This window comes from Grus americana, chromosome 2 (genome assembly GCF_028858705.1).
Source record: "Grus americana isolate bGruAme1 chromosome 2, bGruAme1.mat, whole genome shotgun sequence".
Lineage (NCBI taxonomy): Eukaryota > Metazoa > Chordata > Aves > Gruiformes > Gruidae > Grus > Grus americana.
Window position 1 is genome coordinate 48522195 of NC_072853.1, and position 72089 is coordinate 48594283.

At 39.8% G+C, this 72089-nt stretch overlaps 1 protein-coding gene across 2 annotated transcripts; it reads left to right on the forward strand.

Annotated features, from left to right (window-relative positions):
• The first annotated feature begins 13517 nt into the window (after window positions 1-13517).
• LOC129202689 (desmocollin-1-like) lies at window positions 13518-40019 on the forward strand. Of its 2 annotated transcripts, XM_054816015.1 has the most exons (17): window positions 13518-13818; window positions 16411-16495; window positions 19125-19327; window positions 19791-19916; window positions 21184-21339; window positions 22267-22411; window positions 23645-23811; window positions 25495-25629; window positions 26879-27064; window positions 28494-28753; window positions 28942-29084; window positions 30657-30872; window positions 33210-33443; window positions 35481-35602; window positions 36866-37102; window positions 37757-37802; window positions 37887-38005. In XM_054816015.1, exons 1-16 carry the CDS (start codon window positions 13780-13782, stop codon window positions 37790-37792), a joined length of 2490 nt encoding a protein of 829 aa, XP_054671990.1. In that variant the 5' UTR covers window positions 13518-13779; the 3' UTR covers window positions 37793-37802; window positions 37887-38005. The 2 variants fall into 2 exon arrangements, with proteins under 2 accessions (XP_054671990.1, XP_054671989.1); XM_054816014.1 differs by lacking the exon at window positions 37757-37802 and having other exon boundaries at window positions 37887-40019.
• The last annotated feature ends 32070 nt before the right edge of the window (window positions 40020-72089 follow it).

Genomic DNA, 72089 nt, shown 5'->3' on the forward strand with positions numbered 1-72089 from the left:
GCACATAGATTATAGCTCTGTCTTCAACAGAAACCAGTCTGAATGAGAGACTAATGCATTAGGAACCGAGCCAAATCTTTTACCAGAAAAATATAATAACATGCAACTTTGAACTAGAGTCCCTCATTTGCCTGAACAAATTGTGTTTGATTCATTAACTGGAGTTAAATAATAGTTGTTCTGGCAAGTTTTCAATGTCAGACCGCCACTTTCGCCTTTTGCTGTGTTTCAGCAAGGTTCTTTGATTGTTTTTATAATACTTGTCTTGCATATTCTGATCAGAACTCTGCATCATTAAAATAGATGTTTAGATTTAGTTCCTTGATATTAAATCCTCTTACCCTTTGTCCTACCTTCTCCACATCACAATATTGCTATTCTATCTTCCTTTCATCATTACAATGTCAGTTACTACATTGCTACATAGACTGTAATCAAAGCAAAACCATTATAAAAAAAGTTTGTCAGTGAATCAGTATTTCCTGTTAAAAATGATGCCATAGTATTTACTGCTATGCTTTAGTTGGAAATTATTCTGTGGTAATCCACATTCTAAAAGCATCCTTAATAATGCACTGTTCATTATATATTCTATGTCTAAATATCTGCCCAATATTTGCTAAGCTTAAAGGAAAATTTTAATTTTCATATGCAGGTATGCCTATAGATTAACTCCTAAAGAGTATTCTCAACTTTATTTTTGCAGAGCAGAGAGAACTTAAGCAAGCTTATGTCAGATTCCCTTCTTAAATTTCCTGAGTTTTTACCAGTGCAAAAATTAAAGTCTAGGAAATTGCACCGGGCAAAGTGACAGAAGAATACAGTCCTATTTTTTATGCTGGGTAATTTAATGAAGTGTAAGCAAAGTCCAGAATACATATAGTCTCATAAATGCAAGACAAATAAAAAATCGTAGCTTATTAGTGAGTTGAGAGGATACACTGCCTGATGTGGTACCATCAGCAAATCAGGAAAAAAATGAAGGTAAAAGGGAAGGAGAGGGAGGCAGAGTGAAAGAAAGAACAGAAGGAAGGAGTAAGACTTAGTCAATATAGTGTATTTGTTAAGGACAATCAGCAGTATCATTGCACAGAATAGCATAGAAATACTTCTATCACAGCGGTAGTATTGCATTCACACTGCTCCAGTCCCCTGATTCAGTTGTCTTCTAAATCCGTTGTTAGAGCTCAAATTTCTCTGGCTTTGGGAGCTAAGGAAACTCTCAGAGCTGCTCCATTCTGTCATTGTTTTACCAAATGAATGCTACAGGTAAAGTTCAGGAGTGAAATCCTGGGATTTTTGCCAATGACTTCAGTAGGGCAAGGTTTTCATACCTGAACCCTTGCAGAGTCCCAACCATCGAGACCTGCACAGCCGGACTTCAAAGTGCAGAGAGCTTAGGGAGCCATCTCGTCACCTTGTGTCAGTGGGCACCACTGGAAGGAGCCTGGCTCTGTCCTCTTTGCATCTTCCCTGCAGATGTTTATATACACTGATGACGTCCCCCCAGAGCCTTCTCTTCTCCAGGCTGAGCAGTCCCAGCTCTCTCAGCCTGTCCTTGTATGTGAGGTGCTCCAGTCTCTTAATCATCCTTATGGCCCTTTCTTGAAATATACCCACTATGTCCATGTCTCTCTCATACTAGGGAGCCCAGAACTGGACACAGTGCTCCAGGTGTGGCCTCACCAGTCCCGAGTAGAGGGGAAGGATCACCTCGACCTGCTGGCAATGCTCTTCCTAATACAGCCCAGGATACTGTCGGCTGCCTTTGCAGCAAGGGCACAGCACTGGCCCATGTTCAACCTGGTGTCCACCAGGAACCCCAGGTCCTTTTCTGCCAAGCTGCTTTCCTGCTGGGTGGCCCTCAGCATATTTTTGTGCATGGGATTGTTCTTCCCCAGGTGCAGGACTTTGCATTTCCCCTTGTTGAACTTCATGAGGTTCCTGTTGGCCCATTTCTCCAGCCTGTCAAGATCCCACTGGATGGCAGCATGGCCCTCTGGCATATCAGCCACTCTTCCATATGGATGAGGACATTTCCAAGACCCTGAAACTTCAACAATAAATAGAAACTAGTATCTAGACATTAAAGTGGAATAATGCCAATATCAGATGTTATATAGATAAAATGTTGTTACAATTATCTGACATGCATAATACATACTTGGTCAACTCAATATGAAAGTAATCAAAATTATGCAAAATCTCCCTTTGGCGTCCAAAGCAAAGCTATATATTCTTCAAAGTTGTTTTGTTTTCCGTCATTATTCACTTGCTTCTTCATGACCCAGAGAAGCAGCTGGTGTTAATGAAGTCCTTTACTGTAATTTCAAGGTGGCTTCCCTTGCTATCACTATTCTCACATGCTCAAAAATTTCAGTAACAGAAACCAGCAAGGTCAACTTTTGCTGTTTTCTGTTGTTTTCCCTGATCCGTTACCTTGGTTTCTTTCTCATTTGACTTTTCTGAAATTTGCATGAAATTTATTTTGATCTTTGTTCAGTTACCAAAGAGGAAAACAGGTTGGTTGGGCTTTTTTTGGTGGTTTGGTGTTGGTTTTTTTTTTTTTTCCCATTATGACTGAAAATGTAACTACATGTTCTTAGACACCGCCACAGCAATAATTGCTTAGTAAGTGTCTGGGCATCCCAAAATTACTTCTGCTAAAGTTAACAGGACTTTTAAAAACAGTATTCATGAGGAGGTTTGCAGTATAGCTTTGTAGAGACTCATTTGTGTTGTAAACTCTAGCTAGCTCTCCAGCATCACAGTGGAGAATGGTATTACAGTCTGCAGTCAATGTCAATTCCAGAAGAATCCATTAAAAACTGTAATGCATCTACCCTTACTTGCACACCTGCAGAGACTTCCTGACATTTGTTATAAAAATGTTAGGGTTTTAGTAAAAAGCTGTGTCTCAGGGCATGATCTCTACCTGGAGAGAAAAGAAATGTTGCTTTGGCTTCTGGTACAATAAAGATTCAGAACATGAAATACTATTAAATGATCCAATAGAAAGAAATGAAATATCAGGCATTCTGGAAGAAGAAGCAAAACTAAAGGATGAATTCCAAAACAAGTGCTTATGATACTGGGATCTGAGGAAAAATTACTTTCTGATCCTACATCTAATGATTGATGATACCTTATCCCTGACTGTTGCCAGCCTTTGATACCTTCCAAACTTCAAAGTAAGGGAATAAAAATTCCTATGGAGTCTAAGCTGTGCATCAAAACTTGTAAAAAATCCCTCCTGTCTCATGTAAAGATTAAGTGAATCCATGATCCATGGGATAAACTGAATGCAATAAAAGACAGTGCAACAAATATTGCCAGCATATTAAAAGCAAATATGAGTCTGTAAAACACTTCATAAACTTCATGAGCATCATATTTAAACAATGAAGGTTTCTTGACTATTCTACTTCATTTGAAAAGCACCTATGTAGTTTCACTCTTTTAACAGTTACAGAATGACATATCCAATGCCTTTTGAAACTCTCCAGCTCTGATGTTTACCTAGATGAATTTTAAAGAAAAATCGTATCTCCTCTAAAACTTCCGCTTTGACAGCTTAAATAGACTTTTTAATCTTTTAAAATACCTTCTCCTATTATTATATTAGCCTTTCTTTATCACTGTTCAAATTTATATTACTTTATAAGCATGGATGATAAAAAATTGAAGTGACATTTTAAAGAACATCTCACTAATATTACATACCATAATGCAAAAGTTCCTCAGTCTTTACTGAAAATTATTTTTGTCATCTTAAAATGATTCCCTGTCATTCTAGATAGGATAGTACTCCTGCAATCTGCCAGTAAATCCAGTTCCCTCTCTTGAAGTGCCAACTCCAGTTTATAAGCATTCAATTTAGAGCAGAAGTTCTGAATTTAGTCTCATATGTGCATGACTTTCTACTATGTTATTTTTCCCTACTTCTGTAATTCCAGTTCACAACATGTGAGCCCCCTGTTCCTATCAACACTGGCAGGATTTTTCAAGTGTTGCCTCATCCATACCATGGATTATTAATGCAAATATTAATCTAAAATTTTTAAAGCAGTATAATGAGTAACAATATTAAGCAGAACTTGTTCCAAGACTGGTTCTTGGAAAATATAATTTCTAGCCTCTATCCATCTGGACAACTCTCTTATCAATATACCTCATTGTAGTCTTCCCTTTAGCTATTATGTTAATCATTCCATAGTCCTTGTTTTAATTCCCACTTTCACTTAATTTCCTTTGATATTTATTTTAATTCCTCTGAATCAATGCTTTACTTAAATCCAGATTATTAAATTGACTGCACTGATCCCATCTAAAGGACACCAAAGAAAGATATGCTATAACATGACACAATGTACTTTTGCCAAAATCATACTGAATTTCTTATGTAATCTCCACATTCTTGGTTACTCTTCCTTTCAAAATCTGTTATAGCATATTGTATTAAGGATAAATAAAGGATTCTTTTGGATATCCCCCTTTTTCTTTTCAGATACACCATCACACTTACTGTTCTCTAATAGGAATAAATAAAGTACCACTCCCCAAACTGCAAATTCTTTTAAAATTCCTGCTACTGGACATTATGCAGGCCACTCAGATTTCACATAATGCTCATGTGAAATGCTTAATGCTCACATAAGCATTTCACAATGCTTATTTATGCATCTACCGTGGACGTGATCATTTCCATTTCCTATCCTTGTTGGATAATCTTTCCTTAATTGTATACATAATTTCTTCTATTAAAACTGAGGGAAAGTATTAAGATCTGTGACATGTAACGTCCCTTACTCTCCACCTGATCCTCAGTATATGGCCCCACTTGTCCCCTTCATGCTATTTTTATAGTACCATGGATAGAAACCTTCTTATAGTTTCCTTTAGTTTCTTTGAAAGATCTACTTCAGATAGATATTTTGCCATTCTCACTGTATTTTTGTACTTTCTGACCTATAGATGGATAACCTCATTTCAGTAAATTCCCTGATTACTTACAGTGTCCTATATTAGGTGTTTAGTGGTCCACGCAGGTCCGCAGTTGTTCTTTATGTATGTGTGTTGGGTTTGCGTGGCAAGGGTTTGGTAGCGGGGGGGGGGGGGCTACAGGGGTGGCTTCTGTGAGAAGCTGCTAGAAGCTCCCCCTGTGTCTGACAGAGCCAATGCCAGCCGGCTCCAAGACGGGCCCACTGCTGGCCAAGGCCAAGCCAATCAGCGCCTCTGTGATAACATATTTAAGAAGGAAAAAAAACAGTTAGAGGGAGCTTTTGCAGCCGGAGAGAGGAGTGAGAAGATGTAAGAAACTCTGCAGACACCAAGGTCAGTGCAGAAGGAGGGGGAGGAGGTGCTCCAGGCGCCGGAGCAGAGATCCCCCTGCAGCCCGTGGTGAAGGCCATGGTGAAGCAGGCTGTCCCCCTGCAGCCCATGGAGGAAGGATGAGGGGGTGTAGAGATTCCACCTGCAGCCCGTGGAGGACCCCACGCCGGAGCAGGTGGAGGCACCTGAAGGAGGCTGTGGCCCCGTGGGAAGCCCACGCTGGAGCAAGTTCCTGGCTGGACCTGTGGACCCGTGGAGAGAGGAGTCCACGCCACAGCAGGTTTGCTGGCAGGACTTGTGACCCCGTGGGGGACCCCACGCTGGAGCAGTTTGCTCCTGAAGGTCTGCACCCCATGGAAGGGACTCCATGCTGGAGCAGTTCGTGAAGGACTGTAGCCTGTGGGAGAGACTCGCGTTGGAGAAGTTCATGAAGGTCTGCACCCTGTGAGAGGGACTCCATGCTGGAGCAGGGGAACGATGAGAGGAGTCCTCCCCCTGAGGATGAAGAAGCAGCAGAAACAACGTGTGATGAACTGACCGTAACCCCCATTCCCTGTCCCCCTGTGCCGCTGAGGGGGGAGGAGGTTGAAGCCGGGAGTGAAGTTGAGCCCGGGAAGATGGGAGGGTTGGGGGGAGGTGTTTTAAGATTTGATTTTATTTCTCACTCCTCTACTCTGTTTTGCCTAGTAATAAATTAGATGAATTCCCTCTCTAAGTTCAGTCTGTTTTGCTCGTGATGACAATTAGTGAGTGATCTCTCCCTGTCCTTATCTCGACCCATAAGCTTTTCATTGTACCTTTTCTCCCCTGTTTGGTGAATGAGGGGAGTGAGAGAGCGGCTCTGGTGGGCACCCGGCCCCCAGCCAGGGTCAACCCACCACAGTATGTCTTCTGCTTGAAACTCAAGCCCAGACTATTGAAATTTTATCTTCATGTGATTCCGTATCTCTTTCACATTTCAGTCCATGGGTGACTCTCAGTTGCTTTACAGCCTCAAAGTTTGGTCTCCTGTGATCTGAAGCTTTAATTGTTCTCCACCTGTTTCTCTACCCTGCACTTGAACCTACTGTGGCAGTTTTGAATCTATCAGATCCCTCACTCCAAGAACACTTTCTCAAACAACTTTTCTCACTGATCAGTCCTTGCTCTTAAAGATTGATGGCTTCTAAAGTAAATGTAACATGGCAGTATTAATAGTTCAGTGATACCTTCTTAAAGAAATCTGTCCGGTATTGTCTCCAAGAATACCTGAGCTGCTGTCATGGTATGATTGATTAGAACTGTAACCTGTTAGCAGGGTTTGTTTTTTTTTTGTCAAAACTGTGTCTAGGAAATCTAGAATTTCCCATAACTCAAACTACTATGTATTTTTCTCATAGTTTCAAAGAGTTTCCTACCCATATTCAACTCTGTTTTGCAGACTATAAAACCTCTCCAATGTATTAAGGGAGTGCTCTTGTTCTTCTTAAAGTAATCACTTCTTTGAGTGATTTCTACCTAATTGTTCTCTTACATGCAAGAAATATGGCTATAGAAGTTTCAGTTTTGATACCTGACATGAGTAAAAAGGATTCATAGGATTAGTAAAGATAGTACATGAAAAAAATATTTGATGAATAATACACAAGCAACTCCCATATCAGCCCCTCCTATGCAATTTTATTAAGCATCTTTGATGTAAGACAAAATAAAGCTCTGCAAAACAAATACTTCCTGTTTAAAAAATATCCAACAAGCTATTTTCATTCTAATTTTTTTTCCATTTAGATATACTACTTTTCTTAAATATTTTCTTAAATAATTTTCTTAATAAGTAACTAGGAAAATAGAGAAGAAAGCATGATACAGAACTAAATCCAAACTTTAAATGTCCCGTATGAGCATTTTAAAAAGCAAGAAATCACATTTTTCTCATATCACTTAACACCCTCACCTTGCTAGACCTCTAGGAAAATTCAACAGACAGACTTTATGAGAGGAGAATAAAATTAAACTGCTTTACCACATCCTATTGAAGGTCCATGAAATTCATCCTCTCTCTCACAGCAAGTAGTAACTGATGTTTAGGGGGGGGAAGTATAAGAAGCAAAGCTTGTGTGGTGTGCTCTTTTCCCTGTATACTCTCCGACTCTGCCAATCAGTATTTAGAGACTTCTAAAGCCAAGGATTCAGACCTATGTCTCTAGCAACCACTGATGAGCACACCCTGTGTTTTTTCTTATCCTTTTTCTGACGTATTTATGCTTTTGTCCTCCATAATATGACAGCACTGAGTGGCACCATTTGATTATTTACTGTACAAATAAAAGTGCCTGGTTTTATTTGTTTTATCTCTATTGTCTGATCATTTCCTTTGACACCTTCTAAATTCTCAGCTTGCGAGGAAATAACTAAACATTCCCTCATTTTCTCTGTATGTCAATTGTTACGTTGCAAATCTCTGTCCTTGTCCTTTCCTCCCACATCTGACCTTCCACCCACTGCCTTTCACTTCTGATACTACATTTAGTTTCATTATATGAAAACCACTCATTTTTATTTCCATTCTTGATAGCTTCTCTGCCTCCCGTAGATGTTTTCTGAGCTGACTGGACCAGCACGCTGTATTCAAAGTGTAAATCCATGGGTTTACACAGTGGCATGACTGCATTTTCTATTTTGCATCCTCTTTTCTGAATAATTTTTATGATTCCACTTGCTTTTCAAATGTCCCTGAGTAATGCCTTAAGATTTTCTGAGAAACAACAGTAACCTTTACTGTGATGGGTTTCTGCATTGAAAGCTGTTTATGCTTTTCCCTGTAATTCAGAACCAAGCGTGTACACTTCTAGAAAACAAATATTTATACTTTGGTAATAGTGAAGATTACTGGGTTTTAAATACCATTAGTTCTTATCGTAGCTACCACTTCACTGCCTAGATCATATCCCCTGCTGTAGATCCTTCTCTGTCTTTTCTCATACCAAAAGAAAAGAGGGAGAAGCAGCATTTAGAGGTAACTTGTTAAACATACAAAAAAGTTGCACTGAATTTCTTATTTACAAGATATATTTTGACTCCTACTGTTGAATTTTCTGCATTAGGTTAGTTTATGACACTTCATCACCAACTGCCTCCTTTTTAATTCTTTTTTTTGGACCAAGTTTTTGATCTAATTTTGAAGAAGCTACTTTTAACATGAGCTCTTTGCTTTCTCTTGTTCTTGGTTTTGGCCTGTACATGGCAAGAAAAACTAGTATTTCCTTCACTGCCACTTAGAGGCAGAATATTCTGGTTCCTCAGCTCCAGATAAACTGTCATGGCAGCCACTATTTTTCTGGCATTTCACCTGAAGAGACATTTTTTTAATCCAAGTCTTAAATATTCCCAAACAAATTTAAATAAATTATTTCAATTTAATTTAAACAGTAATAATCTGTATTTAAACTAATTTTATGAAAACAAAAACTATTTAATAAAATGCATCAATTTCTAAAAATATCCTTTTACATAAATATCTGGAGGTGTGTATATATGTATTTAAATGGCAAAGAAAGAAATTATATAGCATTTGTTTGAAATAGCACAATGAAATATCTGATTAGTTCTCAGTTCTAAAAAGCACATGAAAATCAAGATCTGCTGTGACAAGAGGTACACTCAGATCATGAAAAGTGCACCTTTTGTTAAGCAAATAGTGGTTTTCATATAAGATTAATAATGATAATTACTAAGTGCAAACAAGAAAAGCTAGCTTTATTACAGAAGGTGTAATTTATTATTCCGAGATGTAAAACTGATATAACTTAAAATTTAGACAAATATTTAAATGAAAGCAACTTCAAAATAGGAGATTTCATCTTAAATTTCAGAGCATGCTTGCATTTTATTATGAGAAAAAGAGAAGTGCAAAAGCATGAGGCTGTAGGCTCCAGAGTCTTATTCAAACCAACCCTCATGTGGGAATGAGTAATGTGTAAAGCTTCAGACCACTGATAATAATTATTCTCTAAATTAAAGATGAGCTTTATCCCATCTTCTTTGATGATTAAGCAAGCCAAATTTTCAAAGCTAATTAGTTTCTCAGTTAGGGTCATTGTTGTTTATTGTTCAGACACCCTTAAGGTAATTAGTATACCTGACCTAAATTGAGAACATTTAGCACTTTTTATCAACAATGCACAGTAACAGAATCCCCTGACCAAAATATGTGCTGGGCCTCTGTCTTCTGAGGTGGCCTACCGAGGAAGCAAATTTCACATCCAAGGATGCTTCCAACATAAACATTTGGCGGCAAGTTCTTGGTTACTCGACTAGCAAAAGTTGCACCATCCCGCTGCACAGGGATAAGTGGCTTCCATGTTTTCCCAATCCTTTGTCGATGCTATATTGCTCCACGTGTTGAGAGGAGTTGAGCGCAGGCAGACAGGAAAGTACTCTGAGCTACCTAACGAAGCAGTAAGAACTGGTTTGCTCTTCTAGCTCAACAGTCTGCTGCCCTCAGCGGTAGAAAGTAGCTGATTTTTGGAGAAAAAGAGTAGAAATCAGAAAATACTCAATGTTTCCTGCTGTCATATACCCTGCCAGGTTCCAACAATTAGCATTTTACAACTTTCTGAACCAAAGGTGGCGCTGCTTTAACATGAGTGGTCTAATTATTCCGGTGCTTGACTATGAGAAACAGTAAGCAGTCCTTCCCAACTCATCTTCTCTGTATCAACTGTGTAGACCTCTACTGTACCACACCCACTTCTTTTTTCCAAGTTCAAGAATCCTGCTCCACTTAGTCTTCATAACCACAGTCTTGTCTTGTTGCTTTTTTGTACCTTTTTTTGCTTCTACTACTCCTTTTATGAAATGGGTTAATAGAATTGCAAACTGTTTTCAATATATGAAGGTACTTCTAGTTACAGAGCATACATAAAATTAAACATAAAGAGGTTTCTGTTATTTCTTTCCAAATATTTACTGCTATTTTATTTCCCTTTGATTAACATTGGTCACTGAGCTCATGATATTCCCAGAGAACTATCCCAAATCTTATTATATTAAAATGTCAGTTATCAATTTATCACCCGTTCACTCAATATGGATATATTCTTGTGTAACTTTGGGTAGTCAGCCTTAGATTTGGCTGTCATGAATATGACTAATTCTCCACTACTATTGTGTTACTATTAATCTCCTTTCCCACATCTTTTATGAATACAGGGACGGGTCCCAGCTGTCAACCTCCCCTACAGCAGAACTTCTATAATTCTTCTTTTCCCTATTTTAAACCACCTATGATCACAGTAAAACCTCTCCTCCTATTGCAGTTTTAACTGGGATTTTTTTGGTGATAGGCTTCATCAAGCTTTTTGAATTCTCCTGCACCGAAATTAAGGATTAGGCGAAACTTAGCAATATGCTTATAGTCCAGCATTACATTGCAGTTGATTTATGAGATATAACTTCCCTCTACAAAAGTCACACTACTTCTTCTCCAATATTTCATACATATTCATGTGCTCACTGAGCCTATGCTTAAATAATACCATATACTAGGTCGGGTCCAAGCTGACCAAATTACAAGTAACTTTTTAATTTTTTTATTTTTTTTCCCCAAGTCTGTGATGCATAATGCTACCAAAGTTTTACTTAACGCTGTTGGAGGATTCACCTGGCAGTGATGTTACTCTGTTGTAGACATTCGTAGGGCCTCTGTGCCCAAAGTAGCTTGAAACAAAGGATTGCTTTTCCCCTCACATTCTTGTTCCCTGACTCTAGCCCTAAGAACGCACTCACAGGAACCTTAAATACAAGCATATCCATGCACATTCGCGGTCAAAAGCACTGCAAAGGAAGAAAGTTAATTCAGAGCTCCAGCTATGAGAGATTTCTCACATTCAAACAAAAGCCTTGAAATGTGTCCGTAAGCTCACAAATACGTAGCAAACAGGGCAGGGATTTATTGCAGTTACACAACATAACTCTTCAGATCGGCAGGCCAGCCCATTTTCAAATACCTCTCTGCTGCACAAATGCTTCCTGGTGATGAAGGCGGCGTGAATGACTCTAAAAAGTGTTGCGACAAAAAGGCATTTACTCACTCAGGTGGAATTTCCAACTGGATTTTTGAACAGCAGAGCAACTTTGATGTTACTAAGGAAGGGTCCAGTTTTTCTGGGAGAAACTCATGGAAGCACAGGAGCACGTGAACGATTGACCACGTTGTGTCAGACCCAACGGCCTATCCAGCCCAGCGTGCCTTCTCCAGCTGTGGCCGTAAGTCAGTGCCCAGGCATCAGATATGACACTTCCAATGGCCCTGGGCTGAGGGCACCGTGACCCCATCCTGTTGCTATTCCTGCCTGTATCTCCCCTGCCAGTATTTGCCCAGTCTCCCCTTGAACTCCTGCAGACTTCTCGCAACCGCAGAAGGAGCTTCACGTTCAGCATAGGGGTCCAGTGTGTTACTGCAAGTACCGAACGGCTTGTAGGAGGAGGAAAACACAAGTGGTGCGAAGCCAGGCCAGAGTTTTAGGATTGTTAATTAGGGCATTGGAATAGACAGTCTGGGTCAACCAACTCTATGCACCCATTCTGACAGATGTGGGTTTGTCCCACACTGACACTAAACAAAGAATTAAAAAGCTCAAAAACTGAAGTTCTGACCACAAAGTTAGTATTCTGGGTTATTACATTTGGAAATGATTACAGGTCCAGGCAAATTCATTCTGTTTCTACATTCATAAGTGCTTGAATGGAGCATATTAAATTAAAATACTTAGAAATTGGGCCTCGTGCTTTCCCACCTAGCTGCAAAACCCACTATGGAAAAGCGAAGGGCTGGGTACAGCTGCAGGGGCTCTCGCCATGTACTTATGCGAACACCTGAGGTGGACACGCCAGGTGAAGCTAACTGAAGGCCAGGGATACGAGGTTGCTTCTTAAGACAAACTGGGCCTTACTAGTTGAAACAAAAAAAAAAAAAAAAAAAAAAGAAACATTGCAGCCATTTTTCCTCTGCTCCCGCTGAGCCTGTACGGTGGAGCCTGGAGCACTGTTGCATGTTTATGGCGCAACCATCAGCAGAGCCAGCCTGCAACACCAGCATGCCGTGGAGTACTGCAGCACGCAGTTGTGTATGTTATCGCAGGTTATCACAGTGCCCTGTGCCCTACAGGTTGCCCATACGACTACAGGGGGACACGTCCATGGTTTCATCCATTCCAGCATTTCTCATGCCCACACAAACGTGTAACCATCCCCCTACAACTGTTTCATGGTTGCACCCCCTCTATCTTCTTGTCACCCACAATACTGGTGACCTCAAGGAGTGAGTGAATGTCTTGTGCTACCAGATGCAACCAGGTTATAGATCCCCCTTATTAGCCCAAAATAGCGAGAAACTCTGAAGGTGCTAAGGCTGCATAGAGTTTTTAGAATTTCTCCTTCTTAATGGTGCATTTGAATGTAAACAAACATTGAAATGTATCTACCGATCCATTCCTTTCTGACGTGCTTTATGACTGGCAGATTAAAAAAAGTTACACATCATAATAACTGTATTTGAAGCAAAGAGCGAAAAAAATCTCTGTATCTACTAGCGGGCAATAGAAACGCCATTCCGCGCTCAGGCTGAAAGGTCTTCAGCTGCAGGGCGTTCCCTTGGAGAGCCCACCTCCCGTGTGCGCCGCCACGCTTCTGCGTTATCTCTGCTTTCAACCATCTGAAGCCACTCTGAAACCCCTAAGACGCAGGTGAGCACATGCGGCCAGAAACAAAACCAAACCAAACCCCCTAAAAACAAATCCGACCGAAAAACCGAAGGTTTCGCTCCCGGTAACCACCCGCGCTCTTCCAACCGCATTCTCCCCTCCCGACCCGGCCGGGCGTGCGCCATGGCGGCCGGGGGCTGACACCGCCCTGACGGGACGGGATCCGCGTCCGAGGCACCTGCGCGCGTTGCGTTGCGCCCCGCGGAGCGCGGGAGGCCGCGGCGGGGAGGGGAGGGGCGGGGGCCGCCCGGGAGCTGCAGGCCGGGACAGGCCGGCCGCGGGCAGCGGAGCGCTGAGCCTCCCCGGGCGCGTCTCCGCGCCCCTTCGCTCACAGCCGGCGCCGCGGCGGGGCGGGGCAGCGAGGGGAGGGGACGGCCAGCGCCTCGCCGCGAAGGTGGGCGGGCAGGGCTGGGCTGGGCTGGGCGGGGCATGGCGGGCGGGGTGTCCCAGCGCCGTGCCCGGGACAGGCATTACTCAAAAGGGGAAAAAAAAAAAAAAGTAATTAAAGTCGCCGCTGCTGCGCGCGGTCCCACCCTCCCCACCGGCCGGCTCCTCTGGCAGACGGGAGGGGACAGAGGGAGACGGCCTGCCGCGGAGACGCGCCACCTCCGCCTCCTCCGCCACCGCGCACTCGCTCGCTCGCCGCGGCAGCACCGACGGCGGCCGCTCCCTGCTTCCCCTGTACCCCCGCGCACCGCCGCACACCATGGCCCCCGCAGCCCCCTGCCTCGTCCTGGGCCTCCTGGTGAGTGAGTGGGGTGAGCGGGTGGGAGCGGAGCGGGCCGGCGGCGGTGCGCGGCCCCGCAGCCCCTTCACGCAGCTGGCCGTGCCGCGACGCTTTTCCTCCGCGCTGTTACTCGCTTCACCGCGGGCGCGCAGCACGGAGGAGAAGCTTTGGAGGGGTTGATCTCCGGCTCTTTTTTCCCCAGTGAGGTTTCCCCTCGGCGGGCTCCTTGCGAGGGGCACACTCGGGTGCGGGCGCAGGAGCGGCCGGCAGCCCGCGCCCCGCGCAGAGGAGCGCGGTGGCTGCGCGGGCCCGGGGCGCATCCCCGGGCGCATCTCGGAGGAGGGAGGGGGGTGCGCTTCGGTGACGGGAGAAAACCGGTTGGTTGTGGGGTTACTTTTCGGACTGGTGGTCGGGTGGCTTTTGGCGTGTGCCGTGAGGTTACGCGGTGGGCAGATGCTTTGGTCGTTAATGCTGCTTCTGGTAATTCATAGCAAAAATTCAACCGCAGCGCATTTTATTTAAATGTCTCCCCTCCACCCCCCGACGGTTGTCCCTTTTCCATGGAAGGGTTGTGCGTACGGCGTGGAGCGTGTTAAGCTTCTATGGAAGAGTTAGCTGTGCATTGAACAATTTCAGCGATTTCCTTTACCTTCAATTTACTGTATTTGTACATAATTATCAGCTACAGAAAGGCCGTGGCCGGGAGAGTGGGGAGTTCTCTCTTTTTCTTTTTTTCAGTGGATGAGTAAAAGTGATTCGTCTTTTGTTTCTTACCCTCTTTCTTTCCTATTATCATTGCGCTGACCAAAAGAGGCAGATGATTGTTTGAGCCTGAAAGAGAAATACTCGGTAGTGTTGAAGCACTGAATTTATTATTTTTATATTAATTATATATGCACATTTTAATGAAAATGTTACTATTCCAGACACTATGCATGCCTGCCTTTGCTAGGGTATTAATAATAAACCCCAAAGAAACCCAAGCAAGTTTACTCATACATCTAATTAAAAAAAAAAAAGGTAAAAGACATTCCTCTGTCAAGTAGAAAAAAACCCAAACCCCAAATCCTGCTGAAGTGTCTTCTTTGTATAAAGTGAAACGACATCACAGCTTATTTTTACCTGGTATTTCCTTATATCTTGATATCCACGAATAACTACCATTTACATTTGTTTAACTCCTCAGTAGTTCTTCGGGCTGACATCAGACTAGCTTGGCATTGCTACTTCAAGATTAGATGTCATTGATTCTTAAAATATCTTAGAACAATGTAATAAGATGGTGTGATTTTTAATAACTTAAAAATTAATACAATGTCTATCAGGAGAGAGTGTTTTATTAAGTATCTGTTAATAAGGAAAGCGCCTTTTAAATTGTTTTACGTATACATATTTTTATGTCTATGTATATATAGAAGGAACAGTATAAAAAGCTTTTGTGATGCAGACACAGCATTTAAATTGCTTTAATGCAATGTTTAAATTCTACATTTCAACTTAATTTTTTTAGCTGATCATAGTTTTTCTAAAGGTTCCTAATGTCTTAAGATTTTAAACTATTTTTATTTAAATATTTTCTTAATAAGAATCACAAGTAATTTTCAGGATTTCCATTAGCTGTTTACTTCTTTATACCTTTAATCCTAAGGGTATGTGCAAAATAAAAATTACTTTCCTTTTTGGTAGACTTTCATCCTGAAAGAATAAATGTACTTAAAAGGGTGAATACATTATTTACCTTTCTGTATTTCTTTGTTTAATGGGCTGTGTGATTTTTGGATTACAATTGTAAACGTCTGGATAGCAACTAGGTAAGATATATACACACACACACACACACACACACACACATATATATAATCTGGGGTCAGGACTAAATTGCCCTGTGCTGAGGGAAATGTTTGTACCTCCATGCGATTCCTTTTACAAAAAGGTCTAGTTATCTACTACTCATTTGAAATTTGAGGAGGACCCCATTTTGTAACTGGTTATATGGGAGTGGACTGCTGTGATACACAACGTTTTATTTATGTCCTATCTAATTGCTGAAGCTAGATTTAATTAGTTTGTTGAGAATGTACTTTGAAGATGCAAAGTGATATGTAAGTGCAAGTGTCGTCATGTGGTTTTAATAAGACACTTGTCCCTTTAATATTAAGCATCACCACAGTTCTACCAAACTGAGTGTTGATGGATTGAACCTTAATACTTAGAGACCTTGGATCTAAATTGGCCAAGAATGTTATTGGAGGGAGTGTACGGTGAAGCTGGTTTTTATCTTTCCACTACTAAAGTGATAGTGTAGGTGAAATCATCTGGTCAAAGGGAACTTGTGCTGTTAATGTCAGTGCTATGGTGATTTTAGAAAAAAAAAAAAAAACAAAACCCACAACCAGAAGCCATGGACAGATCCAAGAGCAGTAGTCAAATCTTATTTCCAGTTTGAAGCTTTGTATACTGTGCTGCATTGTACCTGTCTTTTTAGCTGAAGAGTGCTTTCTGTGCCTTTTCACTGGCTTGTCTTAAAAACCAAACAAATTGCCTTCACTAACTGTAGCTATTATCCAAAATAGTATTTTTTTTTTTCTGATTTCTTAATTTGTTTTCTAGGTACTGAGTTTGTGCTGTGAAGCTTGCAAGAAAGTGATTTTTCATGTTCCTTCTGAACTAGAGGCTGACACATTAGTTGGCAGAGGTGAGAAACTGCGAGATGTACATCTTACAACATTGCACCTTTGCTGGAGATGCTGTTAACAGTGAAGGAGACTTTTTTTTTTTAAATGGAATGAATGGATGACTGGACAGCCAGTTAAACAGCTGGATCAGCCTTTTTATGAAGGATACGCCCTATGTTTGTTACGGATTTGAACACTGGCACCGTGCATCCATTTGACGTTTGCGTAAACAGCTATTGTCAGCTTTCGGTATTTATTTCAAAACTAGAATGGCTGAGTTGAATGTTTTCAAAATTCAGAGTTTAGGGCTTAGTGTTTAAATAAGTGGCTTAATGTGCAAAGTGCACCTGTAACCCACAGAGTCATATGAAGAAGGCAGTAAATTATTTGGATGATGGAAAAGGGAAAAAAAAAAAGAAGACAAAACCCACACAGTTGAGCACCCAGAAGCAGCTGCTCTGTGAAACACGACTGACTTCTCAGTGGTGCTGGGGCATTCAAGGCACGCAACGGCATGCGTTGCAAAGGTGTCCTGCGTGCACATTCGGTTGGGAGAGCACTCCTGTCTGACTGGGCGGTCTGTCTTGGTTTAGGGCAGTGTGCAGGTGACTGAGAGGAACAGAAGAGACCAGAAAACACTTGTGGGTGGTTTTTTTTTTTTTTTCTCCACAGACCAGTCTTTGAAAGGCAGCTTTTAAAGGTGTGGCATAGGAGCTGCTACAGGGTTCTGTGCTACCTGAGATTGAATTTGAGGATTCAGAGGTGCCCTGTGTGAGTCCTAGGACAACAGAGGAGTATGCTCCAAATCCGGAATCCTAGTCCACATTCCTACAGAAGGAACAAATAAAGTGGATTAGTAGTTCATCACAATACAAGTGCTCAGAAAATCTGGCTTTAAAAATGAAAGTTCATTGACCTTAATGTTATATTTTAAAATGAAAGCTTGCTACAGCTATTTAAGTATTTAGCATGTTCTCAGAGACATTAGCATTTCTCTGTGTAAATAAACTTGATTTATATAAAAACAAAACTTCATGTTATTACAGTGCTGTGAAAGAAATTGCATAATATTGAACTTAAACTTTTTTTTCCAAATGTTTAACAAAACCTTTATAGTTTGAATGACATTACTTAAACATTTATTGAGAAAGAGTAATATATTTTGCATTGATACAAGAAGCATACCTTGACAATAAAATGAGTCAGGATTTTCCTGGTTGCTGTAATGTTTTTTATATTTCTGACTTAATGTATACGAGAGGTTGTAAAGAAAAAAGATCCCACAAAGTTATGGCTAACTGAGCATAATGTTGACTCATGTAATCGTCAGAAACAAAATCTCCAGTCTGGTATTTTTGGAAATGCAGTGCTGTAATATGGAGCAGTAAGACACCTTTAAGTGAGGCAGTGATACTCTCTTCAATACTAAATTGTCATTGTACAGTTTGACAAGGGAGTGGAGTCACTGCTGCAGTACTGTAGAAAGTCTAGGAAATGTTTAATTTCCTAGTTTCCACTTAAAAGCTTAAGAAGAGGAAGGAAGAAATCACATCATATTTAAAATTATGCTTCCCATCTGTTCTTGCATTCTTGAAAGAGAAATGAAATTTAGTTTGTTGAAAATATCATCTACACATATGAGGTGAAATTGTGAGTCTACTCTGGGAATTTTGCACTCGACTTTCATTGAGCAAGGCCCCATCCACTATGATATCATTGAAGGACTATTGAAAAGTTTTGATTTCGAGAGCACTGACACCTCTTGTACTCTGCAAGGGTCATTTGTCTAGAGTTTAGCTCCCTGACCTTCATCTCTTTCAGGGTGCCAAATCATTCTTGCTTAGTGCTGTGGTCCTACTGCAGTTCATTATGATTATCCTGATTTTGCTTTTTCCCCAGCTGTAGTGCTGAATTACTCACTGATGAACCAAGTTTAGTGACGTGCATTAAAGTTTATTTCAGCCACAAATGGTAGCAATGCAGTAAAAAAACCCCTGAGAATTATGCTGAACTTACCTGATACTTCTATAAACTGCATGGGATTCTATCATGTACCTATTAAAAAATTGCCAATCGTTTGTTCTAGAGTTAGTCTTTATCTCTCCCATCTGTCTGCCTCATAATTTAAAGGCCTTTGCCCTCCCAAGACTTTTAAATCACATAGTGTCAGTCACTGCTTTCCTCCTGAGGGCAAAACTTCCAAGATGTAGCCTATCCATTAGGCATTTGCATTAATTCATCATCTTCACTGATTTTGTGGGACATGGAGCACAAGGCAAATGTAATAGCTACTGATCCAATAATGAGCGTGTCTACAATATTTTTTGCATTTAAATGTATTAGTTCATCTCCAATGCTTCAATAATTTTACCAATGTAGTAGTATCTTGAAATATATCCATGTAGCATCCCTGTCCTTTAGGAAACACTTAGGAACACAAGAGTGGCAATTCTTGCAGATTTAGTCAAATCTGACTGCATAAATGCATTCTAGAATCTATATTTGTGATGCTTAAATACTGAATGACCAAATTTTTGAAGGCTCCATGTGTCAGTAAATATAATTTTTACTTAGGGAACGTTTTTTGTTTTGTGAAGGATGTTATTGTTCCACTGTTTGAGTTATTGTCTGAATATTTTTTTCTTACAGTTGATTTGAAAGAATGCCTTCAGTCTGCAGAATTTGTCAGTTCCAGTGACGGAAACCTCAAAATTCTAGAGGATGGCTCTGTGTACACAACATCTGCTATTTCTTTGTCTGCTGAGAAAAAGACTTTTACCATATTGCTTAAAGACATTCAAGAAGATGTTCAAAAGAAAATACATGTTAGCTTGGTGGAAGAAGAAAAAAAGGTGAGCTTCAAATTTCAAGATACCTTACTTATTTGAAATGCTGTTTTACAGAGTACAGCTTCATGCTGGGTAACTGTAGTTGAATTCTGCAGTTCAAATAATGAGGCAAAACACTCAGGTGTAGAGTGTATTTTTGTTCAGCAGTTGTTGAATACTGTGTCGCTTAAGTCAGCAGACTTCCTTTCTGAAATGGGAGATTCTAGCAAGGAACTTAATCAAGGATGTCAAGAATCTTAAAAGCCATGCTTGAGATTTTATTTGTGTAGAGTGTTAGAATGAATGAAAAAACTCTTGGAATACTATCACAGGTATAATTAGAAATGAAGGCCTTGGAAAAAACTGATGGTCAGTGGGAAAACTGGAGCAGATGGAAAAAAGATGGAAACGCAGGACAGTAGTTAAGCAAAAATATATACAGCTAAGAATATAGGGATATATTCTTACCTCTCTTTTTATCTTCTAGACCCAGACACAGAAGACCAGGCATGCTAGAGATACAGTTCTCAAACGAACCAAAAGAAGGTGGGGCCCTATTCCATCCGTTATGATTGAGAACTCACTGGGACCTTTTCCGCTACAAATTCAGCAGGTATATTTTACATGGATCCTAATTTTATGACACAAGCTAGTTTTGTATGTAGCTTTTGTGATAAAAGAAGAACAAAAGTGAGCTCTCTCGTATTCCCTACTGATGCCATTCCTGCTATTATTCCTCTGTGTTGTTTTGTCCTGTTCATTGTGCATCTTGTGATCCTGTAGCTGAAATAACTTGTGATCATAGTTGTTGGGGTGAACTGGAAATGGGCAGAGGTTGTAAAAAGGAGAGAGGCATACTATCAGAAGAGATCTCTTTGGCCTGGAAATCAGTGAAGTGTGTAATTTGAAAAAAAAAAAAATCAACACACCCCCCCCCCCCCCGGCCCCGCAACCCATCACCTAGAAAAAGGTTCTGTAGACACAGAGTGGGGGAGATTTTACCAGCATGTCTACATCCTTTCTGAAGCTTGAGGTGTATACCTGTAGCATTGAAGACTGAGTATGGCCTATATTATTAGGAAAACTACTTACTGAAAGAAAACAAGTAGGCGTGAAACAGAAATGCAAGAACTAAAGTTATCATAGATCCATCTAGCCTTCGCTAGATTAAAGAGTGGCTGGTAGCAGATGTGTAGAGACAAGTGTAATAACAGAGTCTGTGCAGAGCAATCATTCTTCTACTAATCTTACCTTCCTGACTTCTGGCGTTCTGTAGGTAAGGAAAGTATTTGAGGAGGAGAGTGTTTATAAATAGATAACTGCTAATGTTACCTCTTTGGTGCTTGTAATGAGATGCAGAGAGGCTATCTGAATTGGCATATCTCTGCACTATACTCTAGGTGGTCTTTCTCTCCCTTTCTTTCCCTTTCTCTCCCTGCTTTGCTTTTTCTTCTCTAGTTGCAAACCACATTCTCCATGAGTGCACTAAAACCGAAATCTCTTGAGCAGAGACAGAAATAATAAGCTATCTGTATCTGAATGTGCCTTGTATGTGCAGTATTCTAGAGAGATTAGATTTCAAAGTATTTTTTTTAGGCACACTGTCATTTCTTTAATTGTTCGATGATCCTAAGCGTTTCTGAGTTTGGATTAACTACCTCTTCTCATGTACACACATTATAAAGGAAGGCAGTTACATGGCAAGCTGTTCACCTATTCTGTGAAGTTTAAACTGCTAAAGAAGTGGAAGTAAATCAAGTTTTGTTTTTGTTTTTTGAAGAGTTCCTGCTTGTGCTAAATATGATCATGAAAAGGGGAAAAATATATTAGAATAGTGCTGCTTTTTTTTTTCCTTGGGCTTAAAAATGCGTTCTTTATAGGTCCAGTCAGACACAGCTCAGAACTACACCATTTATTATTCTGCAAGTGGACCTGGAATTGATCAAGATCCAAAGGGTTTGTTTTACATAGAAAGAGAAACTGGAAATATCTTTGCTACTCGTGCAGTAGACCGTGAACAGTATCCAAGCTTTCAGGTACAGGCCTAAATTGTGTAAATATAATTAAATCTTTTTTTTTCTGTCATGCATATATTTGAAAGCCGTGTTGCAGAGGAAACTGGGAGCAGACAAGATCTGGAATCAGCTATCTGTTCCAAGTAATATCTTTGGTGTTGTAGAGATGAAATCAGTGACAAATAAAGAAATAACTGGTCATCTAGATCTTGAAAGCAGTTTTGATTTTCACTGCTTAGAGTCTAATTACACTATAAATGTAGTGAGCCATTAGATTTGCATCACTTTTGGGAAGAGTTTGCAGTTATCCCAGAGTTTTTCAGGGAAGGTTGAGAAGGTCTGCATAAAAACAAAATCATGAGAAACTCTAGATGGCTGTGGTTTTTTGAGCCTCTCAGGCTGTTCAGTTTTGGTATTTGTTAACAAGGTATACTGCTCTCTCTACTGGCTGAGAAGTGTAAGAAGGCAGTTAGTAGAAACAAACAGCTTCTAAATACATAGGTAATTTGTAGTACCTATTACTGCATTTTATTAGATCATGTTGTAATGGGCAAATGGTTTTGCTGTTCTTGATTTTCTTCTAAATAGCAATATTTACATCTAAATTTTTGGTAAAGCTGAGATTGCCTCATAGACACCTGGAAAAATGCGTTCAGGAGACTTGGAAAAAGTGTTTGAGAGAATTGGGGGGGGGAAAGAAAGTGATTCAAATACTTGTAGTGTGAGGAATGGAAAAGGGAAAGATTGGAAAGCATTTAAAGGTTTTGTGTAGCTGTCATCGTAAGATACCAGTCACTTCCCCTTCTATGTGGCTGAAGAGCCTGATCTTGAGAAGGGTATGCTTGGCACACTGTATTTCATTTTGTTGACTCCTCCATTGAACTAAAAGTGTAATAATACTTCATGTTGCTTAAGCATGAAGTGAATTACTGAATTTATGTCTTACAGATCATTTGCTTTGCAACCACTCCAGATGGTTATTCACCGGAGGTACCACTTGTGCACACAATCAGAATAGAGGATGATAATGATAATGCTCCATATTTTACACAGGATCTTTTTGAGTTTTCTGTCCCTGAAAATTCCAAACCTGGTAAGAATTGTTTTAAATCAGTGAACACAGTTACCACTTCTCAGCTCAGTTACGTACCAGTATGACTAGTTGTAATCCTACCTTTTAATCAATTTCAGTGTTTTTTTTCTAAGGATTATTTCTTTACAGCAAAGGCTGAATTTGCAAAGAGCAGCTCAAGATTTCTTAATGCTTAGAAATTCTGAAACGCCATCTCAATCATAGTCAAAAGTATTGTTTTAAAAAGAAGTTTTTAAAAACAGATGATTCAGTGTTCCTAAAATTGTGTGAGAACTTCAGAACATTATACCTTTCATTTTATCCAAAATCGCCTGTTTCCATAAAATGTTTTGATTCATGGAACAGCAGTTTTTAACAGATTAGTTTCCTAAACAACTAAAACGGTGGTGTTCTAAGGTCCAAAATGCCTTTGATTAAGCTTACAGTGTTTGTCCGAGCTGATGAAGTAGGGCAGGACTTTTCCTGTGAGAGGGTGGCAGAGGGGAGAAAGTCTTGCTTCTGCCCACACCTGTAAAAGGCAGGGATTTGCCTGTTACTGACTTCATGTGTCACGTGCTTTGCAAAAGCAGGGAGCAAGGTGGACCCCAGAGAATAAGGAATGCAAAAGCCGTGGTTTGCCATTCCTCACTTGTCTCCAGGGCTCGGGGTATAGAGTGGGGAAAGTCTAACTTGCTTCACAAAAAAGAAAGCAAAGTGTCTTCCCATTCACCCCAAAACACCAGCTGCATTTCATTCTCTGAGCTGCTCTACTTCTTACTGGGTGAGTTACTGATTTAAAGTAAAGTTCCAAAACCACTCGGGCTATAGGGATGAAGTACAGCAGCGGTCCCCGCAAGGCAGTACTGCAGTTTGAATCATGTCAGAAAGGACTGAACCTCCCCCTCATCCTCCCCAGCAACTCCTCTTCAGCTATATTTGGGATGCTCAATAAGAAGTCACTGTCAAGACCAGTAACTGAAATCTAAACCTTTAGTATTTCTTTTGGTTATACTTTGTGACAGCTGCAATAATTACAACTTTGTCTAAGAAGGAAAAAAAATAGCCAGAGGATTAAAATAGACAATTTTTCACTGTTACTGTATTTTCACTACTGTGTTTTCAATATTATTTTCATTTAAAGCTAAATTACCGAATAGCTCTTATTATGTATCTAAAATAGAAATACCTATTCAAATAATTCTTCATTATTTACAGATTTTTCTGGAACTAAAAATTGCTGTATTGTATTCACAGGTGTAATTGTTGGAAAAATGACTGCAGAGGACAGAGATGAGCCTTATACTCTGCATACTACATTGAAATACCGCATTGTATCACAAAACCCACCAGTAACCCCAGCATTTTCTTTACATGGTGACACAGGTGTCATTGCTGTATTATTACCGCAGCTGGACAGAGAGGTGATCTTTCCTGAAGCATCTTTGGCTGTCGTCTAGTGCACACAGATAGCTTCTTAACTCTGAATTGCTGGCACGGGAATCACCAGATAAATAATTTCTGTTACCCTTTTTTTGTTTCTCTCTCTAAGGAGCTTCCGAAGCTTTCCAGAGACCTGTAATTGGTCCAAAGAATTTCTGCAAAGATCTACCATATTCTAGCTAATCTTGGCAGGGGACCTCCCACTTGGTCTCCTATTTGACCTATGGATCAAAAATCCTATGGATTTTTGTTCTTTCTCTGTTCATGAATCCCATGAGCCACTGTTTCCTCCTAATCAAGCTCCATTTGAGGTGCTTCTTGCTTCTTTACAGGGCAGATGAACCAACTTTTCTGAAGTAGTCAGTCAGCCTATACTCAACAGAAACCTCTCCAGTATCTGAAACCTAAACAATAATACAACATTTCCTAAAATTAAAGCGCAAACCATTTATTCTTATCAGCTAGCTTTGCTTTCAAGTAAATAAGATAAAGGAAGTTTTCATTTTTATTTTATTTGGGTTTTTTTTTTTTTTTGATAAAATGTCATGTGAGAGATCGTTGTATGGTAGAAAAACTGACAGACGTGTAATTCAAAGTAAAATGTCTAGCATAAGACAGTCATTCTAGAAAAAAACACTGCTACGGACACATCTTTTCTGAGGTTAAAAAGAGTCGTGTTCTGGCATACTTATGTTGCTTCATGGCTGAATATCCACATTAGCAGTGTGTTGCAAAACTCTGCACTTGCGGGTACACTGCTCAACTTTTTTAGCAAGAGAAAAATGCAGCAACAGTGAGCATCAACATGACTACTAAGGAAACACAGTGACTACTGACAGAAGGCAAACTTGAAAAATGAGTCCACTGCCTATCTTTTAAAGATAAACTTACAGAATGGAACAGGAGATTTCTTTCCTCCACCTGAGAAACCTAATGCTACTTCTAGGCATTTGGAACTGGAGTTACTGTCTGGATTTACAAAGTCTCTCGTTTTGTGCCCAGTCCGTGTCCCCCTCGTCTCACCACTCCCCAATCCCCCTTCCCTGGGTTGTTCAGGTGTTAATAAGGCTAAAAAAAGCCTTCTGCTGTTGTGACTCAAGTCAGGGATTTAAGTGGGCTGCTTGTCAGTGATCCCCTTGGAACTGATAAGGGCACTGACTCCTTCCGTGCCAGACCATGCTAAATGGCAGGCATTGCCTTGTCATGTATAGCCTGATTGCAGCACCATTTCTGGTCATCCTCACTGAAATAGGAGACATACGGTGAAACACTTTACAAGCTGGAAACCTAAGGGAATACTCTGCCGCTCCAAAGGGGAGACATAAATAGTAGATGAAAGTACGTTATTTGCATCTTCCAAAATTTCAGGTATTGGAAAAAGCTGAAATTGTGAAAAGCTTTGTTTGATTTAGGATATAGCATATGCATTGCTAACAGATGCCGAACTCGGTGCCGCTTAGCCCCTGAAAAATATTTTACTTGTTTTCCTTTTGGAACTATAAGGAAAAAGCCCCAAAGCTAATTGCCTCATTTGGTAGGGAGCACTGAATTTAGAGCAGACTTGGGAAGTGGGAGTAAAATATTTAGTTCTACTCTTGTGTGTAACTATGTGGTTAAAAAAATGAGTATGTCAAACTTCTATATGCTTTTATTCACCTTTTCAGCTGGTACCCAGTTACACTTTGTTAGTTGAAGTGAGAGATATGGCAGGTCAGCCTTTTGGTTTGTGCACTACAGGAACAGCTGTCATTAGAATCGAAGATACAAATGACAATGCACCATCCTTTAAACAGATACAAGTAAGTCTGTAAAAAGGTAAAAAAAAGACTATTTTTATTCCCTTCTAATTTCCTGAATAGCAGTCCCTCAAATACGAAGCCTAATGCCCTGAGACAGTTAATGCTGATACAGACATTTGAGAATGCCCTGTTGGTGGTTGTGCTGTTTGGTAATTAGACCTATTGCTCTATTAGTTGTTTTGAGTCACTTGACTTATGTCCGTTGGGAGAAAGCTGACATGGCTCATTCTTTCATTTCTGCTGCAATGCATAGTCTTAGAAATCCCATAGTTTAACCATTTTCAGGGAGAGGACAGATTCGCTCCTAAGCATTGTCATGATGTCGTTACCGTTTGACCAGCTTTTGGCTACTTCTGCATTGCAAATGAAAATGTTAGTGTTGGTGAAGTAGGTGCAGGGATTTTCACTGAGATTTTCTATGCTTTTCCAATGTTTTTTTTTCTTCTACAGAAGTCTTATTTAAACCACTTCTTGTTCACCAATAGCTGTAACTCAGCCTTAAGTCTTTGCTTATTGCAGCCATCTGAATTATTCAGGATAGAGAGTATATCTCAATAACCATGTATATAGATCAAATACCACAGGAGATTTTGTAATACAAAATCTATGAAAAATAATTATTGTCCACGAGGAATACACGTACCTTATCCTTTCCACTCACTGCAGTAGAATATCACCAGTAATAGTAATGCAGAATCACTCTTGCATGTACTTCTTGAGATTGTACAGAACAACATCTTTAAAAAGATAAAAAAATAAGAAAAATCCTTTCATCCTTTGCCATCCAAGTAGAGACGTATTTCACCCTTCTTGGCTTTTCTTCAAGTTTTTGTGTTTGTTTATATATGGTTTTTTTTTTAATTTACCCCAATGCCTTTTCTAATGCTCAGCTTGATCACGTTGTATGCAAATTAGCATCCGTAGCTGATGTAACCAAGGGGAACTGTGCTAATTTGCCTTTCCTGGAAGGAGAATTCCAGACTTAATTATGTCAATGATAGTTGGAGTGCATGGAGGAGCTGAGATTTCAACTGTGTTGGCAGGAAAGGTTTACTGTTTCACTTAGGGTGTAAGGGAGGAGTGGGGGAGATAAGCTAATGCATGAAAACAAAATAAATCATTACAGTAGCTTGGTAAATTGACCTCTTGGGTTTAAGTAGTCTTATTTAAATAGGGTATTCTTCAGTCCTGCATTGTGGAACAGTATGGTCTGATTTTTTTTTTTGTTTTTGTTTTTTGATATTCCAAGTATGAAACACGAGTGGAGGAAAACAGAGTGAATGTAGAAATACTGAGAGTCTCTGTTGTTGATCTTGATGAACCTGGTTTGCCTGGCTCAGGAGCAGTGTATGAAATTATAAGAGGAAATGATGATCGGTCCTTTGAAATAACAACAGACAAAAACACAAACGAAGGAGTACTGTGTGTTGTTAAGGTAAGGAAAAATGGAACTACTAGAGGAAAATTTGTGTTTCTTCAGGTGTTGCTTTTAAAACCAATAATCTAGAACTCATTTTTATTCAAACAGTATCTGTAACTATCAGGCAAATCATGCTTTCTTCCTTTCTTCCTGATCTGAACTCTGTTCTAGAGCAGATTGCATAATGCACTGCAAATGAGGCTCGTGGGCGGTACATAACCTACAAAACTCATCTTCCAGACTACTCCTCAGTTTTGTGTGTGGAGAATTCAAGGAAGTCCCTTTGGTTTGTTGTTTCAGAAGAGCTTGGTCTTTTGCCTGGTTCCACAGTTGGAGTTGTTTACACTTAGGGATGTGAGGAATGCTTCATGGCTGGGTTTGTTAATGGAAATGGGAGTCTGGCAAAGGAGGAGTGAGCACCTCCTCCAGTCTTGTTTGCTCTGGAAGCTCATTAAACTTACTAACTCAGCATAAAACTCTCCAGGATTTATTTTGCAGTGTAGTGACTTCAGGTTTGCTTTTCTGGGGTGTGAGAGAGTCCGCATACACATAAGACTATGTGTTAGTTTAGTTACTTGTTATACCCAGTACTTCACAGATGTGAGGTAAAAGGACCACTGTACCTGTTCTCCAGCCTATCCCTTGGCCTCTTCATGCCTCTTTTTCATTATCTGTTACAACTGCAATAACAGGTAACTTCTAAGGAGCAGAGAGGGTTAATATTAAGAATTGAAGATATAAATCTTAAGGGTAGAGATGCCAGTTAAATTTGCGCTTTTTATTATTATGTTTTTTGTTGTAGGTGCTCATTGCAGCTTTTTCTAAAGCTATGTCCCTGGTATACAAATACAGTTGAAATTTTTTATATTTAGTGTAATGCTGTAGTAGACCAGAGACTATTATGACTTTAGGATATAAACAGCTGTATTAAAGGCTTATGATGACCTTGGAGATGTCTGAAGAATAAATGGTAGATACTTACTGATCAACCCCACAAGTTCAGACGTATTTGCAATGGGTGAAGTCTTAGTAGGAAATAAATGTAGGTGCTAGCAAGAAGAGTGATTAACTTGTGCTGGAAAGGAAATATGTGTAACCTAAAATAATGGCCAACTAGATAGGGGAGGAGAAAATCCCCTCCCTCCCATTTAATTCTTAGTAGTTCTATTAGTAGTTGACTATCAGAGTGTTCATCTAAAATTTTACAGTAGTGCTGCTTACCTTATTAGGGGTAGTTCCTCAGGTTCTTTTCTTTGACTAACTTAGAACTTAACATTTTTTTAAAATCATATCCCTTTACTGTGTCTCAAGCTAGATGTTTCAGAAGGATAGCTGACTTTTGTAAATAAATGTGGTACAGTTTTATTATTTAACAATTGGGCAGTTAATACCAAGCTTTGTATTGGTTTGAAGGGAAAAAACCAACACCCCGCCTTTGTTTCAGGGACTGGACTATGAAAGCGCCAAGCAAAGGATCCTCGTGATTGCAGTCAACAACGAGGCACCCTACATGCTGGCACCACACTCACAACAACTTTCCCAGAGTACCTGCTCTGTTACAGTTCATGTCATGGATTTGGATGAGGGGCCAGTGTTTAAACCCTGTCTCTTACGCCTAGACGTTAAAGAATGCGAGGAGATTGGGACGAGTATTGGGAGATACATAGCAGAAGATCCAGAAACTGGAAATAGTGAAGGCATATGGTATGAAACAATGTTATCTACTAGTTTATCTGGAGTACAGCATGGGTGGGATATGGGAAAGGGGAAATAGTTGATGATGCTGTATATATGTGTGTGTGTGCTTACATGTATCTATGTATGTGTATGTACGTACATATACATGTGTACGCATATTTGAGATCTTTAACTAAACAAATTGTTCTTGACAGCTACCGGATACCACCTGGGCAATGTAATTGGATCAGCATAGATGAAAAATCGGGTGAAGTCAGAACCGTTAAAGTCTTGGACCGAGATGTAGCAGAAATGAGACAAGGTCAATGCAATATCACCGTCCTTGCAATAGACAGAAGTGAGTATTAAAAGTTGTCAGTATTATTTGTGGTCTATAACAGATGTTTATGTGCAAATTTAGTGTGGGGACAGCTATACTTGTTCAAACCAGAGGCCTGCCTAGTCCATTGTCTTGTCTCAGGGATAGCTCTGTCAAATGCTTAGGGAATTTTATACAGCAAGGAAAGCATTTAAGAAATTGGGGCAAATTCTCAATGTTTTCAAAAGTTATCTGCTCCCATTTAAAAACCTTTGTTAAGTTTAAATTGAGAGATTTTCCTGTGGATTGTATTCCTTTTATTTCCTGACTAATTTTTTTCAAGTGATAGCACCTGCCAGCCATGAAGTTGACAACAAAGAGCGTAGAGAGAGAGAACTTTTTGGAAAAAAGCTGTTGACCTTGCAACTCCTACTGTTTCCTCCTCCGTTTGACTTCTTGGTGTCTTGCTTTTGGAAACCCTTAATTTAAAAGGACCTCTGAGAACAGCTGTATTCATTTCTCTATGTTGTTGCGCTTACTCTTATTCTCAGTCATCTAGGTTCTGCAACAGTGTTCGCACTATGTGTTGCTCAGGTGACGAGCTCTTCCAAATTACTGTGATTGTAAAGGAAGGGTTGTACACTCAGTTTCTCATTCTAAAAACAGGTTTTGGTTCTGATTTAATGTGAGTGAACATCTATTCTTTCTGATTAATTTGGGAATGTGCATTTATTGTAGGAAAATACATTGGTTTGCCTCAACATCATCTAGCCGAGAAGATTAAATACACCTTTTCACAAATTGTAATTCTGTCCAAAGCTTGCATATTAAAATTAAATGTAAATAATATGAATTTAAATTGTTTAGAACTTCTGTTGCATATGAAGTAAACATGATATATGCATCTGCAATCACATATCTCTAGAGAAAGTTTTAAAAAGTAGACTTGATGTAATTTCACTGGAATGCATATACAAGCAAATGCATATACAAGCCATTCCTGTATTAGAAAAAATGTCATTAAAAGGGAGAGCTCATTCACTTCATGCATGTAGACTTTGGTGACATAGTATGTGTCACTGCTAAATGCTGCTACGACATGGTGACTCAGAGGGAAGAGGACAGAAAGAAACTCACTGTTTCTGAAAGTGTTCATGTTCTCAGGGGAAGTGGGGGCAGGGAAAGTGTAATTTATTTTCTTCTTCCAGAAGTGAAAAGGTTGGAGACCTTCACTTTCTACTTCTGAGTCTCAGTTTGGCTTTGTGTCCTTTACCCTGATTTATTGTCTCTTTCTCCTCTCATCCTCCTTTCAGAAGAGTATCTATCCCCACACAGATACACACACTCAACAAATTACATTGTCTGCACATGCAGAATACGAAGCTTTGGAAGCTGTTGATCTGTTCTACAACCAGCCAAGCAAAGACAAGTAGCCGAGAGAGAGCTGTGACAAGTACCTCTCTCTTTTTGGTTAAATTAGCAGCTACTTTCCACCTTACTTCTAAACTTGGGTATTACAGTTGGTGATATTTCATCGTGAAAGTTTGGACTGGAAATAAATATATGCATGTTAGAAGTAAGTGCTAAAAGTAGTTAATTTTTATGTCATAGATGGCAAAACAGGCACTGGAACAATTCAGGTTTTCATCCATCCTGGGAACAAGAATTACCCACGAATCACTAAGACCGAGTACATAATGTGCAGAGACAGAAAACCGATCTGCCTTACTGCACAGGATGGTGATGAGGCTCCTTACAGCACACCCTTCGTTTATCGCATAACTGACCGTAGCTTCGCTTCCTCGTGGAAGATAACTCGACACAATGGTATGTTAAGACTTCCTCCTCCTCCTCACTTAGCTATAGGTTGCCAGAGGAGGCTTTTCTACCACTGCCTTGGGTGGACTGTAAGGATAGATTGGGTGAATGTATGTTAGGAATTGGTGTAGTCAGTGGGGCTGACAAGGTAGCTCTGATGATCTCTACTGGTTCCTCAGTTTCATTTGCTGCAGAGATCAAGAGTATGCCAGGAATAGAGTGGAACACTAAAGAATTCATTATCTTCACTGTCCCGAGTTTGAAACAGTTTACAGAAGTTAAGAAGATGGCACTGTTGGCATCACAAAGGAAGGGAGAAGGAAATTATATTCTGCCTCTTAAAGCGTAAAAAAGAATCTGTCCCCAGCATCTCTGGGGGGGTGTTTGTCTCTTGTCCCAAGCAACAAGTGATAGGACAAGAGGAAACAGCCTCAGATTGCTCCAGGGGAGGCTTAGGTTGGATATTAGGAGAAAATTCTTCACTGAAAGGGTGGTCAGACATTGGAACAGGCTCCCCAGAGAGGTGGTGGAGTCACGGTCCCTGGAGGTGTTCAAAAAGCATGTAGACATGGCACTTCGGGACATGGTCTAGTAGACATGGTATTGTTGACGGTTGGACTTGATGATCCTAGAGGTCTTTTCCAACCTTAAAGATTCTGTGGTTCTATGGGTCAGCATTCAGCATCTGTTTGAGATTATGATCTAAAAAGATTAGGTGGGAGAATGCTTATCGCAACCCTCTGAGCCCTGCCATTCAGCCAGTTCTCAATCCACCTCACTGTCCACTCATCTAACCCACACTTCATAAGCTTACTTGTGAGGATGTTATTGGAGACAGCGTCAGAAGCCTTACTGAAGTCAAGATAGACAGCATCCACTGTTCTCCCCTCATCCACCCAGCCAGTCATGCCATCATAGGAGGCTATCAGATTGGTCAGGCATGATTTCCCCTTGGTGAATCGTTGTTGACCACTCACAATAACCTTTTCCTCCACATGCTTAGAGATGACATCCAGAATGATCTGTTCCATCACCTTTCCAGGGATGGAGGTGAGGCTGACTAGCCTGTAGTTTCCCGGGTCCTCTTTCTTGCCTGATTTTAAGACTGGAGTGACATTGATTTTTCCTGCAGTCCTCCTGTTCTCCATGACCTTTCAAAGACGATGGAGAGTAGCATAGCAATAACATCTGCCAGCTCCCTCAGCACTTGTGGGTGCATCCCATCGGGCCCCATGGATTTGTGGGTGTCAAGTTTGCCTAAATGATCTCTAACCCTATCCTCCTTGACCAAGGGAAAGTCTTCCTTTCTCCAGACTTTCTCTCTTACCTCCAGGGTCTGGGATTCCTGAGGGCCAGCCTTAGCAGTAAAGACCAAAGCAAAGAAGGCATTCAGTAACTCCACCTTCTCTGTATCCTCCGTCACCAGGGCACCCACCTCATGCAGCAGTGGGCACACATTTTCCTAGTCTTCCTTTTCCTGCTGATGTACTTACTAATTTATTACAAAAGGAATCACTGTTTTATAAAATTTGCCAATATAAAAAGTTATAGCAGAAGGTAGTTTCCTGGTGGGTGCCAGATGATGGCAACAAGAGCAGCACATACATTTGCTCCTGTGTTGTGATTCTGAAGTGTTGCATCAAACATTCACTAATGAAAGGCAAAAGACAGCAAAATCTGCGAGCAAAGATGTCTAAGAGTTTCAAAGTTTACATTAGGCAAATTGAAAAAACATTTTAGATGGTATATGCAGTTTCATATACCTTATCATAAAGCAACCATTATGTACATCAGTGTCTATCATGTACATATTTTTTACAAATGATTTCTTTTGTCCTTTAAAACACATGGTCACCAATCATTGCCACTGAGGAGGGCAGCAGACTAAATGGATTTTACTTCACCACTGGATATAGCTGTTCCCACTGAATGTAACAATAGAGCTAAAGAGTGAAAGAGGTATAAATTAAGTTTACAATTAATTATTCTGATCACACTACCAGAAGTCCTTTTAATAAATGTCAGTGCAGTTGATGGTCTTTATGGTCTTTATTAGTAAACCCCAATAGTGTCATTTACTATAATGAACTGAATCAACTTCTGAGTTGCAAATCGTATGTTGTCAGAAGTACGTATAAGGTTTGCTTTTTCAATTCTAACATTTAAAAGGTGCTGAAAGTATAAATCCTTCCAAGATGTAGTTTTTAACCTAGCTTTGAACTAGCTAATGTGGGTCTGGCAGCAGTATAGCTGTAACAGAAGGGAAGATTGTTATTACAGTCACATTTGTGATAACAGAGTTTCAGGTATTGTTAACACTAGATCTGGTTTTGTCTCTTTTTACAGATAATTCTGTGTATCTTTCACCAAAGGGTGATATTCCATTTGGAATATACAATATTCCTGTAAGTGTGACTGATAACGGAGGAAAGATAGGAGAGAACCACATAACAGTTAACTACTGTGATTGCGTTACTCCAACTGAATGCAATGGCCAGACCCGTGACCTTCGTGATGGAAATGTTACTCTTGGCATATGGGCCATCCTTGCAATGATCTTAGGATCACTATTATTGCTGCGTAAGTACACTTGTTTTTTTAACACAAAGTGCAAAACAATTTTAAAATTAGCTGAGAGAACCTGATTCAAGCTTGATTCAGACATTTTTTTATTTAAGCAGTTGTATAGCCCTCATCACTGACTTCGTATACCTGCTCTGTTTGTATCGATGTCACAGGCTTCTTGCTCTCACCTTGTCCTGTAGTTACTGTGTATGCATTTTTGTTTATTCTTTTAAGTACATTTTATGTAAGATGTTCTGTGTGTTCATGTTAACAAGGCTAAAAAAACTGCATTCAGCACTTGAACTGAAAGAGGATGGGATTTGTAGTGCTTATTGGATCTTGCCTTAAGGGGAGTATAGTGAAGTTTGGTTTTGAATTTAGTACTGGTTTTGGGATGTACACTTCTTGGTAGGAATGCTGAATTCAGTTTCCTAGAGCTTTTTGTGACGTTTTTTGTGTCATGGATTAGAACATGGAGTATCCGAGACATTGGATTTCACAAGGGATTTTACAAGAGCCCGTGTAATGTTGAAGGACAGGTTGGAGACTTCCACAGCAGACAAAATCCTTGAATACGTGCTGTGTTACTGCAGTTGCCCAAAGGCTAACAGATTCTTAGTAACAGGTTAATATTGCTGTTAACCAGTGAGGCGGTGACAGCGATACGTAATAACAAAGCCAAGTCATTTACCAGAATCAAACATAGTCTGACTAATGACATCTTTAAAAATCACCACAGGACCTGCTACAGTAACGGTAACAAATACTTCAGAGTTTGAGTGTTTTGGGGGTTTTTTGTTTGTTTGTTTTTGTTTTTTCTTTCTTTTCTGTTTTTCCTGGTAATGGTCAACCTGCCTTGCCCCTGTTCAATCTCAGCTAGCTGTTCTTACTCAGGTAGATAGAACACTGGGACCTGCACATGTTTGGAAGGTTAGATAAATATATGTTTTATCTGGACAGCGCAGGTACCCAAATTTGTGATACAGCCCTGAGGTGGAACTTTGAGAAGTGGGGACACTCAGTAGGGGGACTGTATGAAATGTCAGCTGGCTTTTTATCGCTACCCCTTGACTGCATCCCTCCCAGATAGACCCATTATTTTATTGTGGCTAGGTTTTACCCTGTGTATCCTCTACTCGGTGCTGTCATGGATGTCGTCTTCCCATCTGTCACCATCAGGAGGCGACCTGCTGGAACCGCTGATGCAGATCTCTCTGACAGCTGATAGCTGCAGAAGCTAAATGAACTTGAAAGTGGCTCTTGGCCAGTTTCCACGGAAGTTCATATGTTCAGAGATCAGATTGCTCAGTGGGCAGAGAACAGAATTGCTCTGTTCCTCATGGGCTTCTTTATTTTTAAGCTATGAACTTGAGAAGGAAAGAGTGGTTCTCTGAACGAAATGTTTAGTCCTTTGTTTAGGAGAGGTATTAGTTGCTCATGATTCTTTTATACAAAGTCATTTCTGGCTGAGTCTCCGTGACAACACAAAGTAGTAGTATAGGAGGAATAAGCTGAATACAAGGAATTAAATAAGATTGTTCTGTAACATAATGCTTGAAGTCCTCCAGGGTTCTGCTGACCTTTTCTGTGAAGCAGAAGTTTCTGGTATAGGGACCTTTAGCTTGCATATTAGTTCCTTATGATATAATTTGATATCTGTGTATTCATACATGAAAAATGTCTTATGTACAACATTGCTATAGGCATAAGACATGATTTTTCACCTGGATTTGGTCTAAATTTTTAATTACTGTGAAATTTTGCAGTCACAGTGTTTTCATAAAGGATACATCTCTTTCAGGGAAACCAAGATGAGTTTTAGAAGAATGAAATAGTTGAACAGGGTAGTGAAAACTCCATATGCTGTTTGAAAAAATGTATATATGTACAGTTTTGAGTGTGGGCATTTTTGAAAATAAATTATTTTTTAAACCATAGTTGATGCTTAGGCATTTAAAAAGGCTAATACAACAAAATTAGTTATCAAACAGAAGCAGATAGCATTACGAGGTAAATTTCATAGTATCTTCCTCAATTATTTCCTTTCTATAGTAATCCTGATCACAATTTGTGGCTGCTGTGGCTCTGGGGTAATGCACAGGCATGTGACTGATGATTGTGCCAATCACAATTTAATCATTTCAAATACAGAAGCTCCAGGAGAAGAAGTGATGGTAAGTTGCCCATTTACTTCAATGTAGAAACATGTAATTAAGAAATCCATAGCATTTCAGTTTGAGAACAAGACCACCTGCAAGTAAGTGATTTAGTAAAGGAAATAAGCAATAAATGCAGGGATCATTAGATGTGCTTTGCTATTTAACAAGAATTTGAAAATTCTTACTCTAGGCAGAGTTGGTAGTGCCATATATATTCAGACATATCCTGTAGTTGTTAGCCTGGCTGCCTGTAATTCTTCCAGACTTTAACTGTTTGGTTGGAACTTTCAGGTGAACATTTTAATCACCGCAGTCATTTTCAACAATGAGATTAGATGGAAATTTACTATTTTGCCTATATTGAATGCATGTTTATGGCAAAACATTATTGCTTTTCCTTGGAGAAGAATTTTTAAATTTAGCAGATAGCCACTGTAAACTACAGGTGCAATTTCTGCCCTTCCCCTGAAAAATGACCCCAAATACAGTTGATTTTTGAGACAGTGGAAAAAAATATAATTGAACAGTCCATGTTTACGAAATATATTCTTGCTTTTGGCATTTAAACATTTTTAAGATTCAGTCTACTGTGAACATAGTCCAGCCCAGAACTGCATTCATACCCAAGGCCTTAGCTCGTCAGACTCTTCCCCTTCTCCTCTGTCCCCTACCCGCTGACTTTGCCCTCCCCCGGAAAAGATTAGTTTAAAAACCATTGAGTTTACTTCACCTTCAAAACCAAGATATCCTAATGGTGACAAGTGTCAAATTTCTCATTGCCTATGAAGCATAATGTAGTGCCATTATAAACTGATCATGTAGTTTTTAATTTGTGATCCCATACTAGTTTTTTCATAGTTCACTCAATATACAGACTTAATATATGAAGAAACAGAATTAAACTTATGCATATGAGTGTATATCTGGCTTAATGGATTACAAGTTGTTGACTTTGAAAACCTTTTACATGATAATTTAAGAAACTAGCATATGGATTATAGCACAGCTTTCATAGGGATAAAAATTGAGTTTTTGGATCTCGTATCATATTTAAAAGCAGATTTTTTTCCCCCCTTGTCACAGTATCCTTTCCAAAGACCATTTATTGATCTTTACACATTAAGGATAGCTTTTTGTTCAAAATACCACAGTGCAAAGATGGAGACTTCAGTTTTCAGTATTAACAGTTCCTGATTGCCGTTTCACCTTTTGAATAAAAAAAAAGAAGTAAAAAAAAAAAAAAAGTAAAGGTATTCCCACTACTGCATCTCTTTTTAGGATCACAATATAATTCCTCTACAAAATACAAATGATCAAGGAGGGTATGGAATCAAAACAGGAGATCAACAAACATTTGAAATGGTAAAAGGAAGAGGGCATACCTTGGAATCAGTCAAGGGAGGCGGACATCAGACTCTGGGATCAGTTAAAGAAGGAGGAGGACAGCCTGTGATGGATACGTGTAGATACTCCTACTCAGAATGGCATAATTTCACACATCCTCGTTTAGGTGAAGTAAGTATTGTGAAACGGGTTTTTTTGGAGTGTAGGTTATGGTCAATATATACAGACTTTTCAAGGAAGACATGTATTTGTGCTAGAAAGGTGGCTTTCTGGTTTTGGTTTTGGTTTGTTTTTCCTCTCCTTTGCTCCCCTGCATCTGCTTTGGAATATGGCCCTTTCAAAAAGTCATCCTTTACATATTTTAGACATAAGTGTAAATTACTTTCTTTTCCTGGCTTAAACTATAGGCAGTATGCTATTTCTCATTTAGAATATATACTCATTTAGAATAATTACTATACTCAAGCTTTTTTTTTTTTTGTGAGTTTTTCTGAGAATGTCTGTTTGCTTTTATTCTAACTTCTTGCTTTGTACTAATTTAAACCTGATACTTGTCTTAGCAGTGGTGTAGAAATGAATGTACAGCATTAGAAATGTAGTTACTCCGTGCTTTGGAGATCAAAACCTCTCACTACTTGCCTAACTAGTTAGGTGTAAATCAGTCTTTTAATTTTGAGTGGATTTTAGTTGCTTGACAGGTTATTTAAACAGGTTCTTCCTCTTTTATTGTTACATACATGATTAATCGAAATGATTTCTTTATTAAATACTTATATTTTGTAGTCTTAATGATATAGACCAATCATGTGCATTTTTTGTATGTAGGAATCCATTAGAGGACACACTCTGATTAAAAATTAATCAATGAAAGGTAAATCAAAAGAAATTATTTTTATGCAATATGTTTAGGATAACAATTTAAGAAAATAATAAGGTGTGTTCTCTTCCTATGCAGAAGGTGCACCTATGCAGACAGGATGAAGAACAGAAGCATTCTGAAGATTATCTCCTTTCATATAACTATGAAGGAAAAGGATCCTTGGCTGGCTCTGTAGGCTGCTGCAGTGACCAGCATGAAGAAGAGGCACTTGACTTCTTAGATCAGCTGGAACCCAAGTTTAGGACATTAGCAGAAACATGCGTAAAAAGATAAATGTGCCTTTCACAGTGCTGAAAAAAACTGTAAATAAGTGGCTGTCATACTTTTGTGATATTAGGTATCTTAGAATTGAGAGGGGGAGAGGTTTATCAGAATTATTATAGACTGGTGAGAGTGTAACTAAGTCTTACTTTAAATTTACAACTTCCTTTTTTTATCTCTGCTAGACACATTCCATCAAAAATAAGGGATTCAATTTTTTTTTTCTTTAGTCTATGTTAATATAGTAATGCTAGTTTCTACTTAGATTACATTTCCTATTCTTTGTGATTACTTCAAATGCAAAACTTTGTGTTGTCCTTTTAATTAATTATTCAGCTTCAAAATTTTATTGTATTTGGCTTTGGAGAAGGAAAGCTTTTTAACTCACTGTTTCTTTGTTTTATTTAGTTCTGTAGAAATAAACCAAAAACCATTACTAGTGGATATCAAATACCTTGTTAATTTTTAACTTATATGAACTGAGATACAAAACACTTTTTCATTTTTCACATTAAAGATACTGATAAATACATTAGACAACTTTATATTTTGATTGAAAATTAAATATATATATATATTGTATATATGTAAAATAATATTCAAAAATATATTTTTCTCTTAATGGGTTACCACCCATCAAACTTGCTATCCTAAGGGATTTATGGTGTCACCACATAGAGTATCAGCATTGTATGCGAGTATATATTTTTCTTTTAAGGAAATAAAAGATTTAAAAAAAATAATCAGGAAATAGGGATGACTATTATACTTCAAATGAATGCAAGACAAATCTCGTGTTTACTTGACATAAGTTTGTACCTCAGTTTCTTGTGAGTTTTATCATAGTATCATTGCAGAAATGATGAACTTGCCAAGAGTTTTGCCCAGTGTAGCTACCTACCACTACCTTTTTTACTTGACATGTTACGGACTTCATTAACTGTTTCTTTCTGTAAGTAGAACTTGACAGAAGATACAGCTCAAATGGATTGAGCATACACTGCATTAATTACATGGTTTAAAGATAGCTTTATTTGAGATGCAAAATTACACTGGGATAAACTGTCTGGTTTGAGTATATTATGTGGTGTTGTAGAGGTAAGCATTTACACAGAATCTCTGGCAGAAATCCTCTGAATCCCATTTGTTATTTTACTAGATTAAGCATACATATACACTATATATATATATATACACACAAAAATCTGAAATACCTTTGGCAGATGATAGGAGTGAAACCTGAATGCTGCCATAAGCTATTTCTGGAATGCAACCTATGCTTCCCAGGTTTTATATGTTTCTAATATTTGCACTCCTGGTTGAGTAATCTGTCCTCTGCACTCTGGGAATTCTCTTGTGCCTTAAAAGAACATCTTCCTGCCTAAGGGAAAGAGAAACTTGTGCAATTACTTATTTCTCTTGCTCTAATTCTGCTTTTAGGATTTGCTCTGTAAACACATGCCTTAGGGAGATATTTTTTAAAATTTCCTATAGCTAATGATCTGTAAAAGGAATTATTAGTAGCAACAGAGTCGCACTGTTCTAAATTTCAGTGCACAGCTGCTGCTGACATCCAGTGGTTGCAGTTCATTCCATACAGATTATGGTCAGTGAAAACCCATAACAGTATAAAAACGTACTACAGTTATAAAAGAGTAATTTTAAAACCTCCCGTTTCATACTGTAAATGGACTTCAGAATATTTCTGATAAGAACTAGCTGTGGTTAATAACTTCATAGACCAACGTTAAATGTATTTTAGTCTATCATTTGAAAATGGCAATGAATTCATCCTGGACTAGATAGACTGCCAGTGCTAAGGGCTAAAGTCACCAGCAACAAAATACTAGATGAGAACCAAGGTGTTACAAACTTACTGTATTTACAAGATGCATGCTAACACTGCTTTTCTGAACACGACTCTTCTTTATCACTGACAGAAGTGAGTTATGCACTCTTTTGAAAATTACTTGGGGGGTGGTGTAGAGAAACCTCTGGAAATAGGGTTTCTTTCCTCATGAAATATAGTAGTAGTACTGCTCTAAAAGAATAGACCAAATTTCTATGAGCTTTAATTGAATTGGTGTTGGCTATTTTAAGTAGATGGTTGCCAACTTTCCACTCTGGAGTTAAAATAATAACTTACTGAAATAAAAATAATGTTTTCTAGTCTAATTTACCTTAAAAATGTTTTCATTTTTTTCTTTTACATTTCAATAAACATAGATAATCAGTTACTTGCATTTTTTGTCCATTTTTAAACAAAGCACAAATTTGGAATCGCTTCTATTTGTCTTTTAAAAATTAAAGTTCTGAACTGAACCAGCTATTTCTGTAAAAACGAATAGAAAGGTAATTGAGACACTTTAAAAAATGAACTGTAAAACATTATTTTCATTGTATTTTCTAATCATGTGAATGAAAACTTTGTATAAAGCATTAAGGTTTACAGATACTAAGTTCCAAATAACATATGTGTAAAGCTTACAAATGAAATATTTTAAAATGTATAATTCACTTGTTGTTACTGTCTTGAATCACCTTAAAAATTGTGAAGATTTGTTCTCTTCAGCTAGGTAATTTGTGAACTATCTAGTTGTGTCAACATTATCTTAACATCATGTTTTAGATATATTTTGTACAACAGTGAGTAATAAATTTTTTGCAAAATAAAAGGAACTTCTACAAAACCTGTTCATTTCTTGTACATGAACTAGTTCATGAAGATGAGCATGCCTACATCTGAAGGGGATTGGATTTTTAAATTTTAATTCAAGTGTTTTTGTGATATTATACTGCCATAACCCTAGTAGTACTTGTCCTTGCAGCATGAGCAGTGGTGAGTTGTAGCTGAAGTGTTACAGCACAAGCTGGCCAGTTGTCTGTGGGGCTTCCTTAGTGCTTCTAAAATGATCACAGAACACTTGATGAACACCTCTTCAGGAAAACTAATGGCAGCAGATAGCCCAAACTTTCATGTTTGGCATTCAGAAGGCTGCAGGATATCATAGCATCATAGGGATTGTACGATCCCTATGACACTGTGATTAAGGGACCAGTGGAATATCAGTTTTGGTTATCTGGCTTCAAGGGAAGAGGTAAATTCACAGGATGGTTGAGGTTGGAAGAGACCTCTGGAGGTCATCTGCTCCAACCTCCCTGCTCAAACAGGACCATCTACAGCTGGTTGTCCAGGACCGGATGACTTTTGAGTATCTCCAAGGATGGAGACTGCAATCTCTGGGGAACCTATTCCAGTGTTCAGTCATCTTCACAGTAAAAATGTGTTTCCTGATTTTCAAATGCTTCCTGTGTTTCAGTTTGTACGCACTGTCTGTTGTTCTGTCACTGGGCAACACTGTAAAGAGCCTGTCTTTGTGCTTTTGTCACCTTCCCTTCAGGTATTTATTCATGTTATTAAGATCTTCCTTGAACCTTTTCTTCTCCAGGCTAAACAGTCCCACGTGCCTGAGTCTTTCCTCGTAGGAGGGATGCTCCAGTCCCTTCATCATTTTTGTGGCCCTTCATTGGACTATCTCCAGTATGTCCATGTCTCTTTTGTACAGAGGAGCCCAGAACTGGCCACAGTGTTCCACATGTGGCCTCACCAGTGGCGATTGGAGGGAAAGGATCAGCTCTGTCAACTTGCTGGAAACATTCCTCGTAATGCAGCCCAGGATGCCACTAGCCTCCTGTGCAGCAATGACACATTGCTGGCTTATGTTCAACCTCGTGTCCACCTGGACCCCCAGGTCCTTTTCTGCCAAGCTCCTTTCCAGCTGGGTGGGTGGCCCCCAGCATATATTGGTGCATGGGATTGTTCTTCCCCAGATGCAGGACTTTGCATTTCCCCTTGTTGAACTTCATGAGGTTCCTGTTGGCCCATTTCTCCAGCATGTCAAGATCCCACGGGATGGCAGCATGGCCCTCTGGTGTATCAGCTACTTATCCCAGTTTTGTGTTATCAACAAACTTTCTGCCTCATCATCCAGATCATTAATGAAGATGTTAAACGGGACTGGACGCAATATTGACCCCTGGGGTATACCACTAGTTACTGGCCTCCAACCAGACTTTGCGCTGCTGATCACCACCCTCTGGGCCTGGCAATTCAGCCAGTTTTCAATCCACCTCACTGCTTATCCAGCCTGTACATCAACAGCTTGTCTATGAGGATCATATGGGAGACAGTATCAAAGGCCTTACTTGAAGTCCCAGTAGACAATATCCACTGCTCTCTCCTCACCTACCTGGCCAATAATTTCATTGTAGAAGTTTATCAAGTTGATCAAGCATGATTTCCACTTGGTGAAGCCATGCTGACTACTCCTGATGATTTTCTTGTTGTTCATGTACCTGAAGAACGGATTCCAGGATTAGCTGCTCCGTCACCTCCCCAGGGACTGAGATGAGGCTGACCAGCTTGTAGTTCCTTGGGTCCTCCTTCTTGCCCTTCTTGAAGACAGGAGTGACATTTGCTTTCCTCCAGTCCTTGGGTATTTCTCCCAGTCACCATGATCGATCAAGGATTGTTGAGAGTGCCCTCGCAATGACATTTGCCAGCTCCCTCAGCACTCGTGGGTGCATCCCATCAGGGCCTGTAGACTTACATATGTCCAGTTTGCTTAAGTGTTCCCTGATCTGATCCTTTTCCACCACGGGTACATCTTCCTTGATCCAACCTTTACCTGGGATTCCTGAAGGCTGGTCTTGCTAGTAAAGACTGAGGCAAAGGTGTCATTCAGTACCGCATCCTTTTCCATGTTCTGTGTAACCAGGTCCCCCATCTTGTTGAGCGATGGGTCCACATTTTCCCTAGTTTTCTTTTTGTTACCTATGTACTTATAGAAACCCTTCTTCTTGTCTTTGACATCTCTGGCCAGGTTCATTTCCATTTGGGCTTTAGCTTTCCTAACTGCATCCCTGGATGCTCAAACATTGTTTCTGTATTCCTCCCACATTACCTGTCCTTGCTTCCACCTTCTGTATACTTTTTGTGTTTGATTTTTTCCCATGAGCTCCTTGTTCATCCATGCAGGCCTCCTGGCATTTTTTCCTGACTTCATATTCACTGGGATGGAGCTCTCTTAAGCTTGAGAAAGGTGATCTTTGGATATTATCCAGCTTTCTAGGACCTCTTCCTTTCAGGTCCTTATCCCATGGGACCCCACCAAGAAGATACTTGAAGAGGCCAAAGTCTGCTCTCTTGAAGTCCAGGGCTGTGATCTTGGTTTTTGCCTTGCTCTGTCCACTCAGGATCCTGAGCTCTACCATTTTATGTTCACTGCAGCCAAGGCTGGCTTTGACCTTCACATCCCTGATAAGCCCCTCCTTATTGGTGAGTATGAGGTCCAGCAGAGCATCTCCCTTGCTCTTCTATCACTTGTGTCAGGAAGTTGTCACTGAAGCTCTCCAAGAACCTCCTGGATTGCTTATACCCTTCTGTGTTGCCTCTTCAGCAGGTATCAGGGTGGTTAAAGTGCCCCATAAGGACCATGGTGTATGAACAGGAGGTGGCTTCTAGCTGTCCACAGAAAGCCTCATCCACTTGTTCTTCCTGGTCAGGGAGCCCATAGCAGATGCTCACTACCTTGTCACCCATATCCATCTGATTACCCATAAGCTCTCAGTTGGCAAGCAGCAAACTTATGCAGACAACAGGCCAGGTTGGCAGATGGGTGCGTCTGTCCTTTGCAGCAGGGTGTCACCCACTGCTGTAACTCGCTGCTTCCTCCTGATGCTTCTGCATGGCTCAGGGTCAGCTGGCCCCGACGCTTCTCTTGACAGCACACCTGTCTCCTCCTCAGCTTTGAGGGCAGTGAACCTGCTTCAATATTCACTTCCTGTCAATACTCATGCAACGGATGTGTTTCAGCTATAGCTCATACAAAGGTCGCCATTCCTTCCAACCCTGCGTTATCTGATGCTCTGGGGCCTGTAAAGGGAGGAGGAGTGTGAGCACACAGGCAACGTGGAGCAGATCTGTGTGCCCTGGTGCTCCATGCTGCCTCACTGAGCAGCAGGTGTCTGAATGCTGAGCTCAGCATTTGTGTGCTGGCCATACCCATGAGGTGGAAGGTTGTTACATCCACAGTGCTGAGTGCTGGAGCAAGTGAGCTGGGAAGAAACTGTTGAGAGGGGAGAGAAAAAAAGGCCTGTAACCGAGTTGAGTCACCTCAACCTCAGTCAATCTCAAGTACAGGCTATACTTAAGCATCACGATGAAAATGGGATTTGAAGTCTTTATTCCTGGTTTTAGGTATTTTCCTAGGAGGAGGGTAAGGGGGCAAAAGATTCTTTTATCAGAAGGCTATTACACAAGGTGCTGTTCTTGCTCTTTTAATCCCACTCGGTGCCTTCTGAATACATCTAAGCAAGCTTTTTAGATTAAAAGGACTGTGTTAGTAGAACAGAAATGTACCTGAGATGAGATTGCAGTTATAGGACAAGAGGTAATGGGTTTAAGCTAAAGGAGGGTAGATTTAGATGAGATGTTGGAAAGAAATCCTTTATTGTAAGGGTGGCGAGGCATTGGAACAGGTTGCCCAGAGAAGTTGTGGATGCCCCATCCCTGGAAGTGTTCAAGGCCAGGCTGGATGAGGCTTTGGGCAACGTGTTCTAGTGGAGGGTGTCCCTGCCTGCAGCAGGGGGGTTGGAACTAGGTGATCTTTGAGGTCCCTTCCAACCCAAACCATTCTATGATTCTATGATTCTGTGAGAAGGGTACCAACCTGTCTAATAGAGTTACTTATACTGAAAATAGACTGCCATGAAATCAATCATCATTTGCCATGGTTTTTGTTTTGGCCTTACAATATTAGTAGATTTATCTTTCTTAGAGGACAGTGTGTGTTTTCCCATGAAGCATTGTTGATTTCCACCCAAATATTCATTGATTATTACTCGTCAGTGTATATCCACTTTAAGTGGAACAATATGATTATTCATTCAAACCCCTGTAATGTCTTCCGATAAATCTGACATTAAAAAAAAGGTGATGTATAAAAATCAGTTTTGCTAGATTAAAAGTTGCCCAGGTAATACCGATGATCAGCAAATCTAAGCAAGAATATCTACAGAAGTGATACATTGTTTTGCACAGTTTTCAAACATCTAGTGTCTTGTTCAGCTAGAGCACATTGAAAACTCTGTATGCAGTGCTTTCCATCAGCAAGTACCTTGGAGAAATCTGCAACCCCTAGCTTTGTATGGTTTGGAGGAGCCCAGAAATTCAACATTATTTATGTTCAAGCAACTCCCAAAGCAATTTGTTCTGTTCTCTGAGCCCAGCTTCCTCATACTACTTTAGGAGTTGTCCTCTTTAGCTCTAGCCTCCAGATCCCTCTTTTACCCTAGTTCTGTCTTCCCCTTTGCTTTCTTTGTTCTCAGCCCTGGCCCCAGGACGTGTCTCTGTGTAAATACTGGTATCATTTCTTACCTCCCCAAAGGTCTATTTTTTCTTTTTCATATGTCAAAGATCTTTGTTGCAATTTATCCTCTCTTCTTCCAGTTCAGCTCCTGTGTCATCCGCATCTGAGTGGGCTGTCTGCACACCAGAAGAGGCAGTACAGGGTATGTGAGGAAAAAGCAAATAACTTAGCATAAGCATCTAAAAATGTAGACATCTCCAAACGAGGTAATCATCCTGCAGTGAATTTATAGTTAGCAGAGATTTGGATCATATTTCATTATAATCTGAAAATAAAGGCCTCTATTTGGTCAAATGAATCTGACCTGTGTATCTAATTTCAGTTATGAGGCCCATGGTTACAGGGACAACTGAAAGGAAAGCCTTGGTTAACCTCAAAGATTCTTAGATGAAACACACTTCATGAAGGTCATCCTTCACATATGAGCCAACAGACACTAAAGAGTTATCTGCAAAGTGCAAATCAGACTCATGATTTGATCAAGTATGACATGCATGACCATGTTTTTCCCAAGAGTACCAATACATATAGACCTGACAGTAGAATAATCCATGGGAAATAGTCAAGCTTTTATGAAAAAAGCTAGAGACATTGGAATGTTTGAACAGGTAGATTGTGTGTGGTTTTTATTTTATTTTTTTCACTTTCTAAGAAGGCATTATATTTTTAAGCTAAAGGTAAATAAGCTGTCGAGAAAAAAAATCAGCCTCCACCTGATCCCCAACAACTTACATTTCCAATGCAAACTGCCTTCATCTGTTGAAATCATTACAAGTGACTGAAAGTAGTCTTGGGCAAACAAGGAAGCATTGTGCAACTCTATAAATACAGGTAGCTTTGCCAGATTAACCTATAATTAAGCCATACCATAACTACAACCAAGCCACTACAGACTTATCACATAAATGCTTAAACAGATCAAATAGACCCATAAAGCCTCATCTCTTTCCTCCCACTTTAAGGAGACTATAATTTGACCAGATCAAAGAGTATATGATGAAGTTTTATGCTCCACCTGTGCTCTAGAACACAAAAGCAGTTGGCACCTTTTACTTGCCACATGGTTTAAACTAAAGGGAAGAAGCTAAACATATAACACTAACATAAAGGAAACCTTCAGATAATAATCAAAGGATACATGATTTTCTCATGCTACTGCTGAATTCTGTAGTAACACAAAAGAGCCTTTGCTGATGATCAATGGCTGTATATGTTACTGAAAATAAAATTTCAGTTGTTTCCAGACAACATAGCTAGAACTCCAGATTCACAGTGCTTTTAACAGCCAACAAGCATTTATGCAACATATAATGTTTTACACTTAAAAATTATGAAGGCTCTTTAGTATTCAATGATCACCTCCTCCAAGCTCAGATGCGATGCATCAGAACAAAGAAGTCAGGTGAAAATGCCAGGAGGCCTGGATGGATGAGCAAGGAGCTCCTGGACAAACTCAAATGCAAAAAGGAAGCCTACAGAGGGTGGAAGCAAGGGCAGGTAGCCTGGGAGGAATACAGAGAAACTGTCTGAGCAGCCAGGGAGCGGGTTAGGAAAGCTAAAGCCCTGATAGAAATTAGTCTGGCCAGGGATGTCAAGGACAACAAGAAAAGCTTCTATAGATATGTTAGTGAGAAAAAGGAGGACGAGGGAAAATGTGGGTCCCCTTTGGAATGAAACAGGTGACCTGGTTACCCAGGATATGGAGAAGGCTGAGGTACTCAGTGACTTTTTTGCCTCAGTCTTTACCGCCAAGTGCTCTAGCCACACCACCCAAGTTGCAGAAGGCAAAGGCAGGGACTGGGAGAATGAAGAACCTCCCACTGTAGGGGATGATCAAGTTCATGACCATCTAAGGAAGATGCACAAGTCCATGGGATCTGATGAGATACATCCATGGGTCCTGTGGGAACTGGTAGATGAAGTGGCTAAGCCACTCTGCATCATATTTGAGAAGCTGTGGCAATCCAGTGAAGTTCCCACTGACTGGAAAAGGGGAACTATAACCCCCATTTTCAAAGAAGAAAAAAAGGAAGACTTGGGCAACTACAGGCTGGTCAGTCTCACCTCTGTGCCTGGCAAGTTCATGGAGCAGATCCTCCTGAAAACTATGCTCAGGCATATGGAAAATAAGGAGGTGATTGGTGACAACCAGCATGGCTTCACTGAGCGGAGATTGTGCCTGGCAAATTTGGTGGCCTTCTACAACGGGGTTACAGTGTTGGTGGATAAGGGAAGAGCAACTGAAGTCATCTACCTGGACATGTGCAAACCATTTGACACTGTCCCGCATGACATATCTCTAAATTGTAGAGATATGGATTTGATGGATGGACCACTCAGTGGATAAGGAATTGACTGTACAGTCGCACTCAAAGAGTTGCAGTCAACAGCTTGATGTCCAAGTGGACACCAGTGATGAGTGGCATTCCTCAGGGGTTGTGATTGGGACCAGTGCTGTTTAACATCTTTGTCAGTGACATAGACAGTGAGACTGAGCGCACCCTCAGCAAGTTTGCCGACGACACCAAGCTGTATGGTACGATTGACACGCCGGAGGGAAGGGATGCCATCCAGAGGGACCTTGACAGGCTTGAGGGGTGGGCCCATGTGAACCGCATGAAGTTCAATAAGGCCAAGTGCAAGGTCCTGCACATGGGTCAGGGCAATCCCAAGCACAACTGCAGGCTAGGCAGAGAATGGCTTGAGAGCAGCCCTGAGGAGAAGGACTTGGGGGTGTTGGTGGATGAGAAACTCAACATGAGCCGGCAGTGTGCGCTTGCAGCCCAGAAAGCCAACTGTATCCTGGGCTGCATCAAAAGAAACGTGACCAGCAGGTCAAGGGAGGGGATTCTGCTACTCCACTCTTGTGAGACTCCATCTGGACTGTGCAGCTCTGGGGCCCCCAACATAAGAAGGAGATGGAGCTGTTGGAGCAAGTCCAGAGGAGGCCATGAAGATGATCAGAGGCTGGAGCACCTCTCCTATGAAGACAGGCTGAGAGAGCTGGGGTTGTTCAGCCTGGAGAAGAAGAGAAGGCTCCGGGGAGACCTTATAGCAGCCTTCCAGTACCTGAAGGGGCCTACAGGAAAGCTGGAGAGGGACTGGTTACAAGGGCATGGAGTGATAGGACAAGGGGCAATGGCCTTAAGCTGAAGGAGGGTCGATTTAGATTAGATATTAGGAAGAAATTCTTTACTGTGAGGGTGGTGAGGCACTGGAACAGGTTGCCCAGAGAGGTTGTGGATGCCCCATCCCTGGAAGTGTTCAAGGCCAGGTTGGATGGGGCTTTGGGCAACCTGGTCTAGTGGAGGGTGTCCCTGCCCATGGCATGGAACTAGATGATCTTTAAGGTCCCTCTGAACCCAAACCATTCTATGATTGATTCTATGATTCTATAATTCTATGAACTCACTCCTGGATACCATTTGACCCTAACATGTCCTGTGACAGTTTGCTAGAGTAAACTGCAGTGCCACCCTTCTAACAAAGACAAATTTTGGAACTCATTTTCTAGACCTTTAAACACTTCCTATCTTTTTTTGGGGAGATATACGTGCACATGATAATATATATGTTGAAGAGGAAGATCTGTAGATGGGATGAAGAATCTCTTTGATGTGATTTTAACAGGGAAGATGAACCTTGCAAGCTGTCAGACAGTTAGGCAGTTCCAAGGCAGTTACTTCAACAGTAAGAGATGGTTTAATCGGTCAAAGTAGGGTAGATGTTGTAATAAAATAAACTACAGTTTGATTAGTTGTTACTGCAGCTGAAAAGCATGGTTTGATTTAAGCAGGAGATAGCATGTGTAATTATTTGATCCTGGAAGCGGTTATGTTTTCGACTGCAGACTTGTAGCAAGGTGTCAGACAGTGGCTATCAGTTTCACATGCATTTATGTACATAAAGATCTGTGGGTACAGAGGCTGACAGACCTGACTGACAGAATACTGTCTTCCCTGCCATTTGTGCATGAAGCTATTAGTGTTGCGCTGTTACTATTAACCAGGATCTCAACTACGACTGAAAGTTGGTTTCATAATGATAGGAGCACAAGTAGGGTAGAAACAGAAACTGCAAAGGGCAGTCAACAAGAATGGGAACAGAACATTATTTAGCCATTGGTCTAATGACAGAATATAAATGTACTATGATACATGTAAATTCATATTAAAGATGGAAATATTAAATGACTCTTTTTGACATTAGAATAACAGACCAATAGTCAGCACATCCATCCTAGGCTATGTAGAGTATGTATTTCCTTTCTATGGTCTGAGCTGTGATGGACGTTGCAACAAAAAATAGGCAAATCATTCAACATTTATGCCTTAATAAGCGTCTACATACAATCTGTTTTAGAGAGAATGGGTTAGAGAGAGCATTGATCTATAAGTATCATGAGAACAGACCTAAATTTGAAACCATCTTTTACTGAAAGTAAACTGAAACATTTTTGCACAAGTAAAATGTGGAATCAGTTAATTACTGCAACACAAGACTGAAATGGAGTAAAAGCCGAGCTTGGAAATTATTTGTTGTCTGCATAGATCTGTTTGGTCACAAGGCAGTAATCCCTCCCTTTTTAAATATTGTTTAAAATCCAGCAGCTGGGCCACTGCAAGATAGTGCTGGAAATTGATAGCACGAGGTAGGTTTTCCAGAATGTCCCTGCATATTCCATGAAAGCGTGACCAGAGCCCCAAAGGCTAATACAGCAGGAGCTGTAGGAGTCTTGGGCTACTTTTTCATTAGCAAACAATCTGGCACACCAACACTGGATCAGTAGGTTAACGCGCTGCCAAGGCCTCTGCTTATACACAGATGGTTAGGGCAATTTCAGGTGGCCTCAGTCAAGATTTAGCTTGGTTCCCTGACCTGAATGTCCCTTTCCTGTGATTAGATGCTATTCAAAGGACTGTTCACTGGCTGAAGCTTTACATCTTCATTAGGAGCGATGAGTGTGTTTGATGAACACACAGAGCAGAGCTTTTGATTGAGTTTCCTCCTAAACAAATCCAGTTTTCCGGTACCAAAACTGGTCTGAGAACTGCACCGACATGCAGTAAGTGGGGATGACTAGGACATTCACTTCAAAATGCTCTGGAGCAAACTGTCAACGTAGACACTGCTCCAATGACTGGGGCACTCTTGCCCAATGCAGGGATTGTATGACCCAGCAGCTTGTCAAAGGTATGTGAGATCTGGGATCTGCTAGAAACCACTCTTCCATCTGACACAGTAAGAAGCCATCCCTAAACTAATATTGCATGATGTTCTTCATGGACTTCTTATCCAATTTCACTGAATTTAGAGATACATGGGGATATAATATTTTTCTAGTTGCCTTCAGCAACAGCTACCCTATTTATCTGTGGCACTCCACATGGAAAGCCAGGTTCATTGCAATAAGTTTAACATTATAAAAACAGCAAGTGACAAATTTGTTGATATCATTTAAGTCAAGGTCATATGCCCCCCAGGCTGTGACACTCAAATGCACAAGGAAAGCAGGATTTGTTTGTCTGGATCAACTAGTAAGTCTATAGCTGTGCAGGAGCTGGTGAACATCTTGCTAGTGAAGCACAGAAAACTTTTGATGACATAGTAGGTGCAGAATCTGGGACAACTGATAGCATCATACAAAGAATGAAGAGAATATTAAAAGTAGTTAAGATCAAGGCAGAAGACACATATCAAAAGTAGTTAGCTTAAATGTAGGTAATGGTTGTGTGAATATGAGTTGTTCAAAACAATCTTCAAGCCAAGTTTCAAAAAAAAAAAAAAAGCTGAAGGATTGCACTAACCACATCTTTGAGCTTGTATAAAAAATTGTTGCAATTTTAACACACTGAGACAGTAATTCTTCACATTTACAGAAGGAATACCATCATCATCTCCTGGTGTTCTGAAATGAACATTTTCCATTTCTCAAAATGCTATTTCTGATATGTTTGTCTTTGAGATTTGCGCCAAATACTCCTTTCCCTTCCAGACAAACACAGGAAAGGGAAAGGCTATGAAAGGAAATTAGCAGAGACAACATGTATTCCAGCAATTCTTTCAAAATACTAAAATTCCTAGTTGCTCAATGAATAAAATTTCTGAAGAGAAGAGACAAGTAAGAGAGAAGAGAGAAGAGAAAGAGGAGACAAATATATTTAAAAGTATTGCTTCCACCTCTGCATCCATCAGCAGATGTACAAGTATCCAATTTACATCAACTTGCTGCTTAGTCTCTATTTTGGTCATGCAACCTGCTTTAAAAAGCAAACTGAAATTCATATATCTGTCCGTGAGGTTTGCTACCTGATGTGATTTGACACTGAGTATCATTCTGCTGCTACAAGGCAGTCTCCTCTTACTGTCCAAACATGTCTTACTAACATGATTTAATTTGCTCTCAACAAAATTACTATGATAATAAAAATTCTCAAAGAACGATTGCAAAATTTCCCGCAACAATGACTCAGTCATGGACAAGATCAAACATAAATGCAACAGAAGAAGAGAGATGTTGAGCAACTAAGGCTAACTCCTGCCACATGAGACACTCAGTAAAGCTAATTTTGCCAAAAAACATAAGACTCTTTAGTTTACTCTCCTGGAAAGCAACATTAAAATACAAAGCCCTGTGAGGCAACTGGGCCAACACAATCTTCAGATAATCATATTTGAAAGGAAGATTAAACTGTAAGGAAGATTAAACTCTTCAAAGTGAATAACCTATTACAGAACACCAAACTACAAACGTGATCAGTGAACGCCCAGAAGCAGGAGTTCAGAAGCTAGGGGGTGGATCTTTATTTTAGCTTGCTTAGGTACGCATCATAAACATAATCTCTGTTTCTTGCTTGTGAAAATTCTTTGTTCTTCTATTGTATCTTCTTTTTCGTTGTTCTGCTTTTGGCCTTCACCTCAAAGAGTGAAACACACAGGAACACACAGCCCATGGGATCAGAACAGCCATAGTTGAGTATAAATTCCTGTGAAACATGCAGCATAGACACTACTCCTCAACATCAGTTGGTTTGCTCTACAGATCTGTTCCTATTTATCTGCACTGTCCTGTGTAGATGGAGCTGCTATATAACCTTTTTTTTTTTCCACTGCTGTTCATATCAGGTGCACCCCCAAATGCTTCATGATGTTCATATGTAAAATAATAATAATGTAGTACAGTAGTTATCAGAGGTACCTCTGGGCAGATTATTGTCCTTGGATGGTTTGGGATTTTGGAGTTCATTTCTTATAATAATTTAGGTGACTTTTACCTCCTGCTCCTTACTTTTAAACCAATTTGCTTAGTTGGCAACAAATGCTGTTGTAGTTATATATTCCTTCTGCCACCTAAGTTGCTCGCCTTTGGCTAAATATGTGGCTGATAACACAGTGGAGTACTTTAAGAGAGACAGGAGACCTTTGTCCAATTCTCCATTTTAAAATAATGTAACTTTTCTACAATTTATTCAATAACTGGACTTATTTTTTTTATGTCTGAGACGTCTTTTGCCAAGGTATTAGTCTGAACTATTCCAGTTGCATGAAAAACATTAGGGAAGGAACTGACATCACTGAAATGAAGGCTGGGGGTAAAAAGTATAATGATGCTAAGTGCTGGAGAAACAGTGTTTATGCTCTTTAGATTGCAGCAGATATTTTTCTTTACCTCAATCCTTTATTGCTGAAGAGGGCTGGTACCAGCCTTGTAGCAAAAGACTTCAGTGTCTTAAATTACTCCCGTTACCAGTAAGACTCAGAGGTCAGAGGTTCACTGTGCCTAATCAGTGCAAGCAGAGAGCAAATGAGGAGAGCCTACACTACAGAGTGTATATTCTAAAGAAGTTGTACTGGTTTTGGCTGGGGTATAGTAGCTTATATGGTGCTATGTTTTTGATTTGTGCTGGAAACAGTGTTGATAACACAGGGATGGTTTCGCTACTGCTGAGCAGTGCTCACACAGAGCCAAGGCCTTTGCTGCTCCTCACCCCACCCCACCAGCGAGCAGGCTGGGGGTGCACAAGGAGTTGGGAGGGGACACAGCCAGGACAGCTGACCCCAACTGACCAAAGGGATATTCCATACCATATGATGTCATGCTCAGCAATAAAAACCTGGAGGAAGAAGGAGGAAGGGGAGGGATGTTCGGAGTGATGGCGCTTGTCTTCCCAAGTAACCATTACGCATGATGGATCCCTGCTCTCCTGGGGATGGCTGAACACCTGCCTGCCCATGGGGAGTGGTGAATGAATTCCTTGGTTTGCTTTGCTTGCGTGTGTGGCTTTTGCTTTACCTATTAAACTGTCTTTATCTCCACCCACGAGTTTTCTCACTTTTACTCTTCTGATTCTCTTTGTCATCCACTGCAGGAGAGTGAACGAGTGGCTGTGTTAGCTGCCTACTGGGGTTAAACCATGACAAAACTGGACCAAAGAAGCATTTGATTGAAAGGTGGAGAACAGCATTATCAAATGTGCAACACTGCCTAACACAGTTGGCTGCTTCTTCAGTCAATAGATGTAACAGCACTGCAGTATTCCACCTGATTATTTATAATATTTATCATATTATGCTATTTTTTACACTGTTTTTCTTGTGTACTTGTAAGAGTATAAATATTTGTATTCATCTTACAGTTGCAAACATGACTTTTTTTCTCAAAATGATAATTATAGTTTTTGTAAAACACTTATTCACAGACTTCATGTTTCTTAATTTATTTCATGTTACTGTAAAGGGAGGGAAATTTTTTGTATTTCATTTGGGTTCATCTGTACTTCTCTTTTCCTAATATTCATATATGATAACTAAGTGTCTTTACTGCATTAATTTTCATAATTATGCAAGTTTCAACAAGCTATTAATATTTTAATTACAATATTCTCACAAATCTGTTACAAGCTGTTTTTCTCCAAGCTCACTTCTCAATTGATTACCGAAGAAATCTTGTATAGGCAAGAATTGGATCAAAACACAAATTTGCTTTAAAGAAAAAAAGATTATTAATGCAAATCTAGCTGCATGTACTTACAGAAATAAAAAACTCATACCAATTTATGCTTAAAGACCATGTAGTATTTCCAGAACTGACTTCCATTGAATCTAGCCCTTCAAGTTTTCCCAAAGAAACCCCTGCAGAAAATAATTAGAATTCCATATTTAATGTATTTGTGTTTGTAGAAGCTCTAAAAAGGGCATCTAGCTACAGGCTGTATGTATTCTTGGTCTAACTTAAAATCACAGCTTAAAGATGCTGAATCAATTTTAGCATGGGGATACATTTGGTTCTTGCTTTGGTTTAGCTCAATGTACTCCACAGCAGTAATTCTGGAGAGCCTGGAAGCTTTCTTTCTCCTGCCCCACAACTTTCTACTCCTACATTTCCCTATCCCCAGCTATCAACCCCCTGGGAAAAAGTTTATCTGAGCTTTTTCATTGTTTCTTGAAGATCCAGACAGCAGCTATTTCAGATTGATTGAAAGAGAGCCTGGCAAACTTGGATCCTCCTGCAGAAAGTGCATGTCCAGTGCATGTGCTTTTTGTCAGTACAGATCCATCCTGAATGTATCCACTGATCTTAAATACTGCAGTAGGCCACATGAAGGCAGTCTAACTCTTATGCAATTAGTTCTAAAGCAATTTCATTGCTAATAATAAGGAGTTTTATGCTTCATCATTTACAATGTTTGCAGTCGATTTTTGAAACACAATACAGGACTACATTAACTACTAGTGCAGTCTATAATATGACTTGATTGACATTTCAACTCCCATTCTGCCAAAGCAGAGGATCTCCCTGGCACACAGAGATCCAAGGTTGAACAGAGGAGCAAATCTCCTGCACAGAAGTTGCTGTATACAGTCATCGGGACAAACAGAGAAGATGATAAACTAATATTGAATCTTACACCCAGTCTTTCACCAGTTCCACCATGGTGCGTTGTGGAAGAAACTTGTGGGACTCTCTACCCAGCGGAATTCTTAATTGCCTTCCTTGAGAAACAGGGGGGAAAAAAAAAAGGAAGGAGAGCAGGTGCAAGAATAAGTACCTAGATGACCATTTCCATGAAAAAGATATGATAAATAGGTTCAGGACTCTCTACGTCTCAATGAGTGAAAGGAGATGAGGAAGATATTGTATGTGGATTCACAAAGGAATCTTTGTGAATTCTAGTTCAGTAAGTGTTTAAGCTTTTTGATTAATCATAAAAATATATCTTCCCAGTTTCTCTCCCTTCATATTTCATTGCTTAAGTTAAATATTAAGTTTCATTTCAGGACTTTTTTCTTACAATCAAAACATTCTTTAGAAATAGCATGCAGCTATGGAGATAACAGACTCTTCCCCCAAATTCTAGGAGATCATTTAGGACTCAACAAGTTGTAGGTTATACACCACTTGCAGATAGATAATCTATGATCCACAAAAGGCAGAGAATAATTGTATTATATACATATAGTGAAGGAGTACATCAAATTAAGTTTCAGTTGTAAAAATAGTAATTAACATGGTTTCAAACCAAAAATACAAACCAAAAGTACAATAGAAGCTTGTGTGCTTATTAAAAATGAAATTTAATTTACCTCTGAAATTGCAATGATTTTAAACAGACTGAGATGGTGATCTGGAGTTATATTTCACTAAGCAGTGAAGCACAGCGTTTGTGCAGTCCGGCACAGCCAGCCGGTACTTTGCATGGCTTAATACGCGCTGCCAGAATTGGCCTCAGGATGGCAGCATACGATGGTAGTAAAGCGAGAGTTTCAAATACCTGTTCCAACCCCAAGCTGCATCCTGGGCTACTGTAAACAAACGAAATGCAGATTAAACACTGCAGTCACTCTTAAACTGCAAAAATCTTCCACAAATCATTTTAGGATGAAGTAGAATTATAAGGCACCACTATCCCATATCCAGATGAAGTGATTTATCAGTTTTTGTTTCTAGACTGCTATTTCAGTTTGTAAGCATTATGGTTTTCATAGTGTCATTTACTGCATGTTTGTCTACTATATACTTAATCATTGACAGATGAAAAAGGAGCACAGAGTCAGATGGTCAGGATTGAGCTTGGACAGAAAGGAAGAAAAAAAAAAAAAAAAGGCAGGTTAAAAAGGCAACAGAGAAGGGCACCTTGCTCAGCTTTCAAAGTCAACCCTTCTCCATCACAGCTCCCAAGCCTGCCTTCAATCAGGTAGCAAAATTACAGCCTATTTTCCTTCCTGTGGTTCATTTTGCTTTTCCTTATGAAACCTGAAATTTTTGAAATGGTGCCAGAGACAGCTGTATGTGGAAAGGAAAGATTTCTGCTAGAACCAGTCTCTGCCTTCATGCATGCCCTGCCCTGCCAAGCTGTAACCTTAGGCTTCTGTGGGTGGAGCAGGTCCCAGAGTGCAGCAAGCGCATCTTGAGCTGAAGGAATTACTGTTTAAAGAAAGCATGGAAAATTTGGGGTGGTGGGAAAGTGAAAGAAGGTCACTAGAGACAATAATTCCTTATAATTCTAAGCAGAAATAAACACCTATACGATTTCAAGAAGAGGGTTTTTCTGGGAAAGTGCTCTCCATAGACACGAGTAATGTACAGGAAAAGGTCAGGTTTGCACTTTACAGCCAGTTGCATCCAGCGATACCCTACCCCTCAGAAGCATTTGCAAGATAGAGGATTCAACGTTAGTTTATCCTCTGCCTGGGTTGCTGTGTACAGCAACTCCTTTGCATTTTGCAGCCTGTGCTGCCATCATGTGGCGAGTTAGGTGTTCATTCATTGAAAATGAAAAAAATCTGTTTTCCACCATTTCTTTCTTCCCCTTCCATTTGCTGCTGGCCTGGCACTGCCTGTCAGGAGAGAGAGACTGAAGACTTGAATACCGTGTAGCACCTTGGAGTTTTCTTCAGATTATTTCCTAGTTTTGTCCTTGCTTGCAAAAGCAGCAGAAAATCCAGCCTGTCATGCCAGTCAACCCTTGCCAACTGGTAAGAAGCTGCTGAGCCTTTGATATTGTGGGTCATTCTTAGCTTCACTGGAAAGTCTTAAATACTAGTGACCAGACTCTAATGAAAAAAAAATTAAGTCTTCTACAAATCATCTCTTTTTCATCTATGATGAAGGAAACTTCTGTCTTTATTTGGTAGTAGAGCTTCACTTTCTACCTCAGCTTACACAAACAGTATGTCCTTTTCACTCTTATCATAGGAGAAATTGGAAAAAAACTCCTCTGCTGACCTCCTCCCCAAACCACGAAAGAGAACTGCCTACAGTTTTGTCTCATGCTTCAGTAGTAAAATGAGAGGACTCATTTAGAGGACCGTGTCCTGGGCTGCATCAAAAGAAGTGTGACCAGCAGGTCGAGGGAGGTGATCCTGCCCCTCTACTCCACTCTTGTGAGACCCCACCTGGAGTACTGCGTCCAGCTCTGGGGGCCCCAGTACAGGAGAGACTTGGAGTTGTTGGAGTGAGTCCAGAGGAGGGCCACGAAGCTGATCAGAGGGCTGGAGCACCTCTCCTGTGAGGACAGGCTGAGAGAGTTGGGATTGTTCAGCCTGGAGAAAAGAAGGCTCTGGGGACATCTAATTGCGGCCTTCCAGTACCTGAAGGGGCCTACAGGAAAGCTGGAGAGGGACTGGTTACAAGGGCATGGAGTGACAGGACAAGGGGCAATGGCCTTAAGCTGAAGGAGGGTCGATTTAGATTAGATGTTAGAAAGACATTCTTCTCTGTGAGGGTGGTGAGGCACTGGCACAGGCTGCCCAGAGAAGTTGTGGATGCCCCATCCCTGGAAGTGTTCAAGGCCAGGTTGGATGAGGCTTTGGGCAACCTGGTCTAGTGGAGGGTGTCCCTGCCCGCAGCAGGGGGGGTTGGAACTAGGTGATCTTTAAGGTCCCTTCCAACCCAAACCATTCTGTGATTCTATGATTCTATGATTCTATGATTCTATGATTCATATCTGTAGAAAAATAGCCATCTAAGAAAACGATTTCTAGAGGATTTTAGCAATTCATTCCGACTGTGACCACCTGAACTAATGCATCTCCAGTATCTATTTTCCATCCTACTATGCTCCATGCATATTGCTAAGTATAAAATTTAATGCAAATCCTACTAAATGCATGAGAAGATCACATAAATTACAGTAAGCTTTGGATCATATCTCCTGTGGTCAGGCAGTTTCTTTGCTGGTTAGAGAACAGGAGTTGCTAAAATTAATTTCTTAAGTGGAAAAAAAGAAAATCCAAACCATAAACAGTGCATGGGCTGTGATTCAAATGCCAAAAGACATATAAGCAGCTTTTGCTTTTTTATTAAAGCAATAATTAAGTAGCCAAGCACTGTTTGCTAAACCCCCCAAATTTTTAAGCATCAGTGAGAAGCCAACTGCAGAACAAAACTCTGGTTTATTTTGTACAGTTTTATCAATGTAATGACATATGGTTCCACTTTACATCTAGAGCCTGGCAGAGTCTTCCCCGTCCTCAGTGAACTGGCTCTTCTGGGATTCTGGTTAGAAGTCCATGTTTTCACTCACACATTTCCCTTTCACATAACACTGATAAAATAACAATTCTTTTCCAGAGAAGGAAACAAACCAAACAAAAATCCTACTGTCCTTGGGGAAACACTTAAAGGAAGTGTTATGTTGTTCGTTTTTTTTTCTTGGCTGTCCATTATTAGGTAAGTGACACTTGGCTTCAGTCAACAGTTTCCCTCCAGGCAAACTTTGTTTTTGCTGTCAACAAGACTACTGAATAATACCAGCTGCTACTTAACCTAAAATCACTTTCATGTCAGATTTCAATTAAAAATTAATTTTATCAGCCAAGGGTTAGCTCCAGTAAAGAACTGAGAGTCCTTTAAAAGCAGGAATTACATACTGAGCTTCTATTCACCTTATTTACAGAATAGGGCCAGGATCCTGAGATGAGCACTTATGCTCCCTGCATAAATGTCCACCTTCTCCAAAATCCTAGTTGTTGCATGAAGAAATAGCACAGAATTCTCACCTGGAGAACAGGAGTGCCCTCATCGGCTCAGTCCACATCTCCCACTGACAAATGCCCTACTGCATGGTTTCTTGGCTCATGCTTTCCTTCCACTGAAACAGATCTGCCATGAACATAAAGTAAAAGGAGCTGCACGTCTGACCATGAACCTAGAACAAAAAGGAGAGAAAAAAAAAATTTGTGCAGCATTTTTGCTGGCTTGGTCTAGCTTGCATTTTTGGACCCTGTTATGGGGTGTTTTGTTTACATACCACAATGGTTGGGATAGATGCTGGAATCATCCACGGATGGGTATGGGAACCTCATAACACTTACCTCTTCTGGGGTGTAGGGCAAACCCTGTCCCCTTGAGACATTGGTCTCCTCCTTCCCTTTCTTTCCATGATGATCTATTTTCCATCCTAAGGAAACTTTGACTCACAGCACATTTGAGAACTGCAGAGTACTTTGACCAAATCCTGATCTGGGTAAGTAGCAGACTGAGACCTTGACTGGTCCCTAGCTCTGGGTGCTAGGAGCCAAAAAAATAATCGCTGTGATGTCTCATCTATAAATGCCTGTATTGGATTTACTCTTCCATTAGAGCAAAAAAATCCATAGTATTAAAACATATGTGAGGGAAAGGGGATTGGACTGCAACTCTTACTACCTGACTTTTGTAGGGACTTAATTTAGGTCTAGCTCTACCTAAGGTTTTAGGTCCATTGAAATAAATATCTGTTTGTAGCTGTCAAGCAACTTGTGAATAAAAGAAAAAAAATGTTTCTAGAAGATGCCTTCATTGTCTTAATATTAAAATTTGATGGGAAATTCTCACACAGTTCTTAATGAAGAAAATATGGCCCCAGAAGTTATTTTCTACTTGTTAGAAAGGTACAGCTTAGCTGAAGTGACTATTTCTGTCGTCCACTGGAAGTTAATTAGCCCCGCAAAGGTCTTTCCTGACTTCATATATTATGTCTAGACAAATTTTCTCATCTTTCCAATAGAGGCTGAATGTAGTAAACATCGTGTTAACAACTCAAGTGTAAAAATGCAGTCACCCTATCAGTTGTAAATACTTAGTTATGATCATCATTTCAAAGTGTGTTTAATTTCCTTCTGTAAGAAAAATATACTATCTGCATAACGAAATCAATGTGAAATGAAAGGAGTAAACAACAGCTTGCAAAATAAATATCATGAAGCAATTCCCCACCAAAGCTTCAGTAATTACTATATGGAGTAGGCTGCCCTTAATACAACAATTAATTAATTTTTCCAAATGAATTATGCAAGCCAATATTTTTTCTTCATTAATGTTTTGTTGGAGTCATTAAGTTCTATTAATGAATAACAAAGAAGCAATTGGAATTTTATTCTAACTGATGTGTGCTAATGTGTTTAACTTGAACTAAATGTGTTTCCAGTATGTAATCAAATTTGAATCAATCAAATCAATTTACCACTGAAAGTCCTTTTGGAGCTGCAGCTGCTTTATATGGATGTCTCTTCTCAGAGAAAAATACAGACAAAACCCAAAAGACTACATGGCTCTGAAACATATAACACTGTAATTAGGACTCAATCTGTCTGATTTTTGTTGGGAGGATACAGTTTCCCCGCTTCAAGATCCATTATAAGTCAAAGGGGTTAAATTATTTCCTAGGAATAAATCATGTAATGAATTTAGATTTCATAAAGCTTTGAAAGCTTTATGATTTCTAGCTGATTTCTTACTTTTTTTTTTTTTTTAAGAATTTTTCACAAAGGAACATAGAGTGAGTAAATCAGCTGATAAAATAATTGGAACTTATGCAGCCTCTATATTTTGGCCTACACAGTATTGTTTTCAGGGATGACCAATTAATTTAAAAATTGGTCAACAATGAGCAGTGCATATTATTATTATTGGCAATTTTCGTGAATGTCTTTCTTCATGGAGTTCTAAGGAAGGATATTATAATTACCTGGTCAGAGGATACAGAGAAGATACTTTCAGACTTTCATTGGAGGTGCACAGTAATAAAACAAGATGCAGTCGTCACAAATGGGAAAAAAAGGAAATTATTACTATTATTGTTGTTGTTGTTGTTGTCATCATCGTCATCGTCATCTTCATCGTCGTCATCATCATCATTGTCATCATCATCATCATCATCACCATCAATAAAAAAACCCCAAAACAACTCAGGTCAAATATAAGGCTGCCCAGAGAGGCTGGGAATCTTAGAGATGTTTAAGGTGCAACTGGACACTACCCTAAGCAATCTGATCTGATTTGACTGGCTTTGAGCAGGGGTTGGAATAGATGGCCTTCAGAGATCCCTTCTAACCTAACTTCTCTGTCATTATAAAATTTGTTGAAACAAATATGTATTCATCAGCGATCTAATACAAACAAGGTGGAACTGATAATATTGATACCACAGGCTTGTTTTTGTTTAAAATAAGCTATTTTGACAATTCTACAGACTAGAAGTAGGTAAAAAGCATAGAAATATCTGAACTTTGCATCATTACCTCTTCTGCGCTACCTTAGACTTAAGGTACCAAAGGGACACCTATAAACAAAGAGAAATATGACATTTGTAAGACATCTCTGAAAAAAAGGTGAAAAATCTTATCAAAAGCACTCATTGCTTATCTCATACTACATTTGTGACTTACAGACATCCCCATAATGACCATTGAGAGGAAAAAAAAAATCACAAACTTTCTTTACATGTTCTTGTGCCCAAGATTCCTAATAAGAGTCTATCTATCTGAGGTTTTCAGTCACACCTCCAAAGCTTTGTTTAAAAGAAAATCTATGTTCCTATCAAACATAATTTGAATAATCTTGTCACAGTCATACTGGTTCTGTAAAAAAATTTCGAGCATACTTTGTTAGAGGGTTCACCGTACTGTAAGTATGTTTAGTTAAAAAACATACAAACCCACCCAAACATACTTGATAACTGAGTAGAGAATAGCCTGTGCACTTTTCCTTTTAAAAACCCCTCTTCTCTAAATAAAACTGTTCCTGACTTCTTCCTGTCCTGATTAGTAAGAAATATTAAAATAAATCTGAAAAGAATTAACAAAAAATCTTAATCCCCAATATTGTCAAATAGTATGTGAGAGTAAAATATTATACTGTTAATGTGGTACAGCATTCCTTCACTTGCTATGTTGGACTGTTCTGGAAAGCTGAGACAAAGGTCTTTGCAGACATCTCTTAAAACAGCTTGAGAAGAGACTCTGCACAATCCTTTGGAATATGTATGAAGATAGAAAGAGAAATTCCCATTTCAGAATCGCTGCAGTGCTTCAGAGCACTGTTACTGTTTGCAGGCTTTTACAGAGACTACTCGTGACAACCAAGGGTGGTCAGATGCTTAGCTTCCTATAACAATCCCAGGCATAATCAGGTTAAAAGAGAAGACTAGGGAACACAGTAAAAATGAAAGCAATAGCATGTGCTTTCTCAATTCTTTTCTATGCCCCAAAGTACAGGTGTTCTCTTTTTCACTATCTGATGCTATTTATTTATGGCACTCAGAAGGATAAAGTATAAGATTTCTTTCCCCTGGCATTGTGAACAGAACCTAAACAATTGATTGTACCTATGTCTTGAAAGGGAGAAAATGAATATATACAGCAGTGCTTTACAGATTAACTGCAGACTGGCCGATGAGAAAAGAAAAAAAATAATTGAGAACAGAAGTAGCTGCACTGAAGAACACTATAAATAACATCCCTTGTTTCCGAATTTGCCTAATGTTCTAAAACTATGTTTTAGCATTGTATGCTATTAAAAGAGTTAATATGAGGAAAACTGTTTATACTTTAAAATCCCTTAAGTGATTTTACCTTAAACCAAGCTGTATGTTAATAAGCTTTTTTTTTCAGTTACTTCACATAGTTTGGACTAACCAAACAATATTACTGCATTTACTGTTGCATAAATGTGACTACAAATGCCAGATGTTATCCTATAGTATCCATTGAATCATAGAATCATAGAATGGTTTGGGTTGGAAGAGACCACGAAGATCATCTAGTTCCAACCCCCCTGCTGCAGGCAGGGACACCCTCCACTAGACCAGGTTGCCCAAAGCCCCATCCAACCCGGCCTTGAACACTTCCAGGGATGGGGCCTTCACAACATCTCTGGGCAACCTGTGCCAGTGCCTCACCACTCCAACAGTAAAGAATTTCTTTCTAACATCTAATCTAAATCGACCCTCCTTCAGCTGAAACCCGTTACCCCTTGTCCTGTCACTACACTCCCTGATAAACAGTCCCTCACTGGGTAACAGTTATATCAGAGTTTAAAGTTAATTCTGTTGCTAAAGCAGTGATAAGGAAAATTAGATTTTCTATTAAAATATCCTTTGGCATATGTTTGCGCATGATTAATAGACAGTGATCATAATGAACTGAAGCAGTGCTATAATCTGAAACTTGAATTTCTGTTGGAGATAGAGGCTGGTCAACCAAGGCCCGTCAACTTCAATGGACGTTCAAGGCAGCCTAGACTGCCCAGGGTCTGGCAAACCTGCCAGTGCAAAACTAGAGAAAACCCTCCATTGCTCCTGCTGATCCATCTGCTGGAATACATTTGGGCATTAACAAAAGCTTTGGGGAGCCTTGAATGAAATACAATGCATGAAGAGAGTATAAAGTACAATCTTACCGCATGCAAAGTTAGTTGAAGCTCCAAGAAAAACATTTCTTCCCCAGCTTAGTTCTGCAAGCTACCATATAACACTTCTTACGTGTAGTTTCCATGTTCAAACAGGATTCCTTTCTTGCCCTTAGGTGGGAAAGTAGCCCCTTGAGAAATAAAGCAGTTTGAATTCCCTTCATTTGACTGCAGGAATTCCATTACTGAGCTCATAGACAGGGTCCTCTTCAGTGTCCTACAGTTTGCCCACTGTTAGCCCTAGAGTAAGCTGAATCTATTTCCCTCTCTTTTTTTGCCTCTGTCAAGGACCTTTTGTGGACATTTCTTTCACTTGTGCCCATTAGCTAGAAGTCCAAAAATGCCATATTTAAGCACCTTTTTTGTTAAATTGCGTGACTGTATTTCTCTAATCCTAGTGGAAAAGTAATTACTATTTCATAAAGGTGTTGTGTTTGAAATTGTGAACACAGACCTTCAGATCATTATTACACTGGAAAGAAACAGTAGTTAGTTACTCGTGTTACACTACTGTTGCTGCAAGAGTGGGAAGAGTGGATCGAATGTGTAAGGCAGTAGGAAAAATTCCTAGCTTTATCCATTGCTTATCTCTACGTGAGGCAAATGTGCATCAAATCTGACAAGTGATCACTTGCTATTCAAACTGCAAGAAGCTTTACTCAAAACTCTTTACAGAATTTACTCATAGCTAGAAAATCGCCCTTTTACGTGAAGGTAACAGTACAGAAAAAAGCAATAAGTGAATGGAATGTAAATCTATACACAGATTTGCATTGCAACTATGACAATCGGAAAGAAGATTATTTGTATGCTTGTGAAAGCAATGCTTAGGGGTAGAGAACAAAAGAAACCAGACTTCTTACTTGCTTCCCAAACCAATGGTCCACGAAGCAATGTGAATGGGAAACAGCTCATCTGAATCTCAGTGAGTCAATGCAGGTCCAGGGAAGAACTGAGTCATCATGAAAATGTCTAAATTAGTGAGGAAAAAATAATTTTAAGTCAAATTTTCAGTCAAAGTAGTTACTGTTACTTCATGGGGGGTGTGTGTGTATGTATATGTGATCCAAGTCAAATGAAGTATAGGAAGTGCTGAGAGAATATAACTAAACAAAAAAAGCTTTCTTATATAATTGCATCAAATAGCAATTACTTTAGGAACCTCCTTTTAAAGAGGTTGCAAAACTACAGATGGAAGCACACAATAAGGTCTCAGTCCTTCCAGAGCAACGTTTGCTGTTTCCAGTAGATGTGAAGCTCTCAATTTGCAGCCAGTTTGGACATCATTTTTTACCTGAGGGACAGGTTTGCACATGTGTCAAGTCATATGAGGGGCTGCAGTATCTGTTTCAAAATTGACTAAGAGCATGCTTTCCTAAAATGAGAAAAGTACAGCTAAGAAGTATTTGTTAATTGGATATTTCCACTTATCACTCACATGCTGAAAAGTGAGTAGAGCAGGGAAGCACATTAGAATGACTAAATATTTTAACAATTAGAAGCTTCAGAAAAAAACAATGAAGAAAGCAATGATGATTTTGCAGGAGAAAAATAATTCCGTCCACTAAATTCAAGTCAGCTGTTTACTGTGTGTAAAGGGACTGTATAATCTTAATAGTACTGGGCCAGATTGCTTATATTCATCTGAATAATCTTTGCATTACCCAAATAAGACACAGGCAAACAGTTAGACACTGACAACATGCAAAAAGCTGGCCATGAATATGTGACCTCCTGGATGGTAAGGCCACATAGGCCTTTTGGGATTCTGATTTGGCACCAGCTTGCACCCTGGGAGGCATTCACACTTTTGACAGTGGCCTAGATTTGGAAACTAGTCTCCTACTCAGTAGAGACAGAGAGTTCCAGAGGACAAATCAGGGCAGGATTTCAACTCTGGTGCTCTGCGTAAGCCTGCCTCTCTGTGGACAACATAAGAGCTCAGGTTAACTTCAGATATCTGTAGTTTCCCTATATACCGCTGTCTTTTGTTGTTACCTACCCTGTGCTATGCGGAAGACATCAAGGAAAGAACAACCAGGGAAGACTGAGAGCAGAAACACAGCATGTAACATTTTGGAGCTGTCCCCTGCATTTTACTCCTGTATTTTAAAGCAGCAGTTGACCAAAACCCTCAAGAAGCTTGTGAATGCAATGGACTGATTCCTCAGGACTATGGGAGAAACAAAAAAAATCCTTATGTAAATCTTTACTGTCTTACCAGGATGTACTTTGAGTTATGTTTGGAATGAGCAGCCTGATGTCACTTAAAAGTTGCCCTGCTTTGACTGAAGGTCTCTTCCAACCAAATTTTTCTGTGATTCCAATAAAAATGTTATTTTCAAATTTCAGGATACTTCTCCCTCTTATCACATGCTGTTAACACTGAATCCTGTAGTACACTCACTTTCACAGTTACCATTCCCATTAAAAAACTGGCCACCTGGACTTCTCTCCACCTGCTCCATTTAACATTATACCATTACTAACATTAAATTTAAGAAGATTCTCTTAATTAAAGAACAAAGTAAACCACTGTGGCACTCCCGTTTACTACTAGGACTTTACTTGATTTCTTTGCTCTTCACAGAGCAAAGTAAACCACAGTGAAGAATAATCTAATTTCAGCTTTTAGCTCATTTGGAATATAGAAATCTGTTGAGTGACTCAAAAACTGCATTTTGCTGCATGACTGAGAAGACATATCACTTAGGGCACACCTGTGCACATTCATCCCTCAGTTATCCACCTGACACAGAATGCACAGGATTCTCTGTGCTCCCGTTTTGCAGCTCCTGACCACTGCTGCTGGTGGAGTTAAATAACAGCAATAACAGCACTGGGCAATAATCATGTCTTGTCTCAAAAACCAGCTGAAATAAGTGATATTTTTTATGGCTAGCCTCTTCCTTCTATCTTCTCAAGCATAAGAGAAGAAAACCCTTGGCCATGTCCTACTTTTCAATGGAGTTTTACAGTTGTCTTACAGCACCTCATCTGGATTGGATTTATGGGTTACTTGAAGAAAGACTTCCTGGAAAAGTAGAATTTCTGGAGTACTTCTTTACTGGTATCCATTGTAAGAGCATTTATAAATTTAAAAAAACAAACCCAGAGAATGTTCATTGATGGCCTATAGAAAGTTATTGTGTTGCTATGTAGTCTTACAGAACAAAAAAAGCATTACATCTTGTCTCTCTGTACCTCAAGGGTTGCAAAGTGCTTTTAGAAAAAATGGCTGGGCCAGTAGGTTGTTTTATAGAGTATACAGGAGTCAAGTGATTGTATTTTGTAGTATCTAGAGAGTTTGGAGGGGCCACCCTCTGGATATACACAACTTCTGAAAAATCTCCTCAAGGTCGAAGTTGATCCTAGGAGGGACAACTAAAATCATAAATTGTATTACAGTCACTTCTCAGGTTCTCTTTGAAGTTGAAAACTAAATCACAAAGTGATTAAAACATTTGCAAGCACACCCTAAAAGGGTTCAGATCCCCTTGTACCAGAGACATTTCTTATCAACACCATCACAGTGAGTTTTGTGGGGGGAGGAAGGAGGGAAGAACAAAAAAAAGTGCTATTCACATCTTATGGAGTGCAGAGAACTTTGTCAGGAAAAAAAGAGGAGAATATCTGGCCTTTCCCCTATCTTAGCAAGGGCATAGCAGGCTGCCTAAACCAAACCAAAACACCCTCTGGCCCCAGGCATTATCATTATACAGTACCTAAATCACAACAGAAAAATCTGCAAGGTAGACTGTCAAAGCTATTTCAACATGCTGTAGGGACATTGGTTCAGGAATTAAATTGTACACATCTATCAGAAAAAACTTGGACTTTCAGACGAGATTATTAGCTGAGGTGCAGTGCAGTCAAAGTTCCTGGGAGAACATGGTCTTCTAAAGATGCTGTGAGTTGTTTGGAATGTGGCGACAATTAAAATGAGTTTATTGTTTATTTTGGCAGATTGCTTAGGTATGAACAGAAGAAAGATATAGCCTCACAAAGATTGCAGGAGAGATTTAGGAATACTGCTGAAACATTTTTGCTAGACTATAAAACAAATAAGGAAATAATGTAAACGAACATTGAGCACACCCTCAGTAAGTTTGGAGATAACACAAATTTGGCTGGGAGTGTTGACCTGCTTGAGGGTAGGAAGGCTCTGCAGAGGGATCTGGACAGGCTGGATCGATGGGCTGAAGCCAGCTGTATGAGGTTCAACAAGGCTCAGTGCCTGGTCACAACAGGGTCACTCACTTGGGTCACAACAACCCCATGCAATGCTACAGGCTTGGGGAAGAGTGGCTGGAAAGCTGCCTGGTGGAAAAGGACCTGGGGGTGTTAGTCGATAGCTGGCTGAATATGAGCCAGCAGTGTGCCCAGGTGGCCAAGGCAGCCAACAGCATCCTGGCTTGTATCAGAAACAGTGTGGCCAGCAGGACTAGGGAAGTGATCGTCCCCCCGTACTCAGCACTGGTGAGGCCACACCTCGAGTCCTGTGTTCAGTTTTGGACCCCTCACTACAAGAAAGACACTGAGGGGCTGGAGTGTGTCCAAAGAAGGGCAACAAAGCTGGGGAAGGGTCTAGAGCACAAGTCTTATGAGGAGCAGCTGAGGGAACTGGGGTTGTTTAACCTGGAGAAAAGAAGGCTGAGGGGAGACCTTCTCGCTCCCTACAACTACCTGAAAGGAGGTTGTACTGAGGTGAATGTTGGTCTCTTCTCCCAAGTAACAAGTGACAGGACAAAAGGAAATGGCCTCAAGTTGTGCCAGGGGAGGTTTAGATTGGATATTAGGAAAAAATTCTTCACCAAAAAGATTGTCAATCATTGGAACAGGCTGTCCAGGGAACTGGTTGTCACCATCCCTGGAGGTATTTAAAAGACGTGTAGACATGGTGTTTAGGGACATGGTTTAGTGGTGGACTTGGTAGTGCTAGGTTTGTGGTTGGACTTGATGATCTTAAGGGTCTTTTCCAGCCTAAGCTATTCTATGATTCAATGCCACGGGGAAACCAAGAGCAGCACTAAACTCCGTTTGGCATTGCAGAAAACCCATCTCAGAGGTCATCTGATGCCCAATAAGTAGAGGCCATCTCTTAACAGAGCATAGCCAATCTCTCTCCTGGTTCAGGAATTGCTCAGGCTAAGCTCCCAGCTTTTGTTTTGCAAGGTCTATGCAATAATCTAACATACGTAACAGATATCGATTTTGAAGGCCTGCCTGAACTGTAAGGTGCTTCCCTTTGTGCTCTTAGTTAATTTACTGAAGATGAGAACTTCTTGCGAAAAGTTCTCATTTTACTCATATAAATACATAGTTAGGAAAAGAAAGCGAAACTCAACAACTATTTTTATCATGATAGCACTTAACTCAGTAGAGTAGCACCTTGAAATCCTTTTAGATCATTGTCATGAAACCCAGATATCTCTTAAACCCCATTCTTCTGACAATTATTACACATCTTCCTTGAAATATATAATCATAGAACAGAAACTTAGATAATAAACTGGTAAATTAAAGTCTTATGTATTCAACTCAGTAAACTGCTAGTAAATTATTGACCACATCACTATTGATGACTGGTTCACAGAATAATAGATGAACAATACAAGCATTGTGTATCATCTTTATTCATGTGCTTCCTTTTTGCCATTATCATAATATCCCTTGCTTTCTACTGGAGAATACATGGTACACATTTTTTTTGCAAATGAATTCCCCACACACATTCCCTGAACTTTGCCTAATCACTTCTAAAAAACGAGAAAGCAATTTAAAATGCAGACTTCTTTAGAAGTATACTATTTTATGGGCAGCTAAATATTAATTCTATATATAATTTAACAGTAGGCATTCATATTAGGAGTCTATAACAAGTTGGATGAAAACCAGAAGCATAGAATCATATATAAGAGGAATAACAGTTATGATCTGTCATGACCCCAGAAGACAGGGATTAAAGTTCTGTACGAAGAATATTCAATGACGGCTGAGTTTTACAGGTATCAGAAACAGACACTGCAGAAGCACTGCATGCCGTGCAATTTAACATGATTGAAATGCCTATTCAGGAAAAGCACAGACTTCACATTCCCTCCAGAAACAATGAGACTGTTGGTGGAAATGTTTAAAGAAACTCATAGGAAAAATAACTGCATGATACCTAACCTGCTATTAAAACTGAAAGCTGAAGCTCACAGGAGTGAATGCGATTCATTGTGCTACGTCATTAATCTTTATGAGCAAAATGATTACAAAATTCTATGGGGAGGGGAAAGCAATTACTTAATGATGTATAAAAATATTCCCATAGATATTTCAGAAAGCACAGCACATAAAACTGTCTGCATAAAGCCCTTGGATGGTACAAACAGCACAGTCAGTGGCATACTTTTAAACTGTAGGAGTTTTTTTTAATTTCTAACTCTGTCCCAGTCACTGTTTAACATTCCATGTTCACATACTATCTACATTGTTAAATTGCCTGCAACTCCAGAGCAGTCAGGCAGTACTCAAATCAAGCCACAAAGTAATTAGGTTTCAATCACTGAATATTCACAGCTCAATTAAATTATTTACAGAGATGTAGACAATTCTGCAGCAAAGACAAATATTTCTGTTGACACTCCCCCAAACTGTAAAATAAATATAACCTCATGTGAAGATAAAAGAGAACTTAGATGTCTCTTCTATAAAGAACTTTTCCTGCCTCTTCTATTTCACTTTAGAAGTCAGTTGTCGGTAAGTTTGGATATGTATACTCATACCTTTACAATAAAAGGATGTTTTGGTTTAGGGTGGTGAGGTGAAAGGGGAAATAAAAAAAAAAAACCCCAAACCACAATGCTTTAAAGAGGATTTTTATTTTTTCAATCTTCCACTCTATTACTTGTTAAACAATTTTGGTGGTAAAAATAAAAAGTGCACTTCACATTTATAATAGGAAGAACCAATCAGTGTCGCCCAATTCAATCTACTGAACAAGTCAGAAAACAGCAATATCGTTCTACTGGACAGAAATCTTGTTACTGATTGTATTGCCCAAACTCAAAGGAAAATCAGAAAAAAAAATATTTTTTGGCAAAAGAATGATACTGAAGCCAATGCATGCATGTTCTCCACTTTGTGGCTGCTGAAAATTACAAGGACACAGGTAAGTGAGGTGTTCAGAGCTAGTAGTATTCAAAGCAGTACTGAAAGAAGAACTTTACCTGAAAAATATTAATTTCAGACAAATAAGAAAGTGTCGGCAAGAGAAGAATCAGCCTTATTCCAGTTCAAGTCCAGCAGCTTTAATGAAGCTAGCTCCAAATGAAATGGGAAGCCTGTCACATTTCATTTTTCATTTACTTGTTTTATGGACACTTATGTACCATCACCAGAGATCTGTCCCCATTAGAGAATGGCAATTAAGGCCCGGTTCTTTAGAGTTACCTGGCAGCTATTAGCTCTGTCAATACATTTGATACTCTGTAAAGGGCTACAACGCAGCGTTACCCAAATTAGCAGAGACTTGAGCCCATTAGTCCACAAAGCACCGTGTGTGTATGAAGAGCAGTGGCACTTCTCCTGCTGAATTGTCCAGACCAGTAAGGCACGATGTATGTCCTACTGTCCGCTGAGTACATGGTGTCATGCAGCAGCCCAAGGGAAGCATTCCTTGTTCTACAGGTAATTAATACATGAATAGCTTTAAAGCCACAACATCATGCAGCTACTGACACTGAGCAGTTATGAAAGAGGAGACAAAACCACCCAAAATGAAGCAACATTGAGGAGGTTTTCTAGAGCTCTGGACTATCTGAGTGGATTCCCCTGGGAAAGCAAGGAATGCTATTACATAACAGAGAGTTTGCCTTTGACAACACTCAAATTGCCACAAATAAATAAGAAGCATAATGGCATAAACAA

Excerpts from the sequence above, each read along its gene's own strand:
- LOC129202689 (XM_054816014.1), top strand. The coding sequence starts at position 13,780 with ATGGCCCCCGCAGCCCCCTGCCTCGTCCTGGGCCTCCTG. Across the intron at positions 21,340-22,266 it reads AACAGTATCCAAGCTTTCAG|ATCATTTGCTTTGCAACCAC; the intron begins GTACAGGCCTAA and ends TATGTCTTACAG. Across the intron at positions 22,412-23,644 it reads CCCTGAAAATTCCAAACCTG|GTGTAATTGTTGGAAAAATG; the intron begins GTAAGAATTGTT and ends TTGTATTCACAG.